At 44.0% G+C, this 71,628-nt stretch overlaps 3 protein-coding genes across 9 annotated transcripts in view; 2 read left to right on the plus strand and 1 right to left on the minus strand.

Moving 5' to 3' along the window:
• Positions 1-10,240: 10,240 nt before the first annotated feature.
• LOC109885256 (complement C4-like) lies at positions 10,241-30,868 on the plus strand. The gene is made up of 41 exons (XM_031811995.1): positions 10,241-10,355; positions 11,645-11,834; positions 11,956-12,121; positions 12,440-12,510; positions 12,689-12,780; positions 12,948-13,030; positions 13,221-13,308; positions 15,163-15,289; positions 15,498-15,639; positions 15,759-15,871; positions 15,968-16,129; positions 16,297-16,467; positions 16,990-17,181; positions 18,066-18,209; positions 20,341-20,470; positions 20,834-20,905; positions 21,035-21,247; positions 21,435-21,546; positions 21,635-21,705; positions 21,814-21,953; positions 22,057-22,272; positions 22,384-22,444; positions 22,546-22,635; positions 22,716-22,922; positions 23,015-23,090; positions 23,234-23,426; positions 23,775-23,882; positions 24,089-24,251; positions 24,346-24,557; positions 25,294-25,452; positions 25,631-25,693; positions 25,767-25,857; positions 25,962-26,139; positions 26,942-27,032; positions 28,367-28,441; positions 28,533-28,632; positions 29,461-29,550; positions 29,780-29,875; positions 29,985-30,068; positions 30,213-30,345; positions 30,452-30,868. Exons 1-41 carry the CDS (start codon positions 10,288-10,290, stop codon positions 30,591-30,593), a joined length of 5,175 nt encoding a protein of 1,724 aa, XP_031667855.1. The 5' UTR covers positions 10,241-10,287; the 3' UTR covers positions 30,594-30,868.
• Positions 30,869-42,372: 11,504 nt separating this feature from the next.
• On the minus strand, positions 42,373-54,265 carry LOC109885255 (mucin-5AC). Of its 5 annotated transcripts, none has more exons than XM_031811999.1 (6): positions 53,930-54,265; positions 53,195-53,569; positions 50,129-50,467; positions 49,400-49,712; positions 43,083-47,827; positions 42,373-42,906 (listed from the first exon to the last, which is right to left on the minus strand). In XM_031811999.1, the coding sequence occupies exons 1-6, from the start codon at positions 53,970-53,972 to the stop codon at positions 42,518-42,520; spliced, it is 6,204 nt and encodes a 2,067-aa protein (XP_031667859.1). In that variant the 5' UTR covers positions 53,973-54,265; the 3' UTR covers positions 42,373-42,517. The 5 variants fall into 5 exon arrangements, with proteins under 5 accessions (XP_031667859.1, XP_031667861.1, XP_031667858.1 ...); XM_031812001.1 differs by having other exon boundaries at positions 43,083-46,019; positions 48,513-49,712; XM_031811998.1 differs by having other exon boundaries at positions 43,083-48,182; positions 48,366-49,712; positions 53,930-54,264.
• A 2,409-nt stretch (positions 54,266-56,674) lies between these two features.
• Positions 56,675-71,628, plus strand: part of LOC109885257 (retinoic acid receptor RXR-beta-A-like) — a 19,890-nt gene continuing 4,936 nt past the window's right edge. The window contains exons 1-10 of one of the 3 annotated variants that reach the window (XM_031812003.1): positions 56,720-56,899; positions 57,846-58,042; positions 58,322-58,466; positions 59,519-59,698; positions 61,106-61,129; positions 61,505-61,665; positions 62,032-62,161; positions 70,397-70,488; positions 70,918-70,952; positions 71,511-71,552. In XM_031812003.1, the coding sequence (XP_031667863.1) occupies positions 57,902-58,042; positions 58,322-58,466; positions 59,519-59,698; positions 61,106-61,129; positions 61,505-61,665; positions 62,032-62,161; positions 70,397-70,488; positions 70,918-70,952; positions 71,511-71,552 (950 nt within the window). In that variant the 5' untranslated portion in view covers positions 56,720-56,899; positions 57,846-57,901. Of the gene's footprint in view, positions 56,900-57,845; positions 58,043-58,321; positions 58,467-59,518; positions 59,699-61,105; positions 61,130-61,504; positions 61,666-62,031; positions 62,162-70,396; positions 70,524-70,917; positions 70,953-71,510; positions 71,553-71,628 lie in introns of all 3 variants that reach the window. The other 2 variants (XM_031812002.1, XM_031812004.1) reach the window with 2 other exon arrangements.

The raw sequence follows: 71,628 nt of genomic DNA on the forward strand, positions 1-71,628 counted from the left end.
AGAGTTTTACTCTCCTATATACAGTATGTTAGAGGTAGAGTTTTTACTCTCCTATATACAGTATGTTAGTGGTAGAGTTTTTACTCTCCTTTATACAGTATGTTAGAGGTAGAGTTTACTCTCCTTCACTGTATACAGTATGTTAGAGGTAGAGTTTTTACTCCTATATACAGTATGTTAGAGGTAGAGTTTACTCTCCTTCACTGTATACAGTATGTTAGAGGTAGAGTTTTTACTCTCCTATATACAGTATGTTAGTGGTAGAGTTTTTACTCTCCTATATACAGTATGTTAGTGGTAGAGTTTTTACTCTCCTATATACAGTATGTTAGAGGTAGAGTCTTTACTCTCCTATATACAGTATGTTAGTGGTATAGTTTTTACTCTCCTTCACTGTATACAGTATGTTAGAGGTAGAGTTGTACTCCTATATACAGTATGTTAGAGGTAGAGTTTTTACTCTCCTATATACAGTATGTTAGAGGTAGTTTTTACTCTCCTATTTACAGTATGTTAGAGGTAGAGTTTTTACTCTCCTATATACAGTATGTTAGAGGTAGTTTTTACTCTCCTATTTACAGTATGTTAGAGGTAGAGTTTTATCTGTGTCTGGCCAGAAATTAGTGATATGTAATGCTGGTTGCACTGGTTGCACTATTATCCAATTCAATTATTATTTGACTTTATATGGGGCGGCAGGTAGCCTAGTGGTACGAGCGTTGGACTAGTAACCGAATGGTTGCAAGAACAAATCCCCGAGCTGACCATGTAAAAATCTGTTGTTCTGCCCCTGAACAAGGCAGTTAACCCACTGTTCCTAGGCCGTCATTGAAAATAAGAATGTTTTCTTAACTGACTTGCCTAGTTAAATAAAGGTAATATATATATACACCACGGCCTAGGACAGGATGATGGCAACATGTTTTGTTTGTTGCACAGACAGATGCATTGCTCAACTGATATTGCTCAGTTTTTGCAACCATTACAGGCCTGTGATATTGACAGTTATAGGGCAAAGGTATATTTACACTTTAGACAGACGGAGTTTGGCATTCACCCGACTGGCATTTGTGTGATAACAGACAAGTGAAAGTTTTCAGAGTTTGTCATTGGATGAATCACATAACCAAACCAGAGCAGATACACACTTGTTTTTAAATGTAATGGTATCGGGAATCTAAGAACACACATACTGTACCATACAAACAAAATAGCCTAAACTACCATAATTAACAGGATTGGCTTTTGATTCACGTAATTTGTAAGGTATTGTGAAATTGAATAAGAGAATATAAAACAAAACCCACCAAACTGTTGATCCTAAAAGTGCAACTCTACTGCTTTACTTTGCCACAGAGAATATTATCATGCTGGTACTGACTAGAACACAGAGAATAGTATCATGCTGGCACTGACTAGAACACAGAGAATAGTATCATGCTGGCACTGACTAGAACACAGAGAATAGTATCATGCTGGCACTGACTAGAACACAGAGAATAGTATCATGCTGGCACTGACTAGAACACAGAGAATAGTATCATGCTGGCACTGACTAGAACACAGAGAATAGTATCATGCTGGCACTGACTAGAACACAGAGAATAGTATCATGCTGGCACTGACTAGAACACAGAGAATAGTATCATGCTGGCACTGACTAGAACACAGAGAATAGTATCATGCTGGCACTGACTAGAACACAGAGAATAGTATCATGCTGGCACTGACTAGAACACAGAGAATAGTATCATGCTGGCACTGACTAGAACACAGAGAATAGTATCATGCTGGCACTGACTAGAACACAGAGAATAGTATCATGCTGGCACTGACTAGAACACAGAGAATAGTATCATGCTGGCACTGACTAGAACACAGAGAATAGTATCATGCTGGCACTGACTAGAACACAGAGAATATTATCATGCTGGCACTGACTAGAACACAGAGAATAGTATCATGCTGGCACTGACTAGAACACAGAGAATAGTATCATGCTGGCACTGACTAGAACACAGAGAATAGTATCATGCTGGCACTGACTAGAACACAGAGAATAGTATCATGCTGGCACTGACTAGAACACAGAGAATAGTATCATGCTGGCACTGACTAGAACACAGAGAATAGTATCATGCTGGCACTGACTATAACACAGAGAATAGTATCATGCTGGCACTGACTAGAACACAGAGAATATTATCATGCTGGCACTGACTAGAACACAGAGAATAGTATCATGCTGGCACTGACTAGAACACAGAGAATAGTATCATGCTGGCACTGACTAGAACACAGAGAATAGTATCATGCTGGCACTGACTAGAACACAGAGAATAGTATCATGCTGGCACTGACTAGAACACAGAGAATAGTATCATGCTGGCACTGACTAGAACACAGAGAATAGTATCATGCTGGCACTGACTAGAACACAGAGAATAGTATCATGCTGGCACTGACTAGAACACAGAGAATATTATCATGCTGGCACTGACTAGAACACAGAGAATAGTATCATGCTGGCACTGACTAGAACACAGAGAATAGTATCATGCTGGCACTGACTAGAACACAGAGAATAGTATCATGCTGGCACTGACTAGAACACAGAGAATAGTATCATGCTGGCACTGACTAGAACACAGAGAATAGTATCATGCTGGCACTGACTAGAACACAGAGAATAGTATCATGCTGGCACTGACTAGAACACAGAGAATAGTATCATGCTGGCACTGACTAGAACACAGAGAATAGTATCATGCTGGTACTGACTAGAACACAGAGAATAGTATCATGCTGGCACTGACTAGAACACAGAGAATAGTATCATGCTGGCACTGACTAGAACACAGAGAATAGTATCATGCTGGCACTGACTAGAACACAGAGAACAGTATCATGCTGGCACTGACTAGAACACAGAGAATAGTATCATGCTGGCACTGAATAGAACACAGAGATTAGTATCATGCTGGCACTGACTAGAACACAGAGAATAGTATCATGCTGGCACTGACTAGAACACAGAGAATAGTATCATGCTGGTACTGACTAGAACACAGAGAATAGTATCATGCTGGTACTGACTAGAACACAGAGAATAGTATCATGCTGGCACTGACTATAACACAGAGAATAGTATCATGCTGGCACTGACTAGAACACAGAGAATATTATCATGCTGGCACTGACTAGAACACAGAGAATAGTATCATGCTGGCACTGACTAGAACACAGAGAATAGTATCATGCTGGCACTGACTAGAACACAGAGAATAGTATCATGCTGGCACTGACTAGAACACAGAGAATATTATCATGCTGGCACTGACTAGAACACAGAGAATAGTATCATGCTGGCACTGACTAGAACACAGAGAATAGTATCATGCTGGCACTGACTAGAACACAGAGAATAGTATCATGCTGGCACTGACTAGAACACAGAGAATAGTATCATGCTGGCACTGACTAGAACACAGAGAATAGTATCATGCTGGCACTGACTAGAACACAGAGAATAGTATCATGCTGGCACTGACTAGAACACAGAGAATAGTATCATGCTGGCACTGACTAGAACACAGAGAATAGTATCATGCTGGTACTGACTAGAACACAGAGAATAGTATCATGCTGGCACTGACTAGAACACAGAGAATAGTATCATGCTGGCACTGACTAGAACACAGAGAATAGTATCATGCTGGCACTGACTAGAACACAGAGAACAGTATCATGCTGGCACTGACTAGAACACAGAGAATAGTATCATGCTGGCACTGAATAGAACACAGAGATTAGTATCATGCTGGCACTGACTAGAACACAGAGAATAGTATCATGCTGGCACTGACTAGAACACAGAGAATAGTATCATGCTGGTACTGACTAGAACACAGAGAATAGTATCATGCTGGTACTGACTAGAACACAGAGAATAGTATCATGCTGGCACTGACTATAACACAGAGAATAGTATCATGCTGGCACTGACTAGAACACAGAGAATATTATCATGCTGGCACTGACTAGAACACAGAGAATAGTATCATGCTGGCACTGACTAGAACACAGAGAATAGTATCATGCTGGCACTGACTAGAACACAGAGAATAGTATCATGCTGGCACTGACTAGAACACAGAGAATAGTATCATGCTGGCACTGACTAGAACACAGAGAATAGTATCATGCTGGCACTGACTAGAACACAGAGAATAGTATCATGCTGGCACTGACTAGAACACAGAGAATAGTATCATGCTGGCACTGACTAGAACACAGAGAATAGTATCATGCTGGTACTGACTAGAACACAGAGAATAGTATCATGCTGGCACTGACTAGAACACAGAGAATAGTATCATGCTGGCACTGACTAGAACACAGAGAATAGTATCATGCTGGCACTGACTAGAACACAGAGAATAGTATCATGCTGGCACTGACTAGAACACAGAGAATAGTATCATGCTGGCACTGACTAGAACACAGAGAATAGTATCATGCTGGTACTGACTAGAACACAGAGAATAGTATCATGCTGGCACTGACTAGAACACAGAGAATAGTATCATGCTGGCACTGACTAGAACACAGAGAATAGTATCATGCTGGCACTGACTAGAACACAGAGAATAGTATCATGCTGGCACTGACTAGAACACAGAGAATAGTATCATGCTGGCACTGAATAGAACACAGAGATTAGTATCATGCTGGCACTGACTAGAACACAGAGAATAGTATCATGCTGGCACTGACTAGAACACAGAGAATAGTATCATGCTGGTACTGACTAGAACACAGAGAATAGTATCATGCTGGTACTGACTAGAACACAGAGAATAGTATCATGCTGGCACTGACTAGAACACAGAGAATAGTATCATGCTGGCACTGACTAGAACACAGAGAATAGTATCATGCTGGCACTGACTAGAACACAGAGAATAGTATCATGCTGGCACTGACTAGAACACAGAGAATAGTATCATGCTGGCACTGACTAGAACACAGAGAATAGTATCATGCTGGCACTGACTAGAACACAGAGAATAGTATCATGCTGGCACTGACTAGAACACAGAGAATAGTATCATGCTGGCACTGACTAGAACACAGAGAATAGTATCATGCTGGCACTGACTAGAACACAGAGAATAGTATCATGCTGGCACTGACTAGAACACAGAGAATAGTATCATGCTGGCACTGACTAGAACACAGAGAATAGTATCATGCTGGCACTGACTAGAACACAGAGAATAGTATCATGCTGGCACTGACTAGAACACAGAGAATAGTATCATGCTGGCACTGACTAGAACACAGAGAATAGTATCATGTTGGCACTGACTAGAACACACAGAATATTATTATGCTGGTACTGACTAGAACACACAGAATATTATCATCCTGCACTGACTAGAACACAGAGAATAGTATCATGCTGGTACTGACTAGAACACAGAGAATAGTATCATGCTGGCACTGACTAGAACACAGAGAATAGTATCATGCTGGCACTGACTAGAACACAGAGAATAGTATCATGCTGGTACTGACTAGAACACAGAGAATAGTATAATGCTGGTACTGACTAGAACACAGAGAATAGTATCATGCTGGTACTGACTAGAACACAGAGAATAGTATCATGCTGGCACTGACTAGAACACAGAGAATAGTATCATGCTGGCACTGACTAGAACACAGAGAATAGTATCATGCTGGTACTGACTAGAACACAGAGAATAGTATCATGCTGGCACTGACTAGAACACAGAGAATAGTATCATGCTGGCACTGACTAGAACACAGAGAATAGTATCATGCTGGCACTGACTAGAACACAGAGAATAGTATCATGCTGGCACTGACTAGAACACAGAGAATAGTATCATGCTGGCACTGACTAGAACACAGAGAATAGTATCATGCTGGCACTGACTAGAACACAGAGAATAGTATCATGTTGGCACTGACTAGAACACACAGAATATTATTATGCTGGTACTGACTAGAACACACAGAATATTATCATCCTGCACTGACTAGAACACAGAGAATAGTATCATGCTGGTACTGACTAGACCACAGAGAATAGTATCATGCTGGCACTGACTAGAACACAGAGAATAGTATCATGCTGGCACTGACTAGAACACAGAGAATAGTATCATGCTGGTACTGACTAGAACACAGAGAATAGTATCATGCTGGTACTGACTAGAACACAGAGAATAGTATCATGCTGGCACTGACTAGAACACAGAGAATAGTATCATGCTGGCACTGACTAGAACACAGAGAATAGTATCATGCTGGCACTGACTATAACACAGAGAATAGTATCATGCTGGCACTGACTAGAACACAGAGAATATTATCATGCTGGCACTGACTAGAACACAGAGAATAGTATCATGCTGGCACTGACTAGAACACAGAGAATAGTATCATGCTGGCACTGACTAGAACACAGAGAATAGTATCATGCTGGCACTGACTAGAACACAGAGAATAGTATCATGCTGGCACTGACTAGAACACAGAGAATAGTATCATGCTGGCACTGACTAGAACACAGAGAATAGTATCATGCTGGCACTGACTAGAACACAGAGAATAGTATCATGCTGGCACTGACTAGAACACAGAGAATATTATCATGCTGGCACTGACTAGAACACAGAGAATAGTATCATGCTGGCACTGACTAGAACACAGAGAATAGTATCATGCTGGCACTGACTAGAACACAGAGAATAGTATCATGCTGGCACTGACTAGAACACAGAGAATAGTATCATGCTGGCACTGACTAGAACACAGAGAATAGTATCATGCTGGCACTGACTAGAACACAGAGAATAGTATCATGCTGGCACTGACTAGAACACAGAGAATAGTATCATGCTGGCACTGACTAGAACACAGAGAATAGTATCATGCTGGTACTGACTAGAACACAGAGAATAGTATCATGCTGGCACTGACTAGAACACAGAGAATAGTATCATGCTGGCACTGACTAGAACACAGAGAATAGTATCATGCTGGCACTGACTAGAACACAGAGAACAGTATCATGCTGGCACTGACTAGAACACAGAGAATAGTATCATGCTGGCACTGAATAGAACACAGAGATTAGTATCATGCTGGCACTGACTAGAACACAGAGAATAGTATCATGCTGGCACTGACTAGAACACAGAGAATAGTATCATGCTGGTACTGACTAGAACACAGAGAATAGTATCATGCTGGTACTGACTAGAACACAGAGAATAGTATCATGCTGGCACTGACTATAACACAGAGAATAGTATCATGCTGGCACTGACTAGAACACAGAGAATATTATCATGCTGGCACTGACTAGAACACAGAGAATAGTATCATGCTGGCACTGACTAGAACACAGAGAATAGTATCATGCTGGCACTGACTAGAACACAGAGAATAGTATCATGCTGGCACTGACTAGAACACAGAGAATAGTATCATGCTGGCACTGACTAGAACACAGAGAATAGTATCATGCTGGCACTGACTAGAACACAGAGAATAGTATCATGCTGGCACTGACTAGAACACAGAGAATAGTATCATGCTGGCACTGACTAGAACACAGAGAATAGTATCATGCTGGTACTGACTAGAACACAGAGAATAGTATCATGCTGGCACTGACTAGAACACAGAGAATAGTATCATGCTGGCACTGACTAGAACACAGAGAATAGTATCATGCTGGCACTGACTAGAACACAGAGAATAGTATCATGCTGGCACTGACTAGAACACAGAGAATAGTATCATGCTGGCACTGACTAGAACACAGAGATAGTATCATGCTGGCACTGACTAGAACACAGAGAATAGTATCATGCTGGCACTGACTAGAACACAGAGAATAGTATCATGCTGGTACTGACTAGAACACAGAGAATAGTATCATGCTGGTACTGACTAGAACACAGAGAATAGTATCATGCTGGCACTGACTAGAACACAGAGAATAGTATCATGCTGGCACTGACTAGAACACAGAGAATAGTATCATGCTGGCACTGACTAGAACACAGAGAATAGTATCATGCTGGCACTGACTAGAACACAGAGAATAGTATCATGCTGGCACTGACTAGAACACAGAGAATAGTATCATGCTGGCACTGACTAGAACACAGAGAATAGTATCATGCTGGCACTGACTAGAACACAGAGAATAGTATCATGCTGGCACTGACTAGAACACAGAGAATAGTATCATGCTGGCACTGACTAGAACACAGAGAATAGTATCATGCTGGCACTGACTAGAACACAGAGAATAGTATCATGCTGGCACTGACTAGAACACAGAGAATAGTATCATGCTGGCACTGACTAGAACACAGAGAATAGTATCATGCTGGCACTGACTAGAACACAGAGAATAGTATCATGCTGGCACTGACTAGAACACAGAGAATAGTATCATGCTGGCACTGACTAGAACACAGAGAATAGTATCATGTTGGCACTGACTAGAACACACAGAATATTATTATGCTGGTACTGACTAGAACACACAGAATATTATCATCCTGCACTGACTAGAACACAGAGAATAGTATCATGCTGGTACTGACTAGAACACAGAGAATAGTATCATGCTGGCACTGACTAGAACACAGAGAATAGTATCATGCTGGCACTGACTAGAACACAGAGAATAGTATCATGCTGGTACTGACTAGAACACAGAGAATAGTATAATGCTGGTACTGACTAGAACACAGAGAATAGTATCATGCTGGTACTGACTAGAACACAGAGAATAGTATCATGCTGGCACTGACTAGAACACAGAGAATAGTATCATGCTGGCACTGACTAGAACACAGAGAATAGTATCATGCTGGTACTGACTAGAACACAGAGAATAGTATCATGCTGGCACTGACTAGAACACAGAGAATAGTATCATGCTGGCACTGACTAGAACACAGAGAATAGTATCATGCTGGCACTGACTAGAACACAGAGAATAGTATCATGCTGGCACTGACTAGAACACAGAGAATAGTATCATGCTGGCACTGACTAGAACACAGAGAATAGTATCATGCTGGCACTGACTAGAACACAGAGAATAGTATCATGTTGGCACTGACTAGAACACACAGAATATTATTATGCTGGTACTGACTAGAACACACAGAATATTATCATCCTGCACTGACTAGAACACAGAGAATAGTATCATGCTGGTACTGACTAGACCACAGAGAATAGTATCATGCTGGCACTGACTAGAACACAGAGAATAGTATCATGCTGGCACTGACTAGAACACAGAGAATAGTATCATGCTGGTACTGACTAGAACACAGAGAATAGTATCATGCTGGTACTGACTAGAACACAGAGAATAGTATCATGCTGGTACTGACTAGAACACAGAGAATAGTATCATGCTGGCACTGACTAGAACACAGAGAATAGTATCATGCTGGCACTGACTAGAACACAGAGAATAGTATCATGCTGGCACTGACTAGAACACAGAGAATAGTATCATGCTGGCACTGACTAGAACACAGAGAATAGTATCATGCTGGTACTGACTAGAACACAGAGAATAGTATCATGCTGGTACTGACTAGAACACAGAGAATAGTATCATGCTGGCACTGACTAGAACACAGAGAATAGTATCATGCTGGCACTGACTAGAACAGGCCTCAGAAATCTAAGAAATCACATGATCTCAGGGAAAACCACAATTGCACTGACCAATGGGAGAATAGACTGTGATTGTGAAATGGAAGAATCCCTCTCCAAAGTTCCCCAGGTTTTGACCGCTTAAGCCAAACAGTTAAATAAACTGCTCTGTTTGTAACACCAGATTTAATCCTGTGAAGAGTATTTTGAATAATAATTTCCCAAAGATGACTTTCTTATTTTAGTTGTAATCCTTTTTTGCCCATCTTGAACCAACCAGTTGAAGAGAACTATACAACAGTTGTCTTTTCAATGAAGTTGTGCCAATTTCTTGATTATTGATGATTGACAGTAAGTGGCATCCTGCCTCAATCAGGCAGTGACTACAAATTACATAACGTTTGTCTCATAGGGAGAGGGGAAGGGAGGAGCATAAGAGATTGACATGGGGATTGAGAAAGAGAGAAAAGGGAGAGATCTATATAAACTAAGTGAATAAAACTTTGAAGATAGGGTCTGTGGACAGAGCAGGAGGAGAGACAGTGAACAAGAACCATGGGCTCTCCCGTCTGTCTTATGGTGCTCTTCATTTTGGCTGCTGAGTCTGTACATGGACAGGACAGGTAAATGTTTCAACAATATCTCCAGGAAACATTTCACCATGCAATATCAGTGCCTTCCTGTGTCCTGTATGTGCATGTAGCTTTAACTTCAACTGACTTGTACTTATGTTTTAGCATGGTCACATGCACTGTAAAAAAGGATTTAGGTGGTTAGTCAATTATACTTGAAAATAGAATTATTTTGACATAAAAAGCATAGTTGTCATCTTTACTTGAATATAATTAGTACATTACATTACTTGTTCAATCAACCTCACCCCCCAAAAAATAATGAATTCAGCATAAGATAAATGCAGCATCTACACAACAGTTTGTGTGTAAAAACAACTACAAGGAAAGTTGTGTTTAACTTACTCAATTATCATAGTATTTCCTTTCAACTAAAGAATTTTAAGTTCTTCCAACAACTTGTCATGTGGCTCTTTTTTAAAAACTTTACGATACTTTTACACAATGTTGTTTGCACGTTTGAAGAATGAAAAAATCCCATTTCTACGTTAGTATCAAACAGTTTGTTATGCTATGAGGTGTAATGGATCAAGATGAACGGATATCTAAACCGTAGGGCAAATTGACATTCAATGATGTGACCACCCATTCTCACTATTAGTTAGATCATGCGCCCAACTCTTGACAGAGGCAAATGCATAAATCTACAATGCTTGCAACCTTACCTCCAGTTAGTGCTAGTGGAATAAGCTCTGCTCTCAATAATTCCTGTTTCAGGGGATAAAGATGCCAAGCGATGAAAGACATATTTAACACAAACACTGTTTAACACAATCAATGAAAGTAAACAGAAAGATTAAATAGATCAAATGAAGTTGTCTCTTAGTCATTAGTTGTCGCTTAGTCACTAAGTTGTCTCTTAGTCATTAGTTGTCGCTTAGTCACTAAGTTGTCTCTTAGTCATTTTTATGCTGTGGACTTAATATATGAGTGTTTGTGAAACACTAAAATGTAAGTATATTATACCTAAAAATACCTCAAGTTGGAAATCCTCAAAAAGCTGATGGAAATAGTTGCCTACATTTTTTAAAGTGGAACTAGCACAATATGTTTTACAGTGCGAGACGTTTATATTAGTTGTATTCTAATCTAATGTTTCAACTCAGATTAATCTGAGTACTTCAATGCCTCTGAATGACTTGCACATTTAGCCTTTTGATACACTGGTGTTCGACAAACATAAAACATCTTTAGGAATGAATGTGACATTTACATTCTAGACTGTTTAAAGTATTAGGTGGTCGATACAGTCTTCTAAATGCTACCTTCTCTTGGCTCAGGTTCTTTATCTCAGCTCCCAATGTGTTCCATGTGGGGGTGAAGGAGCGTGTTTATGTCCAGCTGGGTAAAGCCCTCCTGAATAAACGTGTTACCCTCTACCTGGAGCATGAGGCAACTACACATCTGATGTCTCAAAAGAGCAGCACTGTGTGTACTGAGGAGGGACAGATCCAAACTGTGGAACTAGAGGTATGACTTAGTGAGACTTGCCTTGATGAAATGAATGACCATACAGACGATATCACAAACCAGAAAAAGGAGAGACACTAGGTCTTATTGGTTTCATTTCAATGTTTTTCCCACCTTGCAGGTAGAAAGGGACAAGCTGCCCACCTTTGTGGATATTCCCAATCTTCTGCTGGTGGCTGAGATGGATGGGGTGACAGACAGAAAGATGGTGAGGGTCCTAGTCTCCCAACACAGAGGCTACATCTTCATTCAGACTGACCAGCCTATCTACAACCCTACACAGCAAGGTACATCTACAGTCTACATAAAATAGAACCACATCTTAAAGGGATACTTGGGATTTTGGCAATGAGGCCCCCTTATCTACTTCCCCCAGAGTCAGATGAACTGGTGGGTATCATTTTTATGTGTCTGTGTCCAGTATGAAGCAAGTTAGAGGTAGTTTCACGAGCCAATGCTAACTAGCGTATCTGTTAAGACACCTATAGACATCTGACTCTGGGGAAGTAGATAAAGGACCTCACTGCCAAAATCCCCAAGTACAACTTTAATATTGGTCAAAGGTTTACAATTAAGATATTATATTAGGATTTTATTTTTACCAGTGAGATACAGGATATTTACCCTCAACCACTCAATGAAGCCCCATGATGCCGTTTTTCAGATCTCTATTTTTGTGAGTACAAACTTGACATTTTTGACCACATTCCGTTGTTACATTTAATTTGCTGAAGTGTTGAAATGTTTATCATTGTGGTGGAGATCTCTGATGCCAAAAAGCTTTTTTTGATGTTTGAAAGAGTTGTGAAATAGTAACTGATTTGTATTATAACTGATTTGTATCTCCTTGGTAGAATGCGGAGGGCAACCGGATAATGAAGACTCTTAAGAGAGCTACGGATGGAATATTCACCAATATCCCTTTTAATATCCCTGATGTCTCAGAGTACAGTCGTATATTATGTGCTATAGAAATTCCACAATTATTCAACATTAGCATCTATTAATTGACTGATATTGTGCAACTATCCTTATTTGATGAATTGATGACATGATTTACAATACATTATAATAAGACAACCTAATATCATACCTGGTGTGTTTTTATTATAGAATGGGTGTGTGGAGGATCGTGGCTCATTACCAAGGAGATGAAAAGAATGCTGTTACTCGAGAATTTCAAGTCAAGAAATTTGGTTCATATTTTCTCTTTTTATCTCCTTTGCTCAACTTACTCTCTATTTACCATTTGAATATTTCAAGTTTAAAGCCAATCTTTCTAAAAATATTTGACTGAAATTGTATTCATGCTATTATTTATACATTTTCTTCCACATGGAGAAAGGATAAGAGATGTTTTGTTGTTCTGAACATGTTTTGTTTCAGTGCTGCCGAGCTTTGAGGTGACCGTCATACCTAAGCAAAGCTACTTTCTATTGAACACTGAACAGTTCACCTTCACAATTTTAGCCAAGTAAGATTTAATCCTGATATCAACTGTTTCCCTCTACAACATCTAGCTCCTTACAAAGTGATGAAAATAAAATGTCAAATCAAATTGTATTTGCCACTTGCGCCGAATACAACAGGTGTAGTAGACCTTACAGGGAAATGCTGAATACATCAGGTGTAGTAGACCTTACAGGGAAATGCTGAATACAACAGGTGTAGTAGACCTTACAGTGAAATGCTGAATACAACAGGTGTAGTAGACCTTACAGTGAAATGCTGAATACAACAGGTGTAGTAGACCTTACAGTAAAATGCTGAATACAACAGGTGTAGTAGACCTTACAGGGAAATGCTGAATACAACAGGTGTAGTAGACCTTACAGTGAAATGCTGAATATATCAGGTGTAGTAGACCTTACAGTGAAATGCTGAATACATCAGGTGTAGTAGACCTTACAGGGAAATGCTGAATACAACAGGTGTAGTAGACCTTACAGGGAAATGCTGAATACAACAGGTGTAGTAGACCTTACAGTGAAATGCTGAATACAACAGGTGTAGTAGACCTTACAGTGAAATGCTGAATACATCAGGTGTAGTAGACCTTACAGTGAAATGCTGAATACATCAGGTGTAGTAGACCTTACAGTGAAATGCTGAATACATCAGGTGTAGTAGACCTTACAGTGAAATGCTTACTTACAAGCCCTTAACCAACAATGCAGTTTTAAGAAAATACCAACAAAAAAAGTAAGAGATAAGTAAGAATAACAAATCATTGAAGAGCAGCAGTAAATAACAATACGGTGCTATATACAGGGGGTAAAGGTACAGAGTCAATGTGTGGGGGCACCTGTGTCAAGGTAATTGAGGTAATATGTACATATAGGTAGAGTTATTAAAGTGTCTATGCATAGATAATAACAGAGTAGCAGCAGTGTAGAAGGAGGGGTGGCGGGGTCTGGGTAGCCATTCAGGGTAGCCATTTGATTAAATATTCAGGAGTCTTATGGCTTGGGGGTAGAAGCTGTTTAGAAGCCCTTTGGACATAGACTTTGTGCTCCGGTACCGTTTGCCGTGTGGTAGCAGAGAGAACAGTCTATGACTAGGGAATCTCTAGTCTTTGGGCATTTTTAGGGCCTTCCTCTGACACCGTCTGGTATAGAGGTCCTGGATGGCAAAATGCTTGGCACCGGTGATGTACTGGGCCGTACGCACTACCCTCTGTAGTGCCCTGCAGTCGGAGGCCGAGCAGTTGCCATACCATGCAGTGATGCAACCCATCAGGATGCTCTCGATGGTGCAGCTGTAAAACATTTTGAGGATTTGAGGACCCATGCCAAATCTTTTCAGTCTCCTGAGGGTGATTAGGTTTTGTTGTGCCCTGTTCACGACTGTCTTGGTGTGCTTGGACCATGTTAGATTGTTGGTGATTTGGACGTCAAGAGGCTCTCAAGCTGCTCCACTACAGCCCCGTCGATGAGAATGGGGGCGTGCTCGGTCCTCCTTTTCCTGTGGTCCACAATCATCTCCTTTGTCTTGATGACGTTGAGGGAGAGGTTACTGTCCTTGCACCACACGGCCAGGTCTCTGACCTCCTCCCTATAGGCTGTATCATCGTTGTCTGTGATCAGGCCTAATACTGTTGTGTCATCAGCCAACTTAATGATGGTGTTGGAGTCGTGCCTGGCCGTGCAGTCATGAGTGAACAGGGAGTACAGGAGGGGACTGAGCACGCAAATGTAACTTTAGTTCGGGCTATGTGGTTCTCATTGAGACATTCACCCAAGTACAAGTCCTCTAAATGTTTATCAAATCTATGAATATGTTATAGAACTCTCTCAGTTGGTCTGACCTCACTGTATTTCTCCCTCAGGTACTCCTATGGGGAGAGTATAAAGGGAGCTTTCCACTGCCGGTTTGGACTGAAGGAGAAAATACAGGGGCCAGATGGTGAAAAAGACAGGATTGTCTTCATCAGAGGATTGGAGCTGACTGGATCGGTGAGAGGATAAATGTGTCATATTTCAATCAAAATATCTGTACTCTTCGATCAGAGAAGAAGACTCACAAAGACTAAAGCTCTGGGAGCTCTGAAGGACAACTGACGTGGCGGCCAACCTATTTCTACATAAAGTTACAACATTTTGGTTTAAGCAAAGCTTGAGTTATGGTTTGACCAAAAACCTGTCGCTTGCCTTTTTCTCTCAGATACAAGATGGAGAGGGGTCGGCGGTTCTCCAGGAATCCAAGCTCCGAGAGCAACTCAAATCCAACCTCAACACCACCCTCTCAGACGTGGTCCAGAGCGAAGCACAGCTTTACATGGCCGTGTCTGTCACTGACATCATCAGTAAGGCATCAGTCGTTGTTCTTAGTTTGAACAAAAAGAGACTTTTGAAATGTGGTACAGTCATACAGTAGGTACAAGACAACTAAACCATATTGGTACTGACTTTATCCCTTCACCAGGTGGTGAGCTACAGGAAGCAGAGGTGTCTCTTCCTGTTGTTTCCCAGCGTTACACTGTAGACCTGTCCCGTACCCGCTCTCACTACATCCCTGGAGTTCCTCTCAGTGTAGTGGTAAGCCTCCATTTGGATGACAGAGATACGTTGGATTGAACAATGTCTATCTGTGAAATGATAAACTGTATATTGTTTTGTCCGGTGATCTGTTAGGTGGTGGTCCGTCTCCCAAATGGTTCCCCAGCTGTTGGAGAGCCAGTGAGAATGCATCTGCCAGAACTCCAGGGTGGAGACCAAACTGTAAAGACTAACCAGCAGGGCGCAGTGTGGCACGATTTTAACCTTCCCAATCTTGATCATGACATTACTGTGGAGGTAAGTATAACAAAATAGTCCAAATAAAACTGTAGCTTCTAGCAGTAGCTTCAAGCAATACAGCAATAGGCTGTGAACTAAACACTGAAGGAATCATATGAAACTAAAGACTTTGGATTGGTTCTCTCTTCTTTTATCCCTTGTTTTCCCCTCTCTGTTTCCATCAGGTGACTGTAGATGACCAGAAAATGACCAAAGACGTCAATCGTACATCGTCTCCTGGCAACACCTATCTGAGCGTGAGCGTGAGCCAAACGATTCTGACGCTGGGTCAAACCCTTTCCGTTGTATTCAAAGTCTTCAATGGGCCACCAGAGGATGGTTTTATTTACTACATGGTGAGAGATATATGCCCAATGTATGACCATATTAGAGACACATATTTCCCTCAGATTACACAGATCCACAAAAAAAACACGATTTTTATAAACTCTCATATCTACTGGGTGAAATACCACAGTGTGCATCACAGCAGCAAACTTTGTGACCTGTTGCCACAAGTAAAGATCAACCAGTGAAGAACAAACACCATTGTAAATACAACCCATATTTATGCTTATTTATTTTCCCTTTTGTACTTTAACCATTTGTACATCATTATAACACTGTATATGTACATAATATGACATTTGAAATGTCTTTATTCTTTTGGAAGTTCTGTGAGTGTAATGTTTACTGTTCATTTTATTGTTTATTTCACTTTGTATATTAACTACTTCACTTGCTTTGGCAACATTAACATATGTTTCTCATGCCAATAAAGCCCCTGGAATTGAATTTAATTGAAATCACAAGGAACAGGACATGGTGGAAAAGTTCTATAACTGAAAAACAATCACTTCTCTGTTTTTAATCGTCAGGTTTTGAGCCGTGGAGTGATAACAAAACAGGGTTCTGTCAAATCAGGGGACTTAACAAAGGTTCAGCTTCCAATCACGCCTGATATGACCCCCTCCTTCCGTCTGATTGGCTACTACTATGATCAGAAAGGTGACATCATTACTGACTCTGTGTGGGTAGACGTCGACGATGCTTGTGAGGGGACAGTGAAGGTGAGTGAACAGTGACTGGAGTAGATCAGCATCAGCATTGACCGAGAGAGTTCTGGAGAATCAGACAGCAATGTGGCCAAAGTCTGTTAGAAACACAAAACAAAGAAAGAGAAATAAAGGGTTTCATCGATGCTGACTGTTAATAAGTTACAATTCAGTTCAGAGTCATTTACTAATGATACGTATTTGGTGTTATCATCCTAATCTTTTCCTATGTATATTTATATGCTCTAGGTATATGTATATTAATATGCTCTAGGTATATGTATATTTATATGCTCTAGGTATATGTATATTAATATGCTCTAGGTATATGTATATTAATATGCTCTAGGTATATGTATATTAATATGCTCTAGGTATATGTATATTTATATGCTCTAGGTATATGTATATTTATATGCTCTAGGTATATGTATATTAATATGCTCTAGGTATATGTATATTAATATGCTCTAGGTATATGTATATTTATATGCTCTAGGTATATGTATATTAATATGCTCTAGGTATATGTATATTAATATGCTCTAGGTATATGTATATTAATATGCTCTAGGTATATGTATATTAATATGCTCTAGGTATATGTATATTAATATGCTCTAGGTATATGTATATTTATATGCTCTAGGTATATGTATATTTATATGCTCTAGGTATATGTATATTTATATGCTCTAGGTATATGTATATTTATATGCTCTAGGTATATGTATATTAATATGCTCTAGGTATATGTATATTTATATGCTCTAGGTATATGTATATTTATATGCTCTAGGTATATGTATATTTATATGCTCTAGGTATATGTATATTTATATGCTCTAGGTATATGTATATTAATATGCTCTAGGTATATGTATATTTAAATGCTCTAGGTAAAGTCAAAAGATGAATATCTACCTGGAAACACGGCGAAGCTGGAGATAGACTTAAATGGTCAGAGGGCCAAAGTTGCCTTGCTGGCTGTGGACAAGGCTATTTATGCTCTCAATGCCCACAACAAACTCACCCCCAAACAGGCAAGCTACTATTATTTTAATATTATTATTTTATTTGTTGGGTGGGGCCACATCAGCTTTAATATTGCAGAAATATTGTAGCTTCCATCAATGTAATTGTCTGCATAATTTCTAATCCCCTTATATATATTTTGAATATACAGTACCAGTCAGAAGTTTTAGAATACCTACTCATTCAAGGGTGTTCTTTATTTTTGCTATATTCAAATTATAGAATAAAGGTGAGACATCAAAACTATGAAAAAAACACATATGGAATCATATAGCAACCAAAAAAGTGTTAAACAAATTTTAGATTCTTCAAAGTAACCACCCTTTGCCTTTATGACAGCTTTGCACACTCTTAGCATTGTCTCAACCAGCTTCATGAGGAATGCTTTTCCAACAGTCTTGAAGGAGTTCCCACATATGCTGGGCACTTGTTGGCTGTTTTTCCTTCACTCTGCTGTCCAACTCATCCCAAACCATCTCAATTGGGTTGAGGTTGGGTTATTGTGGAGGCCAGGTCATCTGATGCGCTCCATCACAAATAGCCCTTACACAGCCTGGAGGTGTGTTTTGGGCCATTGTCCTGTTGAAAAACAAATGATAGTCCCACTAACCGCAAACCAGATGGGATGGCGTATCTTTGAAGAATGCTGTGGTAGCCATGCTGGTTAAGTATGCATTGAATTTTAAATAAATCATCAACAGTGTCACTAGCAAAGCACCCCCACCCCATCACACCTCCTCCATGCTTCACGGTGGGAACCACACTTGCGGAGATCATCCGTTCACCTACTCTGCGTCTCACAAAAACACGGTGGTTGGAACCAAAAATCTCAACTTTGGACTCATCAAACCAAAAGACAGATTTCCATCTGGTCTAATGTCCATTGCTCGTGTTTCTTTCCCCAAGCAAGTCTCTTCTTCTTGTTGGTGTCCTTTAGTAATGGTTTCTTTGCAGCAATTTGACCATGAAGGCCTGATCTCCTCTGAACAGTTGCTGTTTAGATGTCTGTTACTTGAACTCTGCAAAGCATTTATTTGGGCTGCAGTCTGAGGCTGGTAACTTATCCTCTGCAGCAGAGGTAACTCTGGGTCTTCCTTTCCTGTGGCGGTCCTCATGAGAGCCAGTTTCATCATAGCACTTGATGGTTTTTGTGACTGCACTTGAAGAAACTTTCAAAGTTCTTAAGATTTTGACTGACCTTCATGTCTTAAAGTAATGATGGACTGTCGTTTCTCTTGGTTTATTTGAACTATTCTTGCCATAATATGGACTTAGTCTTGACTATCTTCTGTATACCACCCCTACCTTGTCACAACACAACTAATTGGCTCTAACGCATTAAGAAGGAAAGAAATTCCAGAAATTAACTTTTAACAAGGCACACCTGTTAATTGAAATACATTCCCAAATCAAATCAACTGTTATTTGTCACATACACATGGTTAGCAGATGTTAATGCGAGTGTAGCGAAATGCTTGTGCTTCTAATTCCGACAATGCAGTAATAACCAACAAGTAATCTAACTAACAATTCCAAAACTACTGTCTTATACACACAAGTGTAAGGGGATAAAGAATATGTACATAAAGATATATGAATGAGTGATGGTACAGAGCGGCATAGGCAAGATGCAGTAGATGGTATCGAGTACAGTATATACATATGAGATGAGTATGTAAACAAAGTGGCATAGTTAAAGTGGCTAGTGATACATGTATTACATAAAGATGCAGTAGATGATATAGAGTACAGTATATACGTATACATATGAGATGAATGAGATGAGATGAATAATATAGGTAATCCAGGTGACTACCTCATGAAACTGGTTGAGAAAATGCCAAGAGTGTGCAAAGCTGTCATCAAGTCAAAGGGTGGCTACTTTGAAGAATATAAAATATGAAATATAGAAAAGAAAAACCCTTGAATGAGTAGGTGTGTCCAACCTTTTGACTGGTACTGTATATGCACATATACAAGCTACTATTTACTAAAGAATAATTATACATATTGTCTCCTCAACATTATTTCCTCTAAAACTCACTCCTTATAATGTACAGGTATAAATATATTCTATGCAATAAAGACCAAATGGCTCTTTTTGACTAATAGTGTGAATATTTTGTGTGCTGTTCACAGGTATTCTGGTCCATGCAGTCCTATGACCTCGGTTGCTCATACGGTGGCGGCTCAGATACGGCCTCTGTGTTGAATGACGCTGGCTTGTCATTCATCTCCAACTCTCATGTGCTATCTAGGATGAGGAAGGGTATGACGAAAGTAGTGTGATTAAACAAAACATCTGTCTAGTGTCGACACTACTTCTTCTTTGGTCCATAGTTTCTGAATGATGTTCTCTGGGATTGGGTTAAAACCCCTTTAGGAGGTAGACAACTTAACATTTCACAGACATGGATCCACTAAACTAGACATGACATTGGCTGCGACTTAAATCCCAACCTTCAACATAAAGGAAAAAAAATTGAAAACAAACACCAACTCAGACGTACATTTCAACAAAGCATTAATGACATCATAGTTGCTCAAAACCTACATGTTCCCACAATATGTTGTTTTATGTTGATGTTTTGATTTGATGGTCTTCACCCTATTGTATGTGTGTTTGTCTTAGGGTTTAACTGTGAGTCAGGCTTCAGACGACAGAGGCGTTCCCTGGACCTCCAGGAGCAGATGGTGTCCATAAGTATTACAACGTTACTTTACTATTGACTGTCACTAACTGCTGCCTGAGGTGGTGGGAGAGTCTGTTCATCAGTCCTGGCAGGTACGAACTAAAACCTTTTGTCACTACCTCACCATCTCCAACTCCCAGAATCCAGTTACTCAGACGCCAAGCTGCAGGAGTGTTGTTCTCATGGCTTGTCCCAGATCCCCATGCTGAGGACGTGTCAGCAGAGAGCCGAGAGAGTGGCACGAGCCAATAAGGACCATGTCTGTGTCAAGGCCTTCCTGGACTGCTGTATAGAGGGAGAGAAGTTGAGGGAGAAGAAGAAACGAGACGACGCCCAGAGAGGACATGGCAGGAGTGAGGATGACTTGATTGTTGGGGATATTACCATTCTAACATGTATAACATGGTAACAAAATGATAACAGACACTATCCTTTAGACAGACATGTCTGACTTGTTATAACTTAAAAGGATTGGATGAGAATACGATCTTAAAAGGTTATATTATTGTGACACCTTTAGTCTACACTCTCTCTTCTCAGCTGCGAGTGCCACAGACATCGAAGACTTCTTTGACACAACCAATCAGCAAATACGCAGAAGTTTCCCCCCAAGCTTTGCATTCACAGTGGTCGATATAAACGGCAAAGGAAGGTGAGAAATGGACATTTAGACACACAGTATATCGGCGCCATGTGTCTGAAACACTATTGTAATTTGTCTCTCTCTCTGTCTCCCTTAGTCATACTATGGCTCTGCCTGATTCCATCACCACCTGGGAGATACAGGCTGTCAGCTTGTCTGCTTCTCATGGTAACATCCTCCTCCTCTATTGGTTCATATTCCTGTACCTAGACAGTAAGGAACATGTGGTGTCATTCTGGAGAGTAATGGACCTGTCTGTGTGTGTCCCTCCTGCAGGCATCTGTGTGGCAGAACCACATGAGTTCCGTGTGTTTAAGAAGGTTTTTGTCTCTCTGAGGCTGCCGTACTCAGTCAAAAGATTTGAGCAAATGTCTATTGCTCCTGTTGTCTACAACTATTGGGACCAGGCTGCACAGGTAGAGTTGAATCACTTTCTGTAGTACTACAGTTGAACACTTCAGAAGCGTATACAGAAAGATGACATGCCATACAGCTGATGGAGCACTTCCTCCTTCTCAGATTGCACTCCACATGGAGAGAAATGACAAGCTCTGTTCACCAGGCTCCAGTTCCATCAAAACCTATGTCAACATCACCGTGGAGGCCCACTCCTCCAAAGCCGTCACATTCTCTGCAGTACCCATGGAAACCGGCCCCATACCCATCAAAATACGTCTTTATGACATAGAGAATGAGGACGGCAGTGATGCTATTGAAAAGATTCTGAATGTTAGAGTAAGTATACAAAAAATATCGGGGAAAATTACTACTACAAAAAATTGAACTGAAGATCCATTAATGTAAAGCTACTGCATTTACTTAAAATAATAGTTTCTCATATTTTAGACGGAGGGAATAGAGAAGAGAGTGGAGGAATCTCATTTTGTTGACCTGAATGGCAATATTGGTGAGATTGCTAACAGAATATGTATGATGACAGCATTTTATTCACGTAATAGTTTATGGCATAAAAAGCACCAACCAGCTTCTCTCATTCTCTGTTGTCAGGGAAGAGTCGCCAATCTTTCACGATTGATGGAAAGTTACCAGACAACACAGTCCCTGGCTCCAGCACCAATATCTTCGTCAAGATGGAAGGTCTGACTCATTTTACCCTCCAATCATTTCTCTTCACAACATTATTGTCAGTTTAATATCCAATCTCGTCCATTCCCCAGGGGAGCTGTTTGGCAAGTCCACTTCCACGACCCTGCTCTCTCACGATGGGGTTAGAAGCTTGCTCAAAGCCCCTGATGGATGTGCAGAGCAGACTATGAAACGTATGGCCCCCACAGCCCTGGCCCTCCGCTATCTGGACCTTAGCCAGCGCTGGTATGAGCTGCCCGCTGGCACCAGAGACACGGCCCTCCAGTTCACAGAGCAAGGTGTGGGAGAACTGTAATGAAGATGTTTTATTTTAATTTATAGTAAGAAACACAAAATACAATATCTCTCTCTCTCTCTCTCTCTCTGTCAGGCTATATGAGAATTTTGACGTTTAAAAAGGGTGATGGATCGTATGGAGCTTGGACGGACCATCCCACCAGTTACTGGTCAGTACATCTCTCTTTACGTTGCTTGTTTTTGTGGTGCTGTAGTTTTCTGTCTGTCTGGAATAAAAGCCTGTAAACACTGCAACTCTCCAGGACTGGAGCTGGCCGATCCTATCACAGTGTTTGTTATCCTTCCTCTCTAGGCTGACGGGCCTTGTTGTCAAAGTGATGTCTCTGGTGGCAGAACGTCAGAATGCAGGCGGTGGAGAGAAGGGGAGATGGGCACAGGGTGTGTCTGAGCAGCATATCATTGATTCAGTCAGATACCTCCTGGTTAAACAGAAGGGGGATGGATCATTCTCGGACCCTAACCCAGTCATACACCGGGAAATGCAGGTAAAGGATTATTCAAAAATTTAACATGAAGATCACTTTATTGGGCAGTTTCACACAAGGTCCAACCGAAATTTGACTTCCGCTTTTAACCCAACTCCTCCGAAAGACACACATAACATAGACAGGTTTTGGAGAGGTGTGGGAGGCTTCCACACTGGACGCCTGGGGAGCTGTTGTTGCGTGGGGGTTAAGTGCCTTGCTTAAAAGCACAACAGCAGGCAAAGGCATCTAGGATTTCATTCCAGCAACCCTCTGGTTGCCAACTCAGTCAGACGCAGGACTCGAACTGGCAACCCTCCTGTATTTTCTCTTTATCTGTTGAGTTGAGTTGTCTCTTTTTCTCTCTAGGGAGGCATTGGAGGGATAGAGGGAGATGTCTCCATGACTGCTTTCATAACTGTGGCTCTAAATTGCTCCCTCCCTTTCCTGACAGACAACAAGGAGCGTAGCGATACGGTAAGATAGGTGGACATATTTCCTTATTAACTCACAAATGTTTAGTATAGCGTACTTTTTCATTGTGTTACCAATTAACCGACTTCAACCGAATCATCCGTCTAAATCAGCCGTCTCTATCCTGGAGAAGAAGAAAAACAGAGACATCAAATGCTCCTATTTTTAACCAGAATGGCTGCTCTGTGTTTGTGTTTGTGTTTGTGTAGAAAGCCATTATCTCCAAAGCCACCGACTACCTGCTCTCACGTGTTGAGGGGCTACAGAGGCCCTACGCTGTGGCCATAACAGCCTACTGTCTGTCAGTCTGTCTGTCTGACCGGACACAGGCTGAGCCTGCCTGGGAAAAACTCAAAGGACTGGCAACTGAAGGTATTGTCCTATTACACTCCTGTTATAGGTCAGAATGGTGTGGGCTGATGGGGGATTGCTGCTGACACTGATATTCTTTGACTGCTCTTGACAGGGAAAGACCATTGCCGTGGGTGGTATGCTAACGCTGGCATGGTGAATGAGGAAAAGAAACATTATGTACCGACGACAGAGGCCATAACCGTAGAGACTACAGCCTATGCCCTGTTAACTGCAGTGGCTCATAAGGACGCAGAGTGGGCAGACTCTGCAGCCTGCTGGCTGACTTCACAGGAGAACTATGGAGGAGGTTTCAAGTCCACACAGGTGAGATATACTGTACTGATGGAGGAGACTTCAAGTCCTCACAGGTGAGATATACTGTATTGATGGAGGAGACGTCAAGTCCTCACAGGTGAGATATACTGTATTGATGGAGGAGACTTCAAGTCCTCACAGGTGAGATATACTGTATTGATGGAGGAGACGTCAAGTCCTCACAGGTGAGATATACTGTACTGATGGAGGAGACTTCAAGTCCTCACAGGTGAGATATACTGTATTGATGGAGGAGACTTCAAGTCCTCACAGGTGAGATATACTGTATTGATGGAGGAGACTTCAAGTCCTCACAGGTGAGATATACTGTACTGATGGAGGAGACTTCAAGTCCTCACAGGTGAGATATACTGTACTGATGGAGGAGACTTCAAGTCCTCACAGGTGAGATATACTGTATTGATGGAGGAGACTTCAAGTCATCACAGGTGAGATATACTGTATTGATGGAGAGCCAAACAATGCCAAAACATGATGTGGCTGCTTCATTGCCTCCTAGTGCATGTAGTTTCCTTGTTCCTAGTTAGCATGTTTTGCTAATTTTCCGCCTTCATATTCAGTCCAACAATACTGATATTCTACTGATACAGTGACCCAAGGGTGATAGTCCCACTCATTGAGAGTCGATGGTGATTTTACATTCTACACCATTTGGTAGAAATAACATGCTAAATGTCTACCTTCAATTTGTATCCAGTCTAAGCATTCATCTTAATGTCTTTAGGATACTATAGTGGCTTTGGAGGCTCTCTCTGAGTATGCACTGAGCAGGCCCCAACCTCCCATCACAGAAGTGGAGGTACAGTTCACTATTCCAGGGAAGAGCGACATTCAGAAGCTGTCATTGGACAACAAGGGGGATAAAGTAGAAACGGAGCTGAAGGTATACCCACTCCAACACACACACACACACACACACACACACACACACACACACACACACACACACACACACACACACACACACACACACACACACACACACACACACACACACACACACATACACACACACACACACACACACACACGTAACTCTCTCTCTGTCTCTACTTGGCCAGAGACTGATTGGTAATCCTATCATTAACGTAGCCCTAACGGGACAGGGAAAAGCCAAGATGAAGGTGAGCGTCTTTCTCATCAAATAATATTTATTGATGTTCATTCAAACAGGTAACATATTGATCTGTCTGGCAGGTTACGAAAGCTTACCATCTACTGGACACCTCAGACGACTGTAACCTTCTGTCAATCACAGTCAAAGTAGAGGGGAAAGTAGAGTACACTGGTGAGCGGACAGCACTACTCTGACTCAGTGCTCCTTTTACTACAGGTTAGGATGTGTGTGACTGAGTTCCACGAGTACACTATGATAACACTTTGTTTCATCAGCCCAGATTGTTGAAGACTACAACGACTATGAGGGTGACTATGGAGACGGAGAGAAAAGGGAGGAAGAGGATGTCCCCCGATCAGCGATTGAGTGGTTTGACGCTCGCAGCAGACACAGAAGAGATACTCAGCAAAGCCGGAATTCTGAAAACGATGTTGAATACGAAGTCTGTGTGAGGTATGTTAAACAGAGAGGTCTGTGTGAGGTCAGTTAAACAGAGAGGTCTGTGTGAGGTCAGTTAAACAGAGAGGTCTGTGTGAGGTCAGTTAAACAAAGAGGTCTGTGTGAGGTCAGTTAAACAGAGAGGTCTGTGTGAGGTCAGTTAAACAGAGAGGTCTGTGTGAGGTCAGTTAAACAGAGAGATCTGTGTGAGGTCAGTTAAACAGAGAGGTCTGTGTGAGGTCAGTTAAACAGAGAGGTCTGTGTGAGGTCAGTTAAACAGAGAGGTCTGTGTGAGGTCAGTTAAACAGAGAGGTCTGTGTGAGGTCAGTTAAACAGAGAGGTCTGTGTGAGGTCAGTTAAACAGAGAGGTCTGTGTGAGATCAGTTAAACAGAGAGGTCTGTGTGAGATCAGTTAAACAGAGATCTGTGTGAGATCAGTTAAACAGAGGTCTGTGTGAGATCAGTTAAACAGAGAGGTCTGTGTGAGATCAGTTAAACAGAGGTCTGTGTGAGGTCAGTTAAACAGAGAGGTCTGTGTGAGATCAGTTAAACAGAGAGGTGTGTGTGAGGTCAGTTAAACAGAGGTCTGTGTGAGGTCAGTTAAACAGAGAGGTCTGTGTGAGGTCAGTTAAACAGAGAGATCTGTGTGAGGTCAGTTAAACAGAGAGCTCTGTGTGAGGTCAGTTAAACAGAGAGGGACTGATTCTGTCATGAATATACAAATAACAGAAGATTTGTGACTGGGAGGAATATTTTGTGACGGCCTAGGCGATAGGGCAGTGGTTTTTCAGTAAGCTAACTAACTTATATTCTTTAGTCATAGTCTGACCAGGAATCTCACAGGAATGTCCATAGCCGACATCACACTGCTCAGTGGCTTTGAGGCACAGACAGACGACCTGGACAAGGTGAGTGTTCATCATCATATAGAGTCTATATAAACACGTTACCAACCCCCTCCCTTTACTTTTCTTTAGTAACCAATGTTCTGCCAGTCTCTCCCCTGATCTTCCCCTCTCCCTTCCCCCTTTTCATCCCCTGATCTTCCTCTCTCCCTTCCCCCTTTTCATCCCTCCATCATTCCTTCCTCTCTCCCTTCCCCCTTTTCATCCCTCCATCATTCCTTCCTCTCTCGCTTCCCCCTTTTCATCCCTCCATCATTCCTTCCTCTCTCCCTTCCCCCTTATCCCCTGATCTTCCTCTCTCCTCTCCCCCTTTTCATCCCTCCATCATTCCTTCCTCTCTCCCTTCCCCCTTTTCATCCCCTTATCTTCCTCTCTCCCTTCCCCCTTTTCATCCCTCCATCATTCCTTCCTCTCTCCCTTCCCCCTTTTCATCCCCTGATCTTCCTCTATCCCTTCCCCCTTTTCATCCCTCCATCATTCCTTCCTCTCTCCTCTCCCCCTTTTCATCCCTCCATCATTCCTTCCTCTCTTCCGTCCCCCTTTTCATCCCCTGATCTTCCTCTCTCCCTTCCCCCTTTTCATCCCTCCATCATTCCTTCCTCTCTCCCTTCCCCCTTTTCATCCCCTGATCTTCCTCTCTCCCTTCCCCCTTTTCATCCCTCCATCATTCCTTCCTCTCTCCCTTCCCCCTTTTCATCCCCTGATCTTCCTCTCTCCCTTCCCCCTTTTCATCCCCTGATCTTCCTCTATCCCTTCCCCCTTTTCATCCCTCCATCATTCCTTCCTCTCTCCTCTCCCCCTTTTCATCCATCAATCATTCCTTCCTCTCTCCTTCCCCCTTTTCATCCCTCCATCATTCCTTCCTCTCTCCTCTCCCCCTTTTCATCCCTCGATCATTTCTTCCTCTCTCCCTTCCCCCTTTTCATCCCTCCATCATTCCTTCCTCTCTCCTTTCCCCCTTTTCATCCCTCGATCATTTCTTCCTCTCTCCCTTCCCCCTTTTCATCCCTCAATCATTCTTTCCTCTCTCCCTTCCCCCTTTTCATCCCTCCATCATTCCTTCCTCTCTCCCTTCCCCCTTTTCATCCCTCGATCATTCTTTCCTCCCTCCTTCCCCCTTTTCATCCCTCCATCATTCCTTCCTCTCTCCCTTCCCGCTTTTCATCCCTCAATCATTACTTCCTCTCTCCTTTCCCCTTTTCATCCCTCCATCATTCCTTCCTCTCTCCTTTCCCCTTTTTCATCCCTCGATTATTCCTTCCTCTCTCCTTCCCCCTTTTCATCCCTCGATCATTCCTTCCTCCCTTCCTCTTTCTCTAACTGTTGTCTCTCCACAGCTAAAGAACCCTGATGAACAATACATCTCTCACTACGAGGTCTCACATGGCAAAGTGCTGTTGTACTTTAATGAGGTGAGACTCACACAGACACGAATACACAAGCAACTCGGTGGAACAGTGTGAAATCGAAAATCCCAAAGGTGTTTTTTGTGTCTCTGTCCAGATTGAGGAAAGGGAGTGTGTAACGTTTAGGGCTGTGCAGACAGTAACTATAGGTCTACTGCAGCCTGCTCCGGCCACATTCTATGACTACTATGAACCAGGTATACAAGGCTTTCTTTTCACATTTATTCTCTACTTGTTTTTTTTTACCTTGACAGATGTTTTTGTATCTGTCAAATAGTCTTCTGAATATATTAGCCATCACTAAAAAATAATGCATAATTTAACTATCTCTCCCCATCTGCCACTGTCTCTCTCTCTCTCTCTCTTCCTCCCGGTCTGTCTGTCTTTGCTAACATACACCTCCCTCCCTCCCTTTCTCTCTCTCTCTCTCTCTCTCTCTCTCTCTCTCTCTATCCTCTCTCTCTCTCTCTCTCTCTCTCTCTCTCTCTCTCTCTCTCTCTCCTCTCTCCTCCCTCCCTCCCTCCCTCCCTCCCTCCCTCCCTCCCTCCCTCCCTCCCTCCCTCCCTCCCTCCCTCCCTCCCCTCCCCTCCCCTCTCTCTCTCTCTCTCTCTCTATCCTCTCTCCCTCCTCTCTCTCTCTCTCTTTCTCTCTATCCTCTCTCTCTCTCTCCCTCTCTCTCTCTCTCTCTCTCTCTCTCTCTCTCTCTATCCTCTCTCCCTCCTCTCTCTCTCTCTCTCTCTCTCTCTCTCTCTCTCTCTCTCTCTCTCTCTCTCTCTCTCTCTCTCTCTATCCTCTCTCCCTCCTCTCTCTCTCTCTCTCTCTATCCTCTCTCCCTCCTCTCCCTCTCTCTGTCCCTTCCTTCCTCCCCTCTCTTTCTCCTCTATCTCTCTTTCTCTCTCTCACACACACACACACACACACACACACACACACACACACACACACACACACACACACACACACACACACACACACACACACACACACACACACACACACACACACACACACACACACTATCACAGACAGAAAGTGTACTACTTTCTATGCTGCACCAAAAAGAAGCAAGATGGTTTCAACATTGTGTTCAGGGGATGTGTGCCAGTGTTCAGAGAGTAAGTTGTTATTTCTATCACTATCGCCAACATTATCTCAGTTACCCTATTGAAGTATTCTCTCACTGTTATGGCACCAGACCTGGGTTCTAATAGTGTGGAGAATTTGATTGAGCCTGCCTGTAGGGCCTTAAAGGTGGGATTTTACCATTTTGGGACTATCCCATTGGTTCTGGTTCCATTGGTTAGGGTCTGTATGACACTAAAGAAAGTCCCATTGGTTTTTTAGGGCCCTGCCACAAAGAGAAGGACACTTTTGGAACACTGAAGCTAGAGAAGAAAGATCGTTTTGAACATGCTTGCTATTCCCCCACTGTGGATTACGGTCAGTAGACAATTTAGCTATGAGTATGACAAAGGTCAATAATTTAACAGTTACAGTATGGGACAAATAAGGTGAAGCTAGTAATTCATTTTAAATCTGGTTGTTTTAGGTTTCATTGTCCAAGTCATCAGTATGTCTGTGAAGAGTAACTTTGAACTCTACACAACTAATGTGACTCAGGTACTCCGAGCCAGTAAGTGATAAAACCATTATTCCAATCCTGACTTGGATCTCTGTCTGTGACTAGAATGTTCATGAAGACGTAACCATAGATAGTACATGTACTTCTTTCTGCGGTCATGGTAACGATGGTAACTCTGTGCCCTCTTTCTGCCAGCCGGAGATGTGAAGCTGGAGGAGAGCAAAGTGCGAGTGTTCGCCAAGAGGCTCCAGTGTAAAGGACAGCTAGAGACAGGGAAGACATACCTCATCATGGGCAAAGATGGCTCCACCACCGACTCGAATGGCCAGTAAGTTCTGGCTATGATGTCATAAGACAACTGAAGGTGTTTTTACCACTAAGGTCTTACTCTGTGAGAACTGGACTTCCCTCACCATTTCTCTGTTTGATTTTAGGATGCAATACCTTTTGGAATCAAATACCTGGATTGAACAAGTGCCCAATAAGAAAAAGTGCCGAGGATCAAAGAACAGGCCTACATGCAAAAAATTTAAAGACTTTGTATCTGAGTACATGTTGAATGGCTGCACCCAGTAACTGGTTCACTGACACGTTAACATGCATACTCAACACATTATCTAGAAAATTATATGTTTTTATCGAGTCATGTAATTTAGTGTTTGTAACATCCACTTTCAATTCTTATCAAGATCAATAAAATGGCATTTTAACCACAACATGTAATTCAGTCCTTGACCAACTTTACCAACAATATGAAGGAAATGAGAAACATAAAACATCCATAATGTTTACAGGTTTATTTAATAATTGTGTTTAAGCACATGGCAATAAATACAAGGAACATACACTGACGATATTTTGTATTTTATTTAGTTTCACCTTTATTTAACCAGGTAGGCCAGTTGAGAGCAAGTTCTCAGTAAAACTGTGACTTGGCCAAGATAAAGCAAAGCAGTGCAACAAAAACAACAACACAGAGTTACACCTGGAATAAACAAACGTACAGTCAATAACACAATAGAAAATCTGTATACAGTGTGTGCAAATGAAGTAAGGAGGTAAGGCAATAAATCGGCCAAAAGTGGCGAAGTAATTACAATTTAGCAATTTACACTGGAGTGATATATGTGCAGATGAGGATGTGCAAGTAGAAATATTGGTGTGCAAAAGAGCAGAAAAACAAAAAACAAATATGGGGATGGGGTAGGTAGTTGGTTGGATGGGCTATTTACAGATGGGCTGTGTACAGCTGCAGTGTTCGGTAAGCTGCTCTGACAGCTGACGCTTAAAGTTAGTGAGAGAGATATAAGTCTCCAACTTCAGTGATTTTGCAATTCGTTTCCGTCAATAGCAGCAGAGAACTGGAAGGAAAGGCCGACAAAGTAGGTGCTGGCTTTGGGGATGACCAGTGAAATATACCTGCTGGAGCGCATGTCACGGGGGAGTGTTGCTATGGTGACCAGTGAGCTGAGATAAGGCGGAGCTTTACCTGCAAAGACTTATAGATGACCTGGAGCCAGTGGGTTTGGCAACGAATATGTAGCGAGGACCAGCCAACGAGAGCATACAGGTCGCAGTGGTGTGTAGTATATGGGGCTTTGGTGACAAAACGGATGGCACTGTGATAGACTACATCCAATTTGCTGAGTAGAGTGTTGGAGGCTATTTTGTAAATGACATCGCCGAAGTCAAGGATCGGTAGGATAGTCAGTTTTACGAGGGTATGTTTGGCAGCATGAGTGAAGGAGGCTTTGTTGCGAAATAGGAAGCCGATTCTAGATTTAACTTTGGATGGTAGATGCTTAATATGAGTCTGGAAGGAGAGTTTACAGTCTAACCAGACACCTAGGTATTTATAGGTGAGGGCAGTGATCGGTTGAAGAGCATGCATTTCGTTTTACTAGCATTTAAGAGCAGTTGAAGGCCACGGAAGGAGTGTTGTATGGCGTTGAAGCTCGTTTGGAGGTTTGTTAACACAGTGTCCAAAGAAGGGCCAGATGTATACAGAATGGTGTCGTCTGCGTAGATGTGGATCAAAGAATCACCCACAGCAAGAGTGACATCATTGATATATACAGAGAAATGAGTCGGCCCGAGAACTGAACCCTGTGCCTCCCCCATAGAGACTGCCAGAGGTCTGGACAACAGGCCCTCCCAATTTGACACACTGAACTCTATCTGAGAAGTAGTTAGTGAACCAGGTGAGGCAGTCATTAGAGAAACCAAGGCTGTTGAGTCTGCCGATAAGAATAAGGTGATTGACAGAGTCGAAAGCCTTGGCCAGGTTGATGAAGACGGCTGTACAGTACTGTCTTTTATCGATGGCGGTTATGATATCGTTTAGCACCTTGAGTGTGGCTGAGGTGCACCCATGTCCAGCTCGGAAACCAGATTGCATAGCGGAGAAGGTACGTGGGATTCGAAATGGTCGGTGATCTGTTTGTTCACTTGGCTTTAGAAGACTTTAGGAAGGCAAGGCAGGATGGATATAGGTCTGTAACAGTTTTGGTCTAGAGTGTCACCCCCTTTGAAGAGGGGGATGACTGTGGCCGCTTTCCAATCTTTAGGAATCTCAGACGATACAGACTTGAACAGACTAGTAATAGGGGTTGCAACAATGGCGGCGAATAGTTTTAGAAAGAGAGGGTCCAGATTGTCTTGCCCAGCTGATTTGTAGGAATCCAGATCTTGCAGCTATTTCAGAACATCAGCTGTCTGGATTTGGGTGAAGGACAAGTGGAGGGGGGGGGGGGGGGGGACTTTCTGCGGGGGGTGCAGAACTGTTGGCCGGGGTTGGGTAGCCAGGTGGAAAGCATGGCCAGCTTATTGAAGTTCTCGATTATCGTGGATTCATCAGTGGTGACAGTGTTTCCTAGAGAGGAGGTACTCTTATTCTCCATGGAGTTTACAATGTCCCAAAACCTTTTGGAATTAGTGCTGCAGGATACAAATTTCTGTTTGAAAAAGCTAGTCTTTGCTTTCCTAACTGACTGTGTGCATTGGTTCCTGACTTCCCTGAAAAGTTGCATATCGCAGGGACTATTCGATGCTAGTGCAGTACACCACAGGATGTTTTTGTGCTCGTCAAGGCCAGTCAAGTCTGGAGTGAACCAAGGGCTATATCTGTTCTTAGTTCTACATTTTTTGAAAGGGGCATGCTTTTTAAGATGTCATGACGGAATGAGGTCAATATCCTTCCAGGATACCCAGCTCAGGTTGATTAGAAAGGCATGCTCACAGAAGTGTTTTAGGGAGTGCTTGACAGTGATGAGGGGTTGTCGTTTGACCGCGGACCCATAACGGACGCAGGCAATGAGGCAGTGATTGCTGAGATCCTGGTTGAAAACAGCAGAGGTGTATTTAGAGGGCAAGTTGGTCAGGATGATATCCATGAGGGTGCCCATGTTTACGGATTTGGGGTTGTACCTGGTAGGTTCATTGATAATTTGTGTGACATTGAGGGCATCTAGCTTAGATTGTAGGATGGCCGGGGGTGTTAAGCATATCCCAATTTAGGACACCTAGCAGTACGAACGCTGATGATAGATGGGGGGCAATCAATTCACATATGGTGTCCAAGGCACAGCTGGGAGCTGAGAGGGTTCTATAACAAGCAGCAACAGTGAGGGATTTCTTTCTGGAGAGAAGGATTTTTAAAAGTAGATGCTCGAACTGTTTGGACATAGACCTGGATACTATGACAGAACTCTGCAGGCTATCTCTACAGTAGATTGCAGTTCCGCCCCGTTTAGTCATTCTGTCTTTTTTTTGTGTTTTATTTTTACATTTTACCTCCTTTTTTCCCCCAATTTCGTGGTATCCAATTATTAGTAGTTACTATCTTGTCTCATCGCTACAACTCCCGTACGGGCTCGGGAGAGACGAAGGTCAAAAGTCATGCAACCCAACCAAGCCGCACTGCTTCTTAACACAGCGCACATCCAACCCGGAAGCCAGCCGCACCAATGTGTTGGAGGAAACACCATGAACCTGGCGACCTTGGTTAGTGTGCACTGTGCCCGGCCCGCCACAGGAGTCGCTGGTGCGCGATGAGACAAGGATATCCCTACCGGCCAAACGGAGCTAGGGTTAGTAGTACTAATAGTCTGTTAGTCGGACTAATAGTCTGTAGATAATCTGTAGAGCATCTGCAGATGGACTATACCAAAAAAAGAATTATTCCAAAAAAGTGTTCCCGAAGGTTGTCAAATGGCTCGATTCGATCCGTATAGCGGAAATTCAGAGCTATAGCTTGATTTAATGGGCAATGTTCCGGCGTTAGTGGAGACTGCATTCAGTGAAAAGGCTCCATTTACATTTCCTTTACATTTCAATAGCGCTGAAGTTCGGTGATATAGATTTAATCGAGCCCTAAAGCTTGAAGGCCGTAGTAACCGTAAAGGTTGCTGGATCGAATCCCTGAGCTGACAAGGTAAAAATCTGTCATTCTGCCCCTGAACAAGGCAATTAATCCACTGTTCCCCGGTAGGCCGTCATTGTAAATAAGATGTTTTCTTGCCTAGTTAAATGAAGGTTCAAAATAAATAAAGCCGTCCAATCACAGTTCTCAGGAAAAAGGACACTGCTGATTATATCAGTTAAAATAAGCCTAATTTTGATAAAAATGTAATACCCTCAGTAAGGAATAATGGAAATTAAAGGAGATCTTTTAGTCTAGTGATAACTCTGATTGGGAGAACAGCTGGTCCAATCATATTTATTGAGATTAAAACATTTTCAGACAAGAATGTATCACACATACAATGAAAATATTTAACTGCTGTGTCAATGTAGCAGTTGTTTAAAATTGTCACGGCCGTCATCGGAATGAGACCAAGGTGCAGCGTTGTGAGCGTACATTTTATTTTATTTGTTATGTCGCCAACAAAACAAGAAATAACAAAAACGACCGTGAAGTTTACAAGGGCTATAGTGCCCATAACAATGATAACTTCCCACAATGACCAAAGGGAAAAAGGCTGCCTAAGTATGATTCCCAATCAGAGACAACGATAGACAGCTGTCCCTGATTGAGAACCATACCCGGCCAAAACATAGAAATACAAAAACATAGAAAACAGAACATAGAATGCCCACCCATATCACACCCTGACTGTCAGCGATTGGGTGCAGAGTGAAAACGGAGTCAGGCGCAGGACACAGGTATGGAGTAATCCAACTGAGTTTACTCAAAGAATAAAGCTAAATTCCAAAAATGGAACATACAACAAAACTCTAACACAAACACAACCACTAACGACATAAACAATCACGGACAGAACAGAAATGTATGTCAGATGGTTAACTAGGGAATGTAATGAGGGAATGTAAAACAGGTATGTAATCAGACAAAACAAAACAGAAAAATGGATCGGTAGTGAGTAGAAAGCCGGTGACGTCGACACTCGAACAAGGAGAAGTGCCGACTTCGGCAGGAGGGCGTGACAGTACCCCCCCCCCCCCCCTTTGACACACGCCGACACCGGCCTCGGGGACGGGTGGAGACGGTGAAATTCCTGTAGTAATGAGGGATCTAGGATGTCCTCCACCGGTACCCAGCATCTCTCCTCCCGGGCGGTACCCCTCCCACTCCACCAGGTACTGAAGGCCCTTCGCCCGACGCCTTGAGTCCATGATGGCTCGTAGGGTATACGCCGGGACCCCCTCGATGTTCAGAGGGGGCGGAGGAACCTCCCGCACCTCAGACTGCTGGAGTGGACCAGCCACCACCGGCCTGAGGAGAGACACAAGGAACGAGGGGTTAATGTGATAATCAGGGGGGAGTTGTAACCTATAACAAACCTCGTTCAGTCTCCTCGGGACTTTAAATGGCCCCACAAACCATGGACCCAGCTTCCGGCAGGGCAGATGAAGGGGCAGGTTTCGGGTCGAGAGCCAGACCTGATCTACCAGTGCATACTCCGGGGCCTCACTGCGGTAGCGGTCAGCACTCGCCTTTTGCCTCCTGACGGCCCGTTGTAGCTGCACACGGGCAGCTTTCCATGTCTCCTCTGAGTGCCGAAACCATTCATCCACCGCAGGAGCCTCGATCTGGCTCTGATGCCATGGTGCCAGGACCGGCTGATAACCCAGCACACATTGAAATGGTGATAGGTTGGTAGAGGAGTGGTGGAGGGAGTTTTGGGCCCACTCCCTCGGCCGGTCCTGGCAATAGGACCGCAGAAACCTACCCACATTCTGGTTGACTCTTTCCACCTGCCCGTTACTCTCGGGGTGAAAATCTGAGGTAAGGCTGACCGAGACCCCCAGGCGTTACCTCCATACTCTAGACGTGAATTGGGGATCCCGATCAGAAACTACATCCTCAGGCACCCCGTAGTGCCGGAATACGTGGGTGAAAAGGGCCTCCGCAGTTTGTAGAGCTGTAGGGAGACCGGGCAAAGGAAGAAGGCGGCAGGACTTAGAAAACCGATCCACAACGACCAGAATCGTGGTGTTACCCCGCGACGGGGGCAGATCCATCACGAAATCCACCGATAGGTGTGACCATGGTCGTTGTGGAACGGGAAGTGGTTGTAATTTCCCTCCGGGCAGGTGTCTAGGTGCCTTGCACTGTGCGCATACCGAACAGGAGGAAACATACACCCTCACGTCCTTAGCTAAAGTGGGCCACCAGTACTTCCCAGCAAGGCAGCGCACCGTCCGACAGATGCCAGGATGACCAGAAGAGGGTGACGTGTGAGCCCAACAGATCAAACGATCGTGGACATCAAACGGAACATACAGAAGCCCAGCTGGACACTCAGGGGGAGTAGGCTCTGCACGTGACGCCCGCTCGATGTCCGCGTCCACCTCCCAAAAACCACCGGTGCCACCAGGCGAGAAGCTGGAATTATGGGAGTGGGATCCGTGGACCGCTCTTCTGTGTCATACAGCCGGGACAGTGCGTCTGCCTTCATGTTCTGGGAACCTGGTTTGTAGGAAAGGGTGAAAACAAAATGGGTAAAAAACATGGCCCACCTTGCCTGGCGAGGGTTCAGTCTCCTCGCTGCTCGAATGTACTCCAGATTGCGGTGGTCAGTCCAAATGAGAAAAGGGTGTCTAGCCCCCTCAAGCCAATGTCTCCACGCTTTCAGAGCCATGACAACAGCTAACACCTCCCGATCCCCCACATCATCCCCCACATCATAGTTTCACTCATGCACAGGGGTGAAGCTTTAGTGGCGTACCCGAGCGCTGAGACAGCACAGCCCCTATCCCTGCCTCAGACGCGTCCACCTCCACTATGAACGCTAAGGAGGGATCAGGATGAGCCAACACGGGAGCCGAGGTAAACAGAGCCTTCAGGTGACCAAAAGCCCTGTCTGCCCCTGCTGTCCACTGCAGACGCACTGGTCCCCCCTTCAGCAGTGAGGTAATGGGAGACGCTACCTGACCAAAACCCCTGATAAACCCTAAAAACCGCTGCACCTCCTTTACCGTGGTTGGAGTCGGCCAATTACGCACGGCTGAAATGCGATCATTCTCCATCTCTACCCCTGACGCTGAAAAGCGGTACCCTAGGAAGGAGATGGACTGTTGGAAGAACAGACATTTCTCAGCCTTGACGTACAGGTCATGCTCAGACAGACGTACAGGTCATGTTCAGACAGTCTACAAAGCACCCTGCGTACCAGGGACACATGCTCGGCGCGTGTAGCGGAGTATATTAGAATGTCATCTATATACACCACTACACCCTGCCCGTGCAGGTCCCTGAAAATCTCATCTACAAAGGATTGGAAGACTGATGGAACATTCATTAACCCGTACAGCATGACGAGGTACTCATAATGCCCAGAATGTGTGCTAAATGCTGTCTTCCACTCATCTCCCGCCCGGATACACACCAGGTTGTAAGCGCTCCTGAGGTCCAATTTTGTGAAGAAGCGTGCTCAGTGTAATGACTCGGTCATACTGGCTATGAGCGGTAGCGGGTAACTGTATTTTACCGTGATCTTATTCAAACCTTGATAATCAATACATGGGCGCAAACCTCCATCCTTTTTCTTCACAAAAAATAAACTTGAGGAGACAGGTGAGATGGAAGGTTGAATGTACCCCTGTCCCAGAGATTCGGTGACATATGTCTACATAGTCACCAGAGTCACCTCCTATGACAGAGGATACACATGACTCCTGGGAAGTGCAGCATCTACCAAGAGAACTATCGCACAATCCCCCTGTCGATGGGGTGGTAATTGAGTCGCCTTCTTTTTACAGAAGGCGAGTGCCAAATCGGCATATTCGGGGGGAATGTGCATGGCGGAAACCTGGTTTGGACTTTCCACCGTAGTGGCACCTAAGGAAACACCAACACACCTCCCTGAACACTGACAGGACCATTCCTTGAGAGCCCTCTGTTGCCACGAAATAATAGGATCATGAGAGGCCAACCAAGGAAGACCCAATACAACAGGAAACGCAGGAGTCGATCAGGAAGAGACTAATTCTCTCCTCGTGATCCCCCCGTGTTCTCATAGCAGTGGGCGCTGTGACCTCACCAATTAGCCCCGACCCCAAAGGACGACTATCTAAGGCATGTACAGTGAAGGGAACATCAACAGGAACAATAGGAATCCCTAATCTATGTGCTAAGGAACGGTCAATAAAGTTCCCAGCTGCGCCTGAATCTACGAGCGCCTTATGCTGGGAATGTGGGGAGAACTCAGGAAATTCTATAGGTAACCACATGTATGCAACAGAGGGCTCTGGGTGAGTTGTGTGCCTACTCACCTGGGAAGACCCACCAGTGCTCCACCTGCTACCTCGACTTCCTGGAGAACCACCCCAGCACCGACCAGCAGTGTGCCCTCTGCGGCCACAGCTGGTGCAGGGAATGGTCCCCCCTCCGGTCCCCCTCATAGCAGCCCCTCCTAAGTCCATAGGTGTGGGATCCAATGTGCTGGGTAATGGAACGGGCGGACCCCGATCCAGACGTCCATGGGAGGCCAACAGGTTATCCAGCCGGATAGACAAGTCCACCAGCTGGTCCAGGTTGAGAGTAGTGTCCCTGCAGGCTAGCTCCCTACGAACGTCCTCACGTGAACTACACTTGTAGTGGTCGATCAGGGCCCGCTTATTCCATCCTGTACCAGCTGCCAGAGTTCGGAAGTCCAGTGCGAAATCTTGAGCGCTCCTCATCCCGTCTTAGATGAAACAGTCTCTCTCCCGGGAGAAATCCTCGTAGTCATCCAGAGTCGGACCTTCCCTTCCCCAGATGGCGTTGGCCCACTCCAAGGGCTTTTCCAGTCAGGCAGGAGATGAGAGCGCCCACTCTCTCCCGTCCGGAAGGAACCGGCTGAACAGCTGCCAGGTAGAGCTCCAGCTGGAGTAGGAACCCCTGGCACCCGGCAACTAATCCGTCATACGCTCCTGGGAGCGGGAGCCGAATTCCACTGGGACTTGACGACGGAGGAGTGGACATCGGTGTAGGTTGAGGCGCGGGTGGTGGTGTAGTAGCGTTGACAGGAAAGCCTCCTCTCTCCCATCTGTCCATAGTTTGCAACACACGATCCATGGCTGTCCCTAGCCAGTTTAACATGGTCGAGTGCTGCTGAACTCGCTCCTCTACTGGGAGAGAAGGGCTGGCTGTACCTGCTGACTCCATTTGAATGGTCCGTGATTCTGTCAGCGATTGGGTGCAGAGTGAAAGCGGAGTCAGGCGCAGGACACAGGTATGGAGTAATCCAACTGAGTTTACTCAAAGAATAAAGCTAAATTCCAAAAATGGAACATACAACAAAACTCTAACACAAACACAACCACTAACGACATAAACAATCACAGACAGAACAGAAATGTATGTCAGATGGTTAACTAGGGAATGTAATGAGGGAATGTAAAACAGGTGTGTATGTAATCAGACAAAACAAAACGAAACAGAAAAATTGATCGGTAGTGACTAGAAAGCCGGTGATGTCGACCACCGAACACCACCCAAACAAGGAGAAGGGCCGACTTCGGCGGAAGTCGTGACACTGACCAAAACAAATAGAGACATAAAAAGGCTCTCTAAGTTCAGGGCATGACAGTACCCCCCCCAAAGGTGCGGACTCTGGCCACAAAACCTGAACCTATAGGGGAGGTTCTGGGTGGGCATCTATCCCTGGTGGCGGCTCTGGTGTGGGACATAGACCCGCTCCACCTCTAGCTCACCCCACTTTGGTGGCACCTCTGGTGTGGGGACCCTCGTCGCCGACTCCGGACTGGGGACCCTCGCCGCGGGCCCGGACTTGGGACCCTCGTCGCCGACCCCGGACTGGGGACCCTCGTCGCCGGCCCCGGACTGCGGACCCTCGCTGCTGGCCGGACTGGGGATCCGGACTGGGGATCCTGGCTACGGGCCACGGACTGGGGACCCTCGCTGCGGGCCCCGGACTGGGTACCATCACTGGTGGCTCCGGACAGGAGACCGTTGCTGGAGGCTCCAGACTGGAGGCCGTCGCTGGAGGCTCTGGACTGGAAGCCATCGCTGGAGGCTCCGGACTGGAGGCCGTTGTTGGAGGCTTCGTGCCATGACTCCTCGCTGGAGGCTTTGTGCCATGGATCATCACTGGAGGCTTTGTGCCATGGATCATCACTGGAAGCTTCTTGCCATGGATCCTCACTGGAGGCTTCGTGCCATGGATCCTCACTGGAGGCTTCTTGCCATGGATCATCACTGGAGGCTTTGTGCCATGGATCATCACTGGAAGCTTTGAGTCATGGATCATCACTGGAGGCTTCTTGCCATGGATCATCACTGGAGGCTTCGTGCCATGGATCATCACTGGAGGCTTCTTGCCATGGATCCTCACTGGAGGCTTCGTACCATGGATCATCACTGGAGGCTTCTTGCCATGGATCATCACTGGAGGCTTCGTGCCATGGATCATCACTGGAGGCTTCGTGCCATGGATCATCACTGGAGGCTTCTTGGCATGGATCATCACTGGAGTGGGGCAGCTCACCAGGCTGGGGAGACATACTGGAGGCTTGGTTCTTGGCGGAGGCACCGGATACAGTGGGCCGTGGAGACGCACAGGAGGTCCCGAGCGTAGAGCCTGCACAACCCGTCCTGGCTGGATGGTTATCTACGCCCTGCAAATGCGGGGATCTGGCACAGGACGCACTGGGCTGTGAAGACGCACTGGAGACACAGTGTGCAGAGCCGGCGCAGGATATCCTGGGCCGAAGAAACGCACTGGAGACCAGGCCCGTAGAGCGGGCACCATCCTTCCTAGCTGGATGCTCACCCTAGCCCGGCAGATGTGGGGAGCTGGGATGTAGCGCACCGGCTGTGCTCCATCGCATAACATGGTGCCTGACCAGTACCACGCTTCTCCCCATGGTAAGCACGGGGAGTTGGCTCAGGTCTATAACCCAACTCTGCCAATCTCCCCGTGTGCCCCCGTGTGCCTCTCGTGCCTGCTACGTTGTCGTTCCTCCCTTGCTACTTCCGCCTGTTTCCATGGCAGGGTCATGTCCCCTGCCATAACCTGCTCCCATGTCCAAGATGTCATCCACTCTCTCTTCTCCCGGGCCCAGGATCCATGCTCCTCCTGGCCACGCTGCTTGGTCCCTTGGTGGTGGGAAGTTCTGTCACGGCCGTCGTCGGAATGAGACCAAGGTGCAGCGTTGTGAGCGTACATTTTATTCTATTTGTTAAAATGTCGCCAAAAAAACAAGAAATAACAAAAACGACCGTGAAGTTTACAAGGGCTATAGTGCCCCTAACAAAGATAACTCCCCACAATGATCAAAGGGAAAACGGCTGCCTAAGTATGATTCCCAATCAGAGACAACGACAGACAGCTGTCCCTGATTGAGAACCATACCTGGCCAAAACATAGAAATACAAAAACATAGAAAACAGAACATAGAATGCCCACCCAAATCACACCCTGACCAAACCAAATAGAGACAAAAAAAGGCTCTCTAAGGTCAGGGCGTGACAAATATACAGTCTACTGATGTGTCAATGTAGCAGTTGTTTAATATACAATCTACTGCTGTGTCAATGTAGCATTTGTGGCAGACAGTGCAGCAGCAAGCATGTAATGCAAACTCTTATTCATAAAATGGAGTGCCAAACAAGAACTCAACAATAACACACTAAAACATACAGAACCATACCCATACAGCTGTCTATCGTTGTTTTATTGCTTCTTTAATCAGAACAACAGTTTTCAGCTGTGCTAACATACTTTGAAAATTATAAACTTGGTTTAGCTAACACAACGTGCCATTGGAACACAGGAGTGATGGTTGCTGATAATGGGCATCTGTACGCCTATGTAGATATTCCATAAAAAATCTGCCATTTCCAGCTACAATAGTCATTTACAACATTAACAATATCTACACTATGTTTCTGATCAACTTGATGTTATTTTATGGACAAAAATGTGCTTTTCTTTCAAAAACAAGGACATTTCTAAGTGACCCCAAACTTTTGAACGGTAGTGTACATTTTTCACGTTGCACAAGAAACATACATAGTACAAAAGTTGTCCGAATCAGGGATGTATCAACCCCTCACCACTGTCCCCAGAACATTTGTAGCAGATGAAGTTGAGCCTCTGGTTCTCCTCCAGACTAACCCATTGCTGCCTCCCGGTGGTCTCTACAGCCCCTGCAATCCCACAGTCCTGCTGGCTGTCTGAGCCGTGCCCGGGGGCCCAGTTCTGGTAGCAGCCTGCATCAGACCTGATCCAGAACCAGAAGTGGAATGAACAGGTGAAGCGCAGGCCCACCCAGACGTGGGATGAGGTGGCGTTGGCAGCCCTCTCTGTCACCCAGTACTGAAGCAGCTCTGTAGTGATCGAGACCAGGTCAACATGGTGCTCTCTGCAGTAGCTCAGGGCCTCGTTCCACGTCATGTTCTCATGGATCAATATCAGGTTGCCTGAGAGAAATAAAGATACTAAAGATAGATAACATGGAGACCATTCAACAAAATGTAGATTTGTATGCATTTATACCTCTGCTCTGTAATATAACATCTTTGAAACAACACAGCCAAACAAAAAAGAGACTAGGCTTTCAACATGTCAATAATTGTGATATAATGATGAAAGTTACCTGGACTTAAACCTTGACTGTATTCATTTGGCATAACAGTGGAGAGACTGACAGGCTCTGTAGTACTGTATGGAGCAGTCTCAGCCACTGTGGTTATATGTAGGGCAGAAGTATGTTCAGTAGTCACTTGTGTAATGCTGTGTTGCATTTCTGTGTCGGCAGTCTCAGTTGTTGATTGATGTTTTACATTCTCAGTAGTAAGGTGTTTAGTAGTCGCCTCTTCAGTTGAAACATGCACTGTGGTATTAAATGTACTTGGTAAAGACGTTGAGGAAATGTTTTGGACATTAGCATTAGAAGCTCTTGTAGGTGAGAAATCAGTAGTCACTTTCTCTGTAGTTGAGTGTTCAGTAGTTAACATTTCAGTTGAAGCATGTTCTGTGGCAGTTGGTGCAGACGATGAGATAACGCTTTGAAAAGGTACAGGAGTTGCTGGGTCAGAGGTTAGGTGTTCAGTAGCTAACTGTTCAGTTGAAGCATGTTCTGTGGTAGTTGGTGCAGACGATGAGATAACACTTTGAAAAGGTACAGTAGGTGCACTTTCTGTATTTAGGTGTTCAGTAGTTAACTGTTCAGTTGAAACTTGGTCTGTTCTATTGAATGTAGTTGGTATAGACGTTGAGGGACTGTTTTGAACAGGTACAGTAGTCACTGGGTCAGAGGTTAGGTGTTCAGTAGAAATATGCACTGTGGTATTGAACGTAGTTGGTACTGGTGTTGAGGGAGTGTTTCCAACAGGTACAGTTGTTGCAGGTAAGTAAGCAGTAGTGGCTTGGTTAGCGGTTGAGCGTTCAGGAGTTGCCTCTTCAGTTGAAACACGCACTGTGGTATTGGATGTAGTTGGTTTTTGAACAGGTACAGTAGTCAGTGGGTCAGAGGTTAGGAGTCTGGTAGACAGCTGTCCAGTAGAAACACGCACTGTGGTATTGGATGTAGTTGGTTTTTTAACAGGTACAGTAGTCAGTGGGCCAGAGGTTAGGTGTTCAGTAGTTAACTGTTCTGGTGAAGTATGTTCTGTGGAATTGAATGTAGTTTGTACAGACGATGAGCGAGTGTTTTGGACAGGTGCGGTCGAGGCACTTGTAGGTATGTAACTAGTAGTCACTTGCTCTGTGGTAGTGAATCTAGTTGGTACAGGTGTAGAAGGAGTGTTTTGGACAGGTGCAGTAATTGCTTGATCAGAGCTTGTGTGTTCAGTAGAAACACGCACTGTGGTTTTGAAAGTAGCGCTTGTAGGTATGTAACCAGTAGTTGCTTGCTCTCTAGTTAATGTAGTTGCTACAGGCATTGAGATATTGCTTTGAACAGGTACAGGAGTTGCTGGGTCAGAGGTTAGGTGTTCATTAGCTAACTGTTCAGTTGAAGCATGTTCTGTGGAAATCAATGAAGTTGGTACAGGCATTGAGATATTGCTTTGAACAGGTACAATAGTCGCTTGGTCAGACGTTAGGCGTTCAGTAGTCAACTGTTTAGTAACATTTACCGTGGTATTGAATGTAGTTGGCTTTTGAACAGGTACAGTAGTCAGTGGGTCAGAGGTTAGGTGTTCAGTAGAAACATGCACTGTGGTATTGGATGTAGTTGGTTTTTGAACAGGTACAGTAGTCAGTGGGTGAGAGGTTAGGTGTTCAGTTGAAGCATGTTCTGTGGTGTTGAATGTAGTTTGTACTGGTGTTGAGGGGTTGTTTTGAACAGGTACAGTAGTCAGTAGGTCAGAGGTTAGGTGTTCAGTAGTTAACATTTCAGTTGAAGCAAGTTCTGTGGTATTGAATGTATTTGGTACTGGTGTTGAGGGACTGTTTTTGACAGGGACAGTAGAAGCACTTGTAGATAAGTAACCAGTAGTCACTTTCTCTCTAGTTGAGTATCTAGTAGCTAACATTTCAGGTGAAGCATGTTCTATGGTATTGGATGTAGTTGGTTTTTGAACAGGTACAGTAGTCAGTGGGTCAGAGGTTAGGTGTTCAGTTGAAACATGTTCTGTTGTGTTGAATGTGGTTGGTACTGGTGTTGAGGGACTGTTTTGGACATTTGAAGCAGAAGCACTTGTAGGTAAGTAACCAGTAGTTGCTTCCTCTCTAGTTGAGTATCCAGTAGTTAACATTTCAGTTGAAGCATGTTCTGTGGTAGTTGGTGCAGACAATGAGATAATGCTTTGAACAGGTACAGTAGTCAGTGGGTCAGAGGTTGGTGCAGACAATGAGATAATGCTTTGAACAGGTACAGTAGTCAGTGGGTCAGAGGTCACGTGTTCAGTAGTTAACATTTCATTTGAAGCATGTTCTGTGGTAGTTGGTGCAGACGATGAGATAATGCTTTGAACAGGTACAGTAGTTTCATGTTGTGTAGTTACGTGTTGAGTAGTTAACTGTTCAGTTGAAACTTGCTTTGTGGTAGTGAATGTATCTGGTACAGACGATGAGGGAATGTTTTGGACAGGTGCAGTAGAAGCACTTTTAGGTAAGTAACCAATAGTCACTTGATCTGTAGTTTGATTTTCAGCAAGTAACTGTTCAATTGAAACATCCTCTGTGGTAGTGAATCTAGTTGGTACAGGTGTAGAAGGAGTGTTTTGAACAGGTTCAGTAGTCAGTGGGTCAGAGGTTAGGTGTTCAGTAGTTAACTGTTCAATTGAAACATCCTCTGTGGTAGTGAATCTAGTTGGTACAGGTGTAGAAGGAGTGTTTTGAACAGGTTCAGTAGTTTCATGTTGTGTAGTTACGTGTTGAGTAGTTAACTGTTCAATTGAAACATCCTCTGTGGTAGTGAATCTAGTTGGTACAGGTGTAGAAGGAGTGTTTTGAACAGGTTCAGTAGTCAGTGGGTCAGAGGTTAGGTGTTCAGTAGTTAACTGTTCAATTGAAACATCCTCTGTGGTAGTGAATCTAGTTGGTACAGGTGTAGAAGGAGTGTTTTGAACAGGTTCAGTAGTTTCATGTTGTGTAGTTACGTGTTGAGTAGTTAACTGTTCAATTGAAACATCCTCTGTGGTAGTGAATCTAGTTGGTACAGGTGTAGAAGGAGTGTTTTGAACAGGTTCAGTAATTGCTTGATCAGAGGTTAGGTGTTCAGTAGAAACCCGCACTGTGGTATTGGATGTAGTTGGTTTTTGAACAGGTACAGTAGTCAGTGGGTCAGAGGTTAGGTGTTCAGTAGAAACACACACTGTGGTATTGAAAGTAGCGCTTGTAGGTATGTAACCAGTAGTTGCTTGCTCTCTAGTTAATGTAGTTGCTACAGGCATTGAGATATTGCTTTGAACAGGTACAGGACTTGCTGGGTCAGAGGTTAGGTGTTCATTAGCTAACTGTTCAGTTGAAGCATGTTCTGTGGAAATCAATGAAGTTGGTACAGGCATTGAGATATTGCTTTGAACAGGTACAATAGTCGCTTGGTCAGACGTTAGGCGTTCAGTAGTCAACTGTTTAGTAACATTTACTGTGGTATTGAATGTAGTTGGCTTTTGAACAGGTACAGTAGTCAGTGGGTCAGAGGTTAGGTGTTCAGTAGTTAACTGTTCAGTAGAAACATGCACTGTGGTATTGGATGTAGTTGGTTTTTGAACAGGTACAGTAGTCAGTGGGTCAGAGGTTAGGTGTTCAGTAGAAACCCGCACTGTGGTATTGGATGTAGTTGGTTTTTGAACAGGTACAGTAGTCAGTGGGTCAGAGGTTAGGTGTTCAGTTGAAGCATGTTCTGTGGTGTTGAATGTAGTTTGTACTGGTGTTGAGGGGTTGTTTTGAACAGGTACAGTAGTCAGTAGGTCAGAGGTTAGGTGTTCAGTAGTTAACATTTCAGTTGAAGCAAGTTCTGTGGTATTGAATGTATTTGGTACTGGTGTTGAGGGACTGTTTTTGACAGGGACAGTAGAAGCACTTGTAGATAAGTAACCAGTAGTCACTTTCTCTCTAATTGAGTATCTAGTAGCTAACATTTCAGGTGAAGCATGTTCTATGGTATTGGATGTAGTTGGTTTTTGAACAGGTACAGTAGTCAGTGGGTCAGAGGTTAGGTGTTCAGTTGAAACATGTTCTGTTGTGTTGAATGTGGTTAGTACTGGTGTTGAGGGACTGTTTTGGACATTTGAAGCAGAAGCACTTGTAGGTAAGTAACCAGTAGTTGCTTCCTCTCTAGTTGAGTATCCAGTAGTTAACATTTCAGTTGAAGCATGTTCTGTGGTAGTTGGTGCAGACGATGAGATATTGCTTTGAACAGGTACAGTAGTTTCATGTTGTGTAGTTACGTGTTCAGTAGTTAACTGTTCAGTTGAAACTTGCTCTGTGGTAGTGAATCTAGTTGGTACAGGTGTAGAAGGAGTGTTTTGAACAGGTTCAGTAATTGCTTGATCAGAGGTTAGGTGTTCAGTAAGTACCCGCACTGTGGTATTGGATGTAGTTGGTTTTTGAACAGGTACAGTAGTCAGTGGGTCAGAGGTTAGGTGTTCAGTAGAAACACACACTGTGGTATTGAAAGTAGCGCTTGTAGGTATGTAACCAGTAGTTGCTTGCTCTCTAGTTAATGTAGTTGCTACAGGCATTGAGATATTGCTTTGAACAGGTACAGGAGTTGCTGGGTCAGAGGTTAGGTGTTCAGTAGCTAACTGTTCAGTTGAAGCATGTTCTGTGGAAATCAATGAAGTTGGTACAGGCATTGAGATATTGCTTTGAACAGGTACAATAGTCGCTTGGTCAGACGTTAGGCGTTCAGTAGTCAACTGTTTAGTAACATTTACTGTGGTATTGAATGTAGTTGGCTTTTGAACAGGTACAGTAGTCAGTGGGTCAGAGGTTAGGTGTTCAGTACTTAACTGTTCTGGTGAAGTATGTTCTGTGGAATTGAATGTAGTTGGTACTGGTGTTGAGGGACTGTTTTTGACAGGGACAGTAGAAGCACTTGTAGATAAGTAACCAGTAGTCACTTTCTCTCTAATTGAGTATCTAGTAGCTAACATTTCAGTTGAAGCATGTTCTGTGGTATTGGATGTAGTTGGTTTTTGAACAGGTACAGTAGTCAGTGGGTCAGAGGTTAGGTGTTCAGTTGAAACATGTTCTGTTGTGTTGAATGTGGTTGGTACTGGTGTTGAGGGACTGTTTTGGACATTTGAAGCAGAAGCACTTGAAATATGTTCTGTGGTAGTTGGTGCAGACGATGAGATAATGCTTTGAACAGGTACAGTAGTCAGTGGGTCAGAGGTCACGTGTTCAGTAGTTAACTGTTCAGTTGAAACATGTTCTGTTGTGTTGAATGTGGTTGGTACTGGTGTTGAGGGACTGTTTTGGACATTTGAAGCAGAAGCACTTGTAGGTAAGTAACCAGTAGTTGCTTCCTCTCTAGTTGAGTATCCAGTAGTTAACATTTCAGTTGAAGCATGTTCTGTGGTAGTTGGTGCAGACAATGAGATAATGCTTTGAACAGGTACAGTAGTTTCATGTTGTGTAGTTACGTGTTGAGTAGTTAACTGTTCAATTGAAACATCCTCTGTGGTAGTGAATCTAGTTGGTACAGGTGTAGAAGGAGTGTTTTGAACAGGTTCAGTAATTGCTTGATCAGAGGTTAGGTGTTCAGTAGAAACATGCACTGTGGTATTGGATGTAGTTGGTTTTTGAACAGGTACAGTAGTCAGTGGGTCAGAGGTTAGGTGTTCAGTAGAAACTCGCACTGTGGTATTGAAAGTAGCTGGTATTTGAACAGGTACAGTAGTCAGTGGGTCAGAGGTTAGGTGTTCAGTAGAAACATGCACTGTGGTATTGGATGTAGTTGTTTTTTTAACAGGTACAGTAGTCAGTGGGCCAGAGGTTAGGTGTTCAGTAGTTAACTGTTCTGGTGAAGTATGTTCTGTGGAATTGAATGTAGTTTGTACAGACGATGAGGGAGTGTTTTGGACAGGTGCGGTCGAGGCACTTGTAGGTATGTAACTAGTAGTCACTTGCTCTGTGGTAGTGAATCTAGTTGGTACAGGTGTAGAAGGAGTGTTTTGGACAGGTGCAGTAATTGCTTGATCAGAGCTTGTGTGTTCAGTAGAAACACGCACTGTGGTATTGAAAGTAGCGCTTGTAGGTATGTAACCAGTAGTTGCTTGCTCTCTAGTTAATGTAGTTGCTACAGGCATTGAGATATTGCTTTGAACAGGTACAGGAGTTGCTGGGTCAGAGGTTAGGTGTTCAGTAGCTAACTGTTCAGTTGAAGCATGTTCTGTGGAAATCAATGAAGTTGGTACAGGCATTGAGATATTGCTTTGAACAGGTACAATAGTCGCTTGGTCAGACGTTAGGCGTTCAGTAGTCAACTGTTTAGTAACATTTACTGTGGTATTGAATGTAGTTGGTTTTTTAACAGTAGTTCCATGTTCGGTAGTTAGGTGTTTTGTAGTTAACTGTTCAATTGAACCTTGGTCTGTGGTCGTGAATGTAGTTGGTACTGGTGTAGATGGAGTGTTTTGAACAGGTAAGCCTACAGTAGTTGCTTGGTCAGAGGTTGGTAAAAGATCTAAAAGAATATGTTGAATCTGCACAAAATGGGTAGTTGTTAGCTTAGGTGTTACTTCATCTGTAGTTGACTGTTCAGCAGTGGCAAGCACAGTAGCTGTGGGAGGAGTTGTAGGTGGCATCTGGGTAGTTGGTCGCTTCATTTCTGTAAGGAATATATACAAATACATTAGAAACAAGGGTCAAATGTATTTTATTCATAACAAACACATTAAATCATGTTTACGTACTGCTTTACTCATCTCATATGTATATACTGTATTCTATTCTACTGTATTTTAGTCTATGCCACTCTGACATGGCTCATCCTAATATTTCTATATTCTTTAATTCCTTTCTTTTACTTTTAGGTTTGTGTGTATTGTTATGAATTGTTAGATATTACTGCACTGTTGGAGCTAGAAACACAAGCATTTCCTGCATTAACATCTTCATTAATGTGACCAATATAATTTGATTTGATTTTGTATCTTAATTGTTTTCTCTGTTTCTATTTGTTTTCTTAAAAGTTGCTACCGGTCAAAATTTGAATCCCATCTAACAAAAATGTACCAAACCTACCACCATGGCAGACAAACCCCCAACTGATGTTGCACCACTGGACATTCCACTTGTTATCGTTGAGTATAACAGAAGTACAGTTCTGGTCCCCTCTGAAGTTGTTAGGCTGATTGGTTTTCCAGAAGCGGTATGAGGAGTTGCTCCCATCTGACCACTTCCATGGGTCTTTGAAGAGACCAATCCACATGCTCTGGGACAGTGACATGTTCTGGACGTGATGGTTTTCCTCTCTGGACCGTATGCTGGCCAGGTCTGTATACGTACCCCGGCAGTGGTCTTGAGCCTCTCTCCAAGTCTTGCTGTCATCAATGAAGATGTGACTGTTACTAGCGTTTTTCCCTGTCAGAGGATAGAAAATACATGCATGGAGCATTGGAGATATAGCAGGATGCTGGGTTGAGCATTGGAGATATAGCAGGATGCTGGGTTGAGCATTGGAGATATAGCGGGGGGGTGTAGGGTTGAGCATTGGAGATATAGCAGGATGCTGGGTTGAGCATTGGAGATATAGCAGGGTGCAGGGTTGAGCATTGGAGATATAGCAGGGTGCAGGGTTGAGCATTGGAGATATAGCAGGGTGCAGGGTTGAGCATTGGAGATATAGCAGGGTGCAGGGTTGAGCATTGGAGATATAGCAGGATGCTGGGTTGAGCATTGGAGATATAGCAGGGTGCAGGGTTGAGCATTGGAGATATAGCAGGGTGCAGGGTTGAGCAATGGAGATATAGCAGGATGCTGGGTTGAGCATTGGAGATATAGCAGGATGCTGGGTTGAGCATTGGAGATATAGCAGGGTGCAGGGTTGAGCATTGGAGATATAGCAGGGTGCAGGGTTGAGCATTGGAGATATCGCAGGATGCTGGGTTGAGCATTGGAGATATAGCGGGGGGTGTAGGGTTGAGCATTGGAGATATAGCGGGGGGGTGTAGGGTTGAGCATTGGAGATATAGCAGGGTGTAGGGTTGAGCATTGGAGATATAGCAGGGTGTAGGGTTGAGCATTGGAGATATAGCAGGGTGTAGGGTTGAGCATTGGAGATATAGCAGGGTGTAGGGTTGAGCATTGGAGATATAGCAGGGTGTAGGGTTGAGCATTGGAGATATAGCAGGATGCTGGGTTGAGCATTGGAGATATAGCAGGGTGTAGGGTTGAGCATTGGAGATATAGCAGGATGCTGGGTTGAGCATTGGAGATATAGCAGGGTGTAGGGTTGAGCATTGGAGATATAGCAGGGTGTAGGGTTGAGCATTGGAGATATAGCAGGATGCTGGGTTGAGCATTGGAGATATAGCGGGGGGGTGTAGGGTTGAGCATTGGAGATATAGCGGGGGGGTGTAGGGTTGAGCATTGGAGATATAGCGGGGTGCAGAGTTGAGCATTGGAGATATAGCGGGGGGGTGTAGGGTTGAGCATTGGAGATATAGCAGGGTGTAGGGTTGAGCATTGGAGATATAGCAGGGTGTAGGGTTGAGCATTGGAGATATAGCAGGGTGTAGGGTTGAGCATTGGAGATATAGCAGGGTGTAGGGTTGAGCATTGGAGATATAGCAGGGTGTAGGGTTGAGCATTGGAGATATACTGGGGTGTAGGGTTGAGCATTGGATATATACCGGGGTGTAGGGTTGAGCATTGGATATATACCGGGGGGGGGGGGGGGCAGGGTTGAGCATTGGAGATATAGCAGGGTGTAGGGTTGAGCATTGGAGATATAGCGGGGGGGGGGCAGGGTTGAGCATTGGAGATATAGCAGGGTGTAGGGTTGAGCATTGGAGATATAGCTGGGGGGGCAGGGTTGAGCATTGGAGATATAGCGGGAGGGGGCAGGGTTGAGCATTGGAGATATAGCGGGGGGGTGTAGGGTTGAGCATTGGAGATATAGCAGGGTGTAGGGTTGAGCATTGGAGATATAGCGGGGTGTAGAGTTGAGCATTGGAGATATAGCGGGGTGTAGGATGAGCATTGGAGATATAGCAGGGTGTAGGGTTGAGCATTGGAGATATAGCGGGGTGTAGGGTTGAGCATTGGAGATATAGCAGGGTGTAGGGTTGAGCATTGGAGATATAGCAGGGTGTAGGGTTGAGCATTGGAGATATAGCAGGGTGTAGGGTTGAGCATTGGAGATATAGCAGGGTGTAGGGTTGAGCATTGGAGATATAGCAGGGTGTAGGGTTGAGCATTGGAGGTATAGCAGGGTGCAGGGTTGAGCATTGGAGATATAGCAGGGGGGGCAGGGTTGAGCATTGGAGATATAGCGGGGGGGTGTAGGGTTGAGCATTGGAGATATAGCAGGGTGCAGGGTTGAGCATTGGAGATATAGCAGGGTGTAGGGTTGAGCATTGGAGATATAGCAGGGTGTAGGGTTGAGCATTGGAGATATAGCAGGGTGTAGGGTTGAGCATTGGAGATATAGCAGGGTGCAGGGTTGAGCATTGGAGATATAGCAGGGTGTAGGGTTGAGCATTGGAGATATAGCAGGGTGTAGGGTTGAGCAGTGGAGATATAGCAGGGTGCAGGGTTGAGCATTGGAGATATAGCAGGGTGTAGGGTTGAGCAGTGGAGATATAGCAGGGTGTAGGGTTGAGCATTGGAGATATAGCAGGGTGTAGGGTTGAGCATTGGAGATATAGCAGGGTGCAGGGTTGAGCATTGCCCACACAATTATTATTATTTCTTTTAAATTTAACTTATATTTAACCAGGTAGGCAAGTTGAGAACAAGTTCCCATTTACAATTGCGACCTGGCCAAGATAAAGCAAAGCAGTTCGACAACAACAACACAGAGTTACACATGGAGTAAAACAAACATACAGTCAATAATACAGTAGAACAATAAGTCTATATACAATGAGCAAGTGAGGTGAGATAAGGGAGGTAAAGGCAAAACAAGGTTATGGTGGCGAAGTAAATACAATATAGCAAGTAATGTAGTCATGTAGTCAGCAAGCTTTAAGACAGGCAAAAAATGTCTGCCTGCCCATCCAGACATATCATCCTGGAATCGGCCCTGGTTTGAATCTGATATGGGGTTGAAATTGCTATGAATAGAATAGATGTAGGATTACTCACCATCAAAGCAAACAAAACCTCTTTTGATTTGGCAGTTATCCTCAAACCACTGTCCGTTTGGATCCATTGCAGCACAGCTGTCTTGAGTATTGTTTTGCTTCGGCTCTGCTGCCCTCCAGTTGAAAAACTCAATATTTCTCTGATCTGGTAATGACCAGTGCCACTCAAATTCATCTCCAAACTCCAGTCCTATCCAGACACTGGCTGTACCATTCGGTACCAATTGTACAAGTCTATCCAGATCCCCTGAGTTGTAGATGGTTGCCAAGTCAGTGTACATGTCTCTACAGTAAGTCTGGGCTTGGCTATAATTCATTTGAAGGCTAATATAGTGATACTGAGGAGGGGAGATACTGAGAGTCAGGTAACACAGTCCTGTAAAATACAAGCAAAAACCATTAGAGAGCAAGTTAATCATATCTCCTTGCTGCATGCATAGGTTTTACACACACATCCTATTAACATCACAGAATATCAACGTATAATACACATCATGTTGCTTTTCATGAACAGAGAGAACTATGAAAGGATCCTGAAAAATGGCCTGCCGTTTGAAAGTTACCCATGTGTTGATTGGGTAAAAGACGATCAGTCTTTTATGTATGAGGTACTCCCAACACTTATACCTCTTTCTGAAGGATTTATATTTTAATGCCTTATTCAATGATGCCTAAATTATCACAATGACTCCAACAAATAACTTTGATGTTATTGAAAGCACTGAAGAATACATACCTGAGACGGACAGGAGACAGAACAGTGCAGTGCTCCTCATCATGACTGTAGCTTTTCACTAGTCTTCAGAATGGGTTGTCAAACTGAAATCGTTGTAACTGTCCATTACTAACGTTCAGATCTAACCAAAAAATACAAACTGTGACACCCTGTGTTCTAGTCGAGTACAAAATCATCTGAAATGGAGGCAACTGACACCCGTTGTAACTTAGTTGACTGACTTATTAAGACTCCCTAGTAGTAAGGTGTTTAAGAATGTGACCGTTCTTGTTTATAAAGATAACACATGTTTTAGGTTCACCCTTGTCGCAATGTTCCCTGACAAGGCAGTGCATCAGGTTTAGATGTGTCACTCTTATACATAGAGCCCACATGATGAGGCTGTGACAGGTGGTAAGAAAAAAATGTCAGTCAAGAACACGGAAGTGTGTCACCAAAAACCACATGATAACTGACAAAATGTACATAATCACAGTGTGAAACTGTTGAGATACACTGATAATGGAAAAGTCATTGCCTATTCACCTACAGATAAAAAGCAATTGTCCCAGAACGGTCCATTTTGTATTGAAAAATAGAATGCTAGTTGACAGTCCAAGTCATTAGTAAGGTGTTAGGAATGAGGTTGAGCAATTCTGGTTACTCTGTATGAAGATACCTTCCCAAACAGGTGACAATATACTGTAGTTACTGTCTTTTGCTGGTCTGACCAATGAGCGTGAAACAAAATGATTAATGAGGTTAGCGACAGAATTGTTCACTCAAGGGCATGACCTATTGTCACGCCCTTGAGTGAACAGACCTATTGTTCCCCTTTAAAGAACAAGGAAGTTTAACTCTGCTTAATGCAAAAGACTAGGAGCCCACACTGTACAGCACCAGTCAAAAGTTTGGACAACTCATTCAAGGGTTTTTCTTTATTATTTTACTATTCTACAATGTAGAATAATAGTGAAGACATCAAAACTATTAAATAACACATATGGAATCATGTAGTAACAAAAAAAGTGTTAAACATATCAAAATATATGTTATATTTGAGATTCTTCAAAGTAGCCACAGTTTGCCTTGATGAAAGCTTTGCACACTCTTGGCATTCTCTCAACCAGCTTCACCTGGAATGCTTTTCCAACAGTCTGGAAGGAGTTCCCACATATGCTGAGCACTTGTTGGCTGCTTTTCCTTCACTCTGCGGTTCAACTCATCCCAAACCATCTCAACCTTCTTGGTCAAATATCCCTTGCACAGCCTGGTGGTGAGTTGGGTCATTGTCCTGTTGAAAAACACAAACTAGGTGGGATGGCGTATCGCTGCAGAATGCTGTGTTAGCGATGCTGGTTAAGTGAGCCTTGAATTCGAAATAAATCACTGACCGTGTCAACAGCAAAGCACCTCCACACCATCACACCTCCTCCTCCATGCTTCACGGTGGGAACCACACATGCAGAGATCATCCATTCACCTACTCTGCGTCTCACAAAGACAAAGCGGTTGGAACCAAAAATCTAAAATTTGGACTCACCAGACCAAAGGACAGATTTCCACCGGTCTAATGTCCATTGCTCATGTTTCTTGGCCCAAGCAAGTCTCTTCTTATTATTGGTGTCCTTTTGTAGTGGTTTCTTTGCAGCAAGTCAACCATTAAAGCCTAATTCAAGCAGTCTCCTCTGAACAGTTGATGTTGAGATGTGTGTTACTTCAACTCTGTGAAGAATTTATACCATCCCTATCCCATCCCTACCATCCCGAAAGAAATTCCACAAATGTACTTTTAACAAGGCACACCTGTTAATTGAAAAGCATTCAAGGTGATTACCTCATGAAGCTGGTTGAGAGAATGCAAAAGAGTGTGTAGAGCTGTCATCAAGGTAAAGGGGGGATACTTTGAATCTTAAATATAAAGCATATTTTGATTTGTTTACCACTTTTTTGGTTATTACATGATTCCATATGTATTATTTCATACTTTTATGTCTTCACTATTATTCTACAATGTATAAAATAGTAAAAATAAAGAAAAACCCTGGAATGAGTAGGTGTGTTCAAACTTTTGACTGGTGCTGTATGTGAGAATGATTCCCATGTTACATGTCTCAAATTTAAAATCAAAATCAGAATTAATAAAGCACACATCCACCAGGAAAAAACGAGCAAATAAAGTAGAAAATAGAAGACTTAACTGAACCTCTATCATCTCCCGAGGCTGCTTACCCAACTTTGCATATACAGTAGGCTCAACTTCCTAGATTTGCATAGGCTACACCAAAATATACAATTAGCATTTTCTCTCAAAATAATCACATGATGAGAAAAGTGAATAAACAAACAGACACTGAGCCATATTGGTTGCATGTCTTATACTTTTTTTAAACGATTATTTAACCCTAAACATATTTGAGATTAAGAATCATTGTGAAATAAAGCAGTCTAAATGTCTTACAGGCATGTGTCAAATGTAGTTTAACCAGCTGTCCTCCTGTCAAACCACCACCATTATTCAACCATGAAATGTATTAGGAAGAGGCTTTTGCAGAATAATCTTTCATCATCAGCTGATAAATATCCAAAATTGAGGTCCACAATCGATGTAGTCTACATTGATTTACATATATTCATAGTAGGCTAGTAGTATAGTTACATTTGTAAAATGTAATGTTGTTTAATTTGACAGTGAATCTGTTGATTTTCCTTAATATATTAGGTACAGTATATAGACGGAAATTGAAACGTTAGTCCTACCACTGGTGAATGTTGCAACTGTTCTGCCTAGAGACATTGTGGCTCTAAAGACACTGTCACTGGCATTGAGCCAACATGGCTTCCTTTCCGTGTAAACAACAACAGCATCAAGTAAACGGGGTTTGAGTGTAGGCCTATTACCTCGCATTTGGTCCGTCTCTTGGATTTCGCAAATAATATGCAACTAGAAATAGTTATGTAACCTACAACGATGTGCCGAAGGTGTTTCTAGTGAGTATATTGCGTTCCCCCCAATTGTAACTCGCGAATTTATATTTGAGGCCAACATTAGCATTAGTTAACTAGACAGCTAACGTTAGCTCGCTGGCTAGCTACCACCAATGATTTTGAAACAGCTAGCTGGCCGTCAAGTTATCTAGCGAAACATGGTGTGAGTTTTTAAACGGTTGATGCTTGCTGTGATATTTAATTGCTTACAATCATCGTATATATTTGTTAAGTTTACATACGGTAGCTACGTGCTAGCTAGCTAACTAAAGTTAGCAATTTGCCATTGCTTTCTAACGTTAGCCAGAAGTACATGTTAGCTTTTTTATCATTGCCAACGTTGGATTAAAGTGATCTCTCATTTGCCAACTTGGATGACACCAGTGTTTATAAAAATGTTTCGCTAGCTAAAGTCAACTGACCGTCTTAAATTTAACTACCTAGCGAGGCAACTCGTTAGCCAACTACCGAACATAGCTAGCTAGCTACGGCATTTGTTTTGTTTTAGCTAGCTAGTAACTAACGTTAGTAATGTGGAGGAAGGCCTGTCAAATCTAAGGTCAGTTGATACGATTAACGAGTATTTATCATTATTACAGTACCTGGCATACCCCATTCCATGGTAGCTAGCAAGCTAACATGTCAGTTATTTAGGCCTTTCTAGTTTTAATTAAACAGTTTAACGTTACCTAGCTAGTTAGTAGGAACAACCTAACTAGCTAGCAGGGACAACCTAACTAGCTTGCTACCGGTAAGTAAATTGTTAGATCAAATAATTACCAGTGAGAATACTGAATGTCTTACAATCAGCTGAATATCTTCTGCTGTCTAAGTAGCTAGGGGCCTACAAGTGGCATTTATGTGAATACATTTCGCTGGCCACATGATGATGTAGCTAGTCTTGAAAAATAGTTATCAATTGTGATAATGTAACCTTCAACCCCAACAGATTATTGTCCTTCAGACAACTCAACATCCTCCTCTCCGCTGGGTAGCTCAATAGCCATGTCATCGCATCAGCCCACCAGTTCAGCCTCCAACAGTCCCACCAGCACCTTTGGCTCGCCTTTCTCAGTCATCAGCCCCTCACTGGGCTCCCCTGGTGTGTCACCCTCCATGGGTTATGGGCCTATTAGCAGTAGCCAGGTGAGAAACACACCCAGGGTCCTTGTTTTGCTTTCATCTTTGCATTTAAATGATCCTACTCTGTATGCGTTTATTCTCTTGCATTATTTCCAAGCTCAGACTAGTGCTGAAGTTTGTTGCTGTGCACAGAAAGGCTGACATTTAGGCTAGCCTACGTAGCCTAGATGTTTATTTTTTTAATCAGTCATGATAACAGCATTGTTATATATATATATATATATATATATATATAAAAAAATTATTATATATTTTTTTCTTCCACTTTTTGTTTGTGCACAGATCAACTCTACAATGGGGATGCACTCAATCAGCAGCTCGGATGATGTCAAACCCCCGTTTGGCTTGAGGCCTATGTCTGCACACAGCCCTGGGATAATGCTCTCCCAGAAACGCATGTGTGCCATCTGTGGAGACCGCTCCTCTGGTGAGTGCTGTGCACTAAGAGCAGGGTTAGTAGAGGTAAAACGTCGAGCCGGGGACTTATTTTAAATCCCTGGCAATTTCAGAGAGGATAATCCTTTTTGTCAGCTGTCTTCAGCTGTGTGTCCTGACCTCTCCCCATCAGTCTAACCAATGTTCTTTACTGGCCTGTTTGATTCAATGTCACTATATAAACAATAAAGGCACTTGAAACGCTGCAGATTCATTAATTAGTGAAGCTCTGCGTAACTGCTCATCAAAAAACAAAATCTGTCCTCATTCCTACATAGTGTATACCGGTACCACGGTAATATCACGCTACCAAAACATCATGATACTTAGAATACCGTAGTACTGTTTCATATGATACTACTGACTTTTTCAGCCCTCTAAAGAACGTGCCTGTTATTAAATGGTTATAAAGTCAGTGGTGTGTGTGTGTGTCTGTTATCTGAAGAGTTAAGGTTTCATGCAGGTTTCATACTGAGACAATGACTTGCAGATCATTATGCATGTACAGTATATCACTGGAGGTTGGTAGCAACTTATTGAGAAGGACGGGCTCATGGTAATGGCTGGAGCAGAATGGTATCTAACACATGTTTTCTATGTGTTTGATGCCATTCCATTTGCACAGTTCCAGTCATTATTATGAGCCGTCCTCCCTTCAGCAGCCTCCACTGATGTATATTCCTCCAGACAAATCACAGGTAGGCCTTTGCACAATTAGCAAATCAGACATTCTATGCAGTATTCTATTATACAGTGATCAGTGTGACGCTACATTTAATGTGTTATATTGAGTAGAAGTGTGAATTCTTAGAAAACGGGAACAAGCGTCTGGGGGATGGGGCGAACAGGATTCTAGGTCACTGATTGAATATCTTGTTATTTTTTCATTTTAAATGTGTTCACTGCGGTACTACTTTTATGAGTTTATTCATGTATGAATGTGTGTCTGTGATTTAAAAATAAAAAAAGGGGGGTTGTTTTTAGCTGGCCTGGTGTCGTATCGTTTTTAAAATGTTGGTGTGACAAGTCTCCCCCTTCCCGCAGGTAAGCACTATGGTGTGTACAGCTGTGAAGGTTGCAAGGGCTTCTTCAAACGCACAGTGCGCAAGGACCTGAGCTACACCTGCAGGGATAACAAAGAATGCCTGGTGGACAAGCGCCAGCGCAATCGCTGCCAGTACTGTCGCTACCAGAAGTGTCTGGCTATGGGCATGAAGAGGGAAGGTAAGGAAACCCTGAATGTCTGGCTATTATCATGAAGAGGGAATGTAGAGAAGGACTGAACGTCTGGCTATTATCATGAAGAGGGAAGGTAGAGAAGGACTGGACGTCTGGCTATTATCATGAAGAGGGAATGTAGAGAAGGACTGAACGTCTGGCTATTATCATGAAGAGGGAAGGTAGAGAAGGACTGAACGTCTGGCTATTATGAAGAGGGAAGGTAGAGAAGGACTGAACGTCTGGCTATTATCATGAAGAGGGAAGGTAGAGAAGGACTGGACGTCTGGCTATTATCTTGAAGAGGGAAGGTAGAGAAGGACTGAACGTCTGGCTATTATCATGAAGAGGGAAGGTAGAGAAGGACTGAACGTCTGGCTATTATCATGAAGAGGGAAGGTAGAGAAGGACTGAACGTCTGGCTATTATCATGAAGAGGGAAGGTAGAGAAGGACTGAACGTCTGGCTATTATGAAGAGGGAAGGTAGAGAAGGACTGAACGTCTGGCTATTATCATGAAGAGGGAAGGTAGAGAAGGACTGAACGTCTGGCTATTATCATGAAGAGGGAAGGTAGAGAAGGACTGAACGTCTGGCTATTATCATGAAGAGGGAAGGTAGAGAAGGACTGGACGTCTGGCTATTATCATGAAGAGGGAAGGTAGAGAAGGACTGGACGTCTGGCTATTATGAAGAGGGAAGGTAGAGAAGGACTGGACGTCTGGCTATTATGAAGAGGGAAGGTAGAGAAGGACTGAACGTCTGGCTATTATCATGAAGAGGGAAGGTAGAGAAGGACTGAACGTCTGGCTATTATGAAGAGGGAAGGTAGAGAAGGACTGAACGTCTGGCTATTATCATGAAGAGGGAAGGTAGAGAAGGACTGGACGTCTGGCTATTATCATGAAGAGGGAAGGTAGAGAAGGACTGAACGTCTGGCTATTATCATGAAGAGGGAATGGAGGGACTGAACATTTGGAGCAGAGCCTAATGGTTTTGGGCCATCCATATTTTTCAACTTAGAGTTTGTAGGAGTGCTTTTGAAAGGGCAACATGAAAAAAATTGGAAGGAGTGATTGAGAAACGTGTTTTTTATACCTGCAGAATCTCAAACTTGACCTCATTTTCTTTCATGAATTACATTTTAAATTGATTTGTGAAGTAGGCTGTTGTAAAATGGTATAGTTCAAAGGCCAGAATCATTTGATGAAATGATTGAATTATGTTGAATATAGACCTAGCCCAGTAAAACCTTTGACGATAACTTCTATTTGATCATTGGATTGTGTGGGGGGATGGTACGTTGTTTTCAAAGTCATTAACAAAACAGGGGGAGAGCATATGGGGGTAGGTTCATATAACTAACCCCTCTTCCTTTTCTTTTCCCCTATTCTTTCTCTCCCTCTTTCTATAGTGGTCCAAGATGAACGTCAGAAATGTAAGGATAAAGACATTGGGAGAATGGAGAGATGATAAATTATATGATTGGATGTGGTATTGAGAGAGTGCAATTAAATAACAAATGCTTGGCACACACTGGTAGGCTAATTCTCACAACACATTGGCTAAGAAATTAATGCATTGTTAAATGAAAGTATACCAATTTGACCTTTCACCCTGTTTGGATGAAGCCTAACAGGAGTTTAGATGGGCACAACTTCCTCCTTTCTTTTCTTCTGTCACTTTGTCTTTTCTAACCTTGTGACTCCCTCCCGCCCCTCTCTCCTATTAACCCACGCCCCTCTTCCTGTCTCCCGTCTCTCCCTCTCCCCTCCTGGCTCTGTGGTGTGGTTGGATGCATGGCGGGGTGCAGCAGTCCAGGAGGAGCGTCAGAGGATCAGGGAGCGAGAGGAGGGACTGGAGTGCAGCAGTGCTGTGAACGAGGAGATGCCCGTGGAGAAGATCTTGGAGGCAGAGACGTCCGTGGAGCAGAGGGCAGAGCTCCACTCTGATACAGGGTCCGCTGGTAGCTCTGTGAGTATACAGGGCTATACTGTTGACTGGATCAGTATTAGGGTTGCAAAATTCCCATATTTTCCGGAAATCCCGAGTTCTTCTGTGTTTATTCCTAACTCAGGGAGTCCTCCACCCGGGAAAGTTTCCGGAAATGTTGTGGTCTCAGTTAAAGGAGTTATCTGCCTCTAATTCATAGCCTACTTACTCAGCTCTTGGGATGAATATTCTTTAAAAACGTTACATAAACTGCTGTCTCTTTAGCATGGCGTTTAAAAAGTGTTTTCTTTCCTACTTGTGATTATTGCATTATTTCTAGCTTCAGCATTGGCTTTTAGGGTCTGTTATTGCATTTTATGGGATTTTTGTATCTTTTTTGTGTTTTAGCCCCATGATGCGGTGACAAACATCTGCCAGACTGCAGACAAGCAGCTGTTTGCGTTGGTGGAGTGGGCCAAGAGGATCCCTCACTTCTCTGAGCTACCCCTGGACGACCAGGTCATCCTCCTGCGTGCAGGTACCATTGTCTGGAGGGAGGGAGACACCAGGAGGCTGGATGTGATATGCACTGTCTCAAAGAATAGAGTTTACAAGTGATTTTCTGTTCCGTATTCATTCCAGAGGCAACCAAAGTAGTGCATATGATAGTGTACATGTATCTACCAGTGAGGAGCCCAAAACGACTGATCATAGAGAAGGAGCTGCCCCTATTGTGAGATTATTCCTAACCGCTATCAATTGTATTACATGCATATATATCCTGCTATTATAAAACAAGACAAGTACATTAGAGTGTCTAGTTTGAGAAACAGACACCTCAATCCTCCAAAAAAATTGTTTTAGTACCCAATTCTGTGGGGGGGGGGGGGGGGGGGGTGTTTTTATATATACTGTACCAGTCAAAAGTTTTCAGACACCTACTTGTTCAAGGGTTTTTCTTTATTTTAACCATTTTTCTACATTGTAGAATAATAGTGAAGACACAACTACGAAATAACACATATGGAATCGTGTAGTAACCAAAAAAGTGTTAAACAAATCAAAATGTTTTATTTTAGATTCTTCAAAGTAGCCACCCTTTGCCTTGATGACAGCTTTGCACACTCATGGCATTCTCTCAACCAGCTTCACCTTAAATGCTTTTCCAACAGTCTTGAAGGAGTTCCCACATATGCTGAGCATTTGTTGGCTGCTTTTTCTCTGCGGTCCAACTTATTCCAAACCATCTCAATTGAGTTGAGGTCAGGTGATTGTGGAGGCCAGGTCATCTGATGCAGCACTCAATCACTCTCCTTCTTGGTCAAATAGCCTTTACACAGCCTGGAGGTGTGTTCAAATCAAAGTGCAAAAAAGGTATTAGGTGAACAATGGGTAGGTAAAGAAATAAAACAACTGTAAAAAGACAGGCTATATACAGTAGTGAGGCTATAATAGTAGCGAGGCTACATACAGACACCGGTTAGTCAGGCTGATTGAGGTAGTATGTACATGTAGATATGGTTAAAGTGACTGCATATATGATGAACAGAGAGTAGCAGTAGCATAAAAGAGAGATTGGTGGGTGGGACATAATGCAGATGGCCCGGTTAGCCAATGTGCGGGAGCGCTGGTTGGTCAGCCCAATTGAGGTAGTATGTACATGAATGTATATAGTTAAAGTTGACTATGCATATATGATAAACAGAGAGTAGCAGCAGGGGGTTGTGGGGGGCACACAATGCAAAGAGGGGTTGTGGGGTGCACACAATACAAATAGTCCGGGTAGCCATTTGATTACCTGTTCAGGACTCTTATGGCTTGGGGGTAAAAATAGTTGAGAAGCCTTTTTGTCCTAGACTTGGCACTGCGGTACCACTTGCCATGCGACAGTAGAGAGAACAGTCTATGACTGGGGTGGATGAGGTCTTTGCCAAATTCTAGGGCCTTCCTCTGACACCGCCTGGTGTAGAGGTCCTCGATGGCAGGCAGCTTAGCGCCAGTGATGTACTGGGCCGTACCCACTACCCTCTGTAGTGCCTTGCGGTCAGAGGCCAAGCAATTGCCGTACCAGGCAGTGATGCAACCAGTCAGGATGCTCTCGATGTTGCAGCTGTAGAACCTTTTGAGGATCTCAGGACCCATGCCAAAATGTTTTTCATTTCCTGAGGGGGAATAGGCTTTGTCGTGTCCTCTTCACGACTGTCTTGGTGTGTTTGGACCATTCTAGTTTGTTGTTGATGTGGACACCAAGGAACTTGAAGCTCTCAACCTGCTCCACTACAGCCCCGTCGACGAGAATGGAGGTGTGCTCGGTCCTCCTTTTCCTGTAGTCCACAATCATCTCCTTAGTCTTGGTTACGTTGAGGGATAGGTTGTTATTCTGGCACCACCCGGCCAGGTCTCTGACTTCCTCCCTATAGGCTGTCTCGTCGTTGTCGGTGATCAGGCCTACCACTGTTGTGTTGTCTGCAAACTTAATGATGGTGTTGGAGCCATGCCTGGTCATGCAGTCGTGGGTGAACAGGGAGTACAGGAGGGGACTGAGCACGCACCCCTGGGGAGCTACAGTGTTGAGGATCAGCGTGGCAGATGTGTTGCTACCTACCCTCACCACCTGGGGGCGGCCCATCAGGAAGTCCAGGATCCAGTTGCAGAGGGAGGTGTTTAGTCCCAGGATCCTTAGCTTAGTGATGAGCTTTGAGAGTACTATGGTGTTGAACGCTGAGCTGTAGTCAATGAATAGCATTCTCACATAGGTGTTCCTTTTGTCCAGGTGGGAAAGGGCAGTGTGGAGTGCAAAAGAGATTGCATAATCTGTGGATCTGTTTGGGCAGTATGCAAATTGGAGTGGGTCTAGGGTTTCTGGGATAATGGTGTTGACGTGAGCCATTACCAACCTTTCAAAACACTTCATGGCTACGGACGTGAGTGCTACGGGTCTGTAGTCATTTAGGCAGGTTGCCTTTGTTCTTGGGCACAGGGATGTTCTGCTTGAAACATGTTGGTATTACAGACTTAATCAGGGACATGTTGAAAATGTCAGTGAAGACACCTGCCAGTTGGTCAGCACATGCCCGGAGCACACGTCCTGGTAATCCGTCTGGCTCCGCAGCCTTGTGTATGTTGACCTTGCACTCCATTTGGTAAATCCGACCACAACTCTATCTTCCTGATTCCTGCTTATAAGCAAAAATTAAAGCAGGAAGCACCAAATTTGGTAGAACTGATATGTTTCCCTGCATTAAAGTCTCCGGCCACTAGGAGCGCCGCCTCTGGGTGAGTGGTTTCCTGTTTGATTATTTCCTTATACAGCTGACTGAGTGCGGTCTTAGTGCCAGCATCTGTCTGTGGTGGTAAATAAACAGCCACGAAAAGTATAGCTGAAAACTCTAGGCAAGTAGTGTGGCCTGCTATCTTGCCGGAGTGTGCTGTTCTATCTTGCCGGAGTGTGCTGTTCTATCTTGCCGGAGTGTGCTGTTCTATCTTGCCGGAGTGTGCTGTTCTATCTTGCCGGAGTGTGCTGTTCTATCTTGCCGGAGTGTGCTGTTCTATCTTGCCGGAGTGTGCTGTTCTATCTTGCCGGAGTGTGCTGTTCTATCTTGCCGGAGTGTGCTGTTCTATCTTGCCGGAGTGTGCTGTTCTATCTTGCCGGAGTGTGCTGTTCTATCTTGCCGGAGTGTGCTGTTCTATCTTGCCGGAGTGTGCTGTTCTATCTTGCCGGAGTGTGCTGTTCTATCTTGCCGGAGGGTGCTGTTCTATCTTGCCGGAGTGTGCTGTTCTATCTTGCCGGAGTGTGCTGTTCTATCTTGCCGGAGGGTGCTGTTCTATCTTGCCGGAGTGTGCTGTTCTATCTTGCCGGAGTGTGCTGTTCTATCTTGCCGGAGTGTGCTGTTCTATCTTGCCGGAGTGTGCTGTTCTATCTTGCCGGAGGGTGCTGTTCTATCTTGCCGGAGGGTGCTGTTCTATCTTGCCGGAGTGTGCTGTTCTATCTTGCCGGAGTGTGCTGTTCTATCTTGCCGGAGTGTGCTGTTCTATCTTGCCGGAGTGTGCTGTTCTATCTTGCCGGAGTGTGCTGTTCTATCTTGCCGGAGTGTGCTGTTCTATCTTGCTGGTGCAGCGCTTATCCCTTTCCTGAATATCCATGTCGTCATTCAGCCACGATTCTGTGAAACATAGGATATTACAGTTTTTGTTGTCCCGTTGGTAGGATATTCGTGATTGTACCTCTTCTAGTTTATTGTCCAATGATTGCACATTGGTGAGTAGTATTGACGGTAACAGCAGCTTTCCCAGTCCCCTTCTCCAGGTCCTGACCAGGCATCCGGATCTTTGTCCCCTGTACCTTTGTCGCTTCCTCTTGCAAATAACGGGGATGTCTGCCCTGCCGAGTGTTTGAAGAATGTCTTGTGCGTCTTGTTTATTGAAGAAAAAATATTTGTCTAATCCGAGGTGAGTGATCGCTGTCCTGATATCCAGAAGCTATTTTTTGCCGTAAGATACACAGCCTGGAGGTGTGTTGGGTCAATGTGGGTCAACTCTTGACCCAAACTGCTACAGACCTATATCTATCCTACCGTGCCTTTCTAAGGTCTTCGAAAGCCAAGTCAACAAACAGATTACCGACCATTTCGAATCTCACCATACCTTCTCTGCTATGCAATCTGGTTTCAGAGCTGGTCATGGGTGCACCTCAGCCACGCTCAAGGTCCTAAACGATATCTTAACCGCCATCGATAAGAAACATTACTGTGCAGCCGTATTCATTGATCTGGCCAAGGCTTTCGACTCTGTCAATCACCATATCCTCATCGGCAGACTCGACAGCCTTGGTTTCTCAAATGATTGCCTCGCCTGGTTCACCAACTACTTCTCTGATAGAGTTCAGTGTGTCAAGTCGGAGGGTCTGCTGTCCGGACCTCTGGCAGTCTCTATGGGGGTGCCACAGGGTTCAATTCTTGGACCGACTCTCTTCTCTGTATACATCAATGAGGTCGCTCTTGCTGCTGGTGAGTCCCTGATCCACCTCTACGCAGACGACACCATTCTGTATACTTCCGGCCCTTCTTTGGACACTGTGTTAACAACCCTCCAGGCAAGCTTCAATGCCATACAACTCTCCTTCCGTGGCCTCCAATTGCTCTTAAATACAAGTAAAACTAAATGCATGCTCTTCAACCGATCGCTACCTGCACCTACCCGCCTGTCCAACATCACTACTCTGGACGGCTCTGACTTAGAATACGTGGACAACTACAAATACTTAGGTGTCTGGTTAGACTGTAAACTCTCCTTCCAGACCCATATCAAACATCTCCAATCCAAAGTTAAATCTAGAATTGGCTTCCTATTTCGCAACAAAGCATCCTTCACTCATGCTGCCAAACATACCCTTGTAAAACTGACCATCCTACCAATCCTCGACTTTGGCGATGTCATTTACAAAATAGCCTCCAATACCCTACTCAACAAGTCTATCACAGTGCAATCCGTTTTATCACCAAAGCCCCATATACTACCCACCATTGCGACCTGTACGCTCTCGTTGGCTGGCCCTCGCTTCATACTCGTCGCCAAACCCACTGGCTCCATGTCATCTACAAGACCCTGCTAGGTAAAGTCCCCCCTTATCTCAGCTCGCTGGTCACCATAGCATCTCCCACCTGTAGCACACGCTCCAGCAGGTATATCTCTCTAGTCACCCCCAAGACCAATTCTTTCTTTGGCCGCCTCTCCTTCCAGTTCTCTGCTGCCAATGACTGGAACGAACTACAAAAATCTCTGAAACTGGAAACACTTATCTCCCTCACTAGCTTTAAGCACCAACTGTCAGAGCAGCTCACAGATTACTGCACCTGTACATAGCCCACCTATAATTTAGCCCAAACAACTACCTCTTTCCCAACTGTATTTAATTTTTATTTATTTATTTATTTTGCTCCTTTGCACCCCATTATTTTTTTATTTCTACTTTGCACATTCTTCCATTGCAAAACTACCATTCCAGTATTTTACTTGCTATATTGTATTTACTTTGCCATCATGGCCTTTTTTTGCCTTTACCTCCCTTCTCACCTCATTTGCTCACATTGTATATAGACTTGTTTATACTGCATTATTGACTGTATGTTTGTTTTTACTCCATGTGTAACTCTGTGTCGTTTTATCTGTCGAACTGCTTTGCTTTATCTTGGCCAGGTCGCAATTGTAAATGAGAACTTGTTCTCAACTTGCCTACCTGGTTAAATAAAGGTCAAATAAAATAATAAAAAAATGTCCTGTTGAATAACAAATGATAGTCCAACTAAACGCAAACCAAATGGGATGGAGTATCCCTACAGAATGCTGTGGTAGCCATGCTGGTTAAGAGTGCCTTGAATTCTAAATAAATCAGACGGTGTCACCAGCAAAGCACCACCACACCACCTCCTCTATGCTTCACACATGCAGAGATCATACGTTCACTTACCCTGCATCTCACAAAGACACGGCGGTTGGAACCAAAAATCTCAAATTTGTACTCCTCAGACCAAAGGACAAAGGACATTTCCACCAGTCTAATATCCATTGCTCGTGTTTCTTGGCCCAAGTAAGACTCTTCTTCTTGTTGGTGTACTTTAGTAATGGTTTCTTTGCAGCAATTTGACCATAAAGGCCTGATTCCCTTAGTCTCCTCTGAACAGTTGATGTTGAGATGTCTGTTACTTGAACTCCGTGAAGCATTTATTTGGGCTGCAATCTGAGGCGCAGTTACCTCGGCTGCAGAAGATAAGTTCATTAGAGTTAACTCTGGGTCTTCCTTTCCTGCGGTGGTGAGCCAGTTTCATCAAAGTTCTTGAAATTGTCAGGATTGACTGACCTGCATTTCTTAAAGTAATTATAGACTGTCGTTTCTCTTTGCTTATTTGAGCTGTTCTTGCCTTCTTGTCTTTTACCAAATAGGGCTATCTTCTGTATACCACCCATACCTTGTCACAACACAACTGATTGGCTCAAACGCATTAAGAAGGAAAGAAATTCCACAAATGTACTTTTAAAAAGGCACAGCTGTGAAATACATTCCAGGTGACTACCTCATGAAGCTGGTTGAGAGAATGTCAAGCGTGTGCAAAGCGATCATCAATGGAAAGGGTAGCTACTTTGAAGATCTCAAATATAAAATATATTTTGATTTAACACTTTTTTTTTGTCTACTACATGAGTAGTTTTGATGTCTTCACTCTTATTCTACAATGTAGAAAATAGTCAAACTAAAGAAAAACCCTTAAATGAGTCGGTGTGTCCAAACTTTTGACTGGTACTGTATATATAATTTTTTAAATAACAAAATAAAATAAAGAGTAGCCTGCAGCCGCTAATTGTCTGCTTTATTCTTGTGCTTTATCCATCCTTCGTCAGGGGGCTATTGTAGCAGAAATGTCTTTACAGTCCTTCGTCAGGGGGCTATTGTAGCAGAAATGTCTTTACAGTCCTTCGTCAGGGGGCTATTGTAGCAGAAATGTCTTTACAGTCCTTCGTCAGGGGGACTATTGTAGCAGAAATGTCTTTACTGTCAGGGGGCTATTGTAGCAGAAATGTCTTTACCAGGGATTCATCAGGGGGCTATTGTAGCAGAAATGTCTTTACTGTCCTTCGTCAGGAGGCTATTGTAGCAGAAATGTCTTTACAGTCCTTCGTCAGGGGGCTATTGTAGCAGAAATGTCTTTACTGTCCTTCGTCAGGGGGCTATTGTAGCAGAAATGTCTTTACTGTCCTTTGTCAGGGGGCTATTGTAGCAGAAATGTCTTTACTATCCTTCGTCAGGAGGCTATTGTAGCAGAAATGTCTTTACCAGGGATTCATCAGGGGGCTATTGTAGCAGAAATGTCTTTACCAGGGATTCATCAGGGGGCTATTGTAGCAGAAATGTCTTTACCAGGGATTCGTCAGGGGGCTATTGTAGCAGAAATGTCTTTACTGTCAGGGGGCTATTGTAGCAGAAATGTCTTTACCAGGGATTCATCAGGGGGCTATTGTAGCAGACATGTCTTTACTGTCCTTCGTCAGGAGGCTATTGTAGCAGAAATGTCTTTACTGTCAGGGGGCTATTGTAGCAGAAATGTCTTTACCAGGGATTCATCAGGGGGCTATTGTAGCAGAAATGTCTTTACTGTCCTTCGTCAGGGGGCTATTGTAGCAGAAATGTCTTTACAGTCCTTCGTCAGGGGGCTATTGTAGCAGAAATGTCTTTACTGTCCTTCGTCAGGGGGCTATTGTAGCAGAAATGTCTTTACTGTCCTTCGTCAGGAGGCTATTGTAGCAGAAATGTCTTTATCAGGGATTCATCAGGGGGCTATTGTAGCAGAAATGTCTTTACTGTCAGGGGGCTATTGTAGCAGAAATGTCTTTACCAGGGATTCATCAGGGGGCTATTGTAGCAGAAATGTATTTACCAGGGATTCATCAGGGGGCTATTGTAGCAGAAATGTCTTTACCAGTGATCCATCAGAGGTCTATTGTAGCAGAAATGTTGAAATAGCCGAATCCACTCATTTGAAGCTTCACTAATGTAGACTAAGTGAGCAACAAGCAATCCATGGTCTATCATTTGATACATGATAGACTCTGCTGGACACAGTAGCAAATGCCCCAGAGGTTGTTGATGAGGTATCACCTCCTCCCTTCTCTGATCCTCTCTGCTCTTCCGTCCTGTGTATCTGTCCCGTCCCTTCGGTCTCTTCTCCCTCCTCTGCTCCTCTCCGTCTTCTCCCCTCTCTTTTTCTCCTGTGTGTGTCAGGGTGGAATGAACTTCTGATCGCCTCCTTCTCACACCGCTCCATCGCTGTGAAGGACGGGGTCCTGCTGGCCAATGAGCTCCACCGGGACAACGCACACAGTGCAGGGGTGGCGGCCATCTTTGACAGGTAGGCACACAGTGCAGGGGTGGCGGCCATCTTTGACAGGTAGGCACACCGTGCAGGGGTGGCGGCCATCTTTGACAGGTAGGCACACCGTGCAGGGGTGGTGGCCATCTTTGACAGGTAGGCACACCGTGCAGGGGTGGCGGCCATCTTTGACAGGTAGGCACACCGTGCAGGGGCGGCGGCCATCTTTGACAGGTAGGCACACAGTGCAGGGGTGGCGGCCATCTTTGACAGGTAGGCACACCGTGCAGGGGTGGCGGCCATCTTTGACAGGTAGGCACACCGTGCAGGGGTGGCGGCCATCTTTGACAGGTAGGCACACCGTGCAGGGGTGGCGGCCATCTTTGACAGGTATTCCCTCAGTGCAGGGGTGATGGCCACCTTTGACAGGTAGGCACACAGTGCAGGGGTGGCGGCCATCTTTGACAGGTAGGCACACCGTGCAGGGGTGGCGGCCATCTTTGACAGGTAGGCACACCGTGCAGGGGTGGTGGCCATCTTTGACATGTAGGCACACCGTGCAGCGGTAGTGGCCATCTTTGACAGCTGGGCACACAGTAGGTAGGCACACCGTGCAGGGGTGGTGGCCATCTTTGACAGGTAGGCACACCGTGCAGGGGTGCTGGCCATCTTTGACAGGTAGGCACACCGTGCAGGGGTGGTGGCCATCTTTGACAGGTAGGCACACCGTGCAGGGGTGGTGGCCATCTTTGACAGGTAGGCACACCGTGCAGGGGTGGTGGCCATCTTTGACATGTAGGCACACCGTGCAGCGGTAGTGGCCATCTTTGACAGCTGGGCACACAGTATGCGGCTAAGTTACCCCTAGGTACAGACCTAGGATCAACTTCCCATAACATTAACCACTAATAGGGAAAACGTACAATATAATAATAGCATAATTACCATAGAGGTATATAATAACAGTGTTGTGTTCAATTCTGTGATCATCATCATGTGATAACACGCTGTAATTGACCCCCACAGGGAGAGTGTGCAGAGTGCTGAGGTGGGAGCCATATTTGACCGGTAATAACCTACACCCACACACACACACACACACACACACACACACACCAAGTGTACATCTATGTAGACAACTCTC

The sequence above is a fragment of the Oncorhynchus kisutch genome, unplaced genomic scaffold (assembly GCF_002021735.2).
Source record: "Oncorhynchus kisutch isolate 150728-3 unplaced genomic scaffold, Okis_V2 Okis02a-Okis13b_hom, whole genome shotgun sequence".
NCBI lineage: Eukaryota > Metazoa > Chordata > Actinopteri > Salmoniformes > Salmonidae > Oncorhynchus > Oncorhynchus kisutch.

Coding starts and splice junctions, on each gene's coding strand:
- LOC109885256 (XM_031811995.1), top strand. CDS start 10,288: ATGGGCTCTCCCGTCTGTCTTATGGTGCTCTTCATTTTGGCTGCTGAG. Junction 28,442..28,532: donor TGCTGTTGTACTTTAATGAG/GTGAGACTCACA, acceptor GTCTCTGTCCAG/ATTGAGGAAAGGGAGTGTGT. Junction 29,876..29,984: donor TTCCCCCACTGTGGATTACG/GTCAGTAGACAA, acceptor TGGTTGTTTTAG/GTTTCATTGTCCAAGTCATC.
- LOC109885255 (XM_031811996.1), bottom strand. CDS start 53,972: ATGATGAGGAGCACTGCACTGTTCTGTCTCCTGTCCGTCTCAG. Junction 53,570..53,929: donor CTGTCTCCTGTCCGTCTCAG/GTATGTATTCTT, acceptor TGTATTTTACAG/GACTGTGTTACCTGACTCTC. Junction 49,713..50,128: donor GGGGTTTGTCTGCCATGGTG/GTAGGTTTGGTA, acceptor TATTCCTTACAG/AAATGAAGCGACCAACTACC.